The following is a 72,089-nucleotide window of genomic DNA, read 5'->3' as shown; positions in this document are numbered from 1 at the left end:
TTTCTCTCTCCCTTTCTCTCTTCTTCTTTCCTTCCTTCTTTCTTTTACAAGGAAATGTTACAAACTGAATACTTTCAACATTCCATCTTTTCCCACACCCATAGCCCTTCTATTCTGACATCTTCTGCTGGGATCAGGATAACTAGGGATTTGGCTACTGTGAGGAGAGCAGATGGTATAGCTCCAATTTCTTTTCATGCACTCGTAGGAGGGATAGCAATGGAGGGGGTGCACACAGTCATTTGAAAGATCTTATTCATCTATTGTAACAAAAATGAAGTAAACATAAAAATTCTTCTTAAATATGATATTTTCCATCTGCTTCCTCAGTTAATTGCACTAGATAGTCAGATCATTGAAGGTAAGGAAAAGTTGCTTAGTTTTTATTTACCTGACAATCCCTAGCACACTGCCTGGCATATAGAGCTTAGTAATGTTGTTGGAATTAATTCCAACAGTGAAAACATAGAAAAAGAGAGAGACATAATAGATGTACATATAGATAGCTATACATCAATACTTATATGTGCATATATATGCATATATATGTACATATCTATATGCATAAATCTGTATACACAATGTCATGTGTAATACATACACATACATATGTATTTATACATATATCTATATATGTATATACACATCTGCATATATATTTATATCTATCTATTCATATATTTGAGGAGGTCCTAAATTACTAGATAAGGTTGGCAGAGAAAACCTAAAATACTGATAAGATTATTCCCTGAGGCAGGCAGGTAAGGACACTGAGGGGACTCAGATCCACCTTACAACCTTCCAGGGGAGGTGGTGGGTAATTCCACCTTACTGTATCTAATCAGAAAGCCAAGGTAAGACAAACCCCTTAGGTTCCCCCTATAAATCTGTCCATGGCCCTCATCATCTTTGCTGAATTCCTTTTGAGTTAGCCCACCATGGTGTTCTACCTTATAGTCTTTCTCCTTCCTCTCTTTCCTCCCCTTTTCTTTCTCCTCTCCCTTTCCCCACTGCAATGTCCTATGGTGTCTAACTATATGCTCTCCCAATTACATTTCATATTTATCACTCCTGGTGTTTATTTTACCATTTCATTTTGTATGTAATCTCTTCTCATAAATAAACCTATCTTTTGCCAAAAAGAATGGCCATTATGAATTCTTCACCTGACCAAACTCCAATATTTAGTAACAAGTACTCTCCTCAATATCATCAGCTGGTGTATGAACATGAGTCTCATCATTTCGTGCTGAACCCAAACATATCATATCATCTATCTATCTATCTATCTATCTATCTATATCTTTCCAGATAAACTTGCATTCCTGCTACATGTTAAGTTCTATATGTGCTAAACTTGTTTCCCAATAGTTTATGTTGCTGTTTAGCTAAGTATAAACTTTTCCTTTAAGAGAAAGTCTCATAGTCTTTTTATGTTGTTTTGTTTTTTGTCCCTACAACAATGAATAGAAATATTGTGGCATAAATAGAATGATTCACACACAGAAAAATGGTATGGCATTTTACCCACATTAACATCATTCATATGCATTTTCTCATCAAAAGAACAAATGAAATAAAATATTTGGAGGCAATATATGGTGTTAAAACATTATATTTTTTCACACACAGAGAGTAAATTGGCCATTTTCTTTATAAACTGAGTAACCAAGGTTCAAATCCTTGCTTTATTACTTACTATTCACAACAGAAAATAAGATCCTTAAGGTCTGTCTTTTTCTACTTTTATTTCTAATATATCAAAAAATGCCTGGCATAGGATAGATAATAATGACTTGTTAATTGATTACCTATCTGACCTTTATGGGTCACTTAACTTTATTGTACTTCACTTGAGCTTTGAGAGTACTTCAGTTCAGGTCTAATTAAGGCCTGTTATTAAGATTCAGTTTATCTCTTTTTGTTTTATATTTTTTTCTATAATGATAATAACTAGCACTTATACAATACTTGCTATATGCCAACAGAGAGTGTGTTAAAAAGTTTTACAAATATTATCTCATTTAATCTTTCCCACAATCCTGGGATTTCAATTACTTTATTGTAAATAGGAAAATGGTGGAGGAAATTAAGACAGATTAAGTGACTTGTCCAAGGTCACACAGCTAATAAATGTGTCAGGATGCAATTGAATTTAAGTTTCTCTAACTTAAGACTTGGCATTCCACCCATTGTAGTGTCTAGGTGTGTGTGTGTGTGTGTGTGTGTGTGTGTATGCATATATGTATGTTTTATATAACATATATATATATATATATATATATACATATCTTTGGTCTATATCTGTGATTTTATTGATTTGGGAACTCATAGAATAGAACCTACTTTCTCCTATACAAATCATCCATCTGTCTATAGTTTAAAGTCATAATTTGAACATTAAAAGGCTTAATGGTTTGTCTAAAAGCAAGATTTGACTTTATATATGACTACAAGACTGACCCTATAAATACTATATCATACTACTATAAACTAGGAAATAATATTAATAATAATTATAATGCTAGTCTCAAAAAATTGTTTGGAGGTTCAAATAATACTATATACAACTGGATCATGTTGAAAAGTTTGAAAATGCTTTTTTTTAAAAATTCAACAAGCATTTTTAAGATATGTGACAACATGAAAAAGAGATGAAATGCATGCTTTTATTTTGTTTTGGTCAAGATATGTTAGTATTATGTCATCATAAATCAATCAATTAATTCAAGCAATAATTGTTTTGGATTCACATGTATATATTAATTTTATTCTCTCAAACAGAAGAGGCATTGTTGCCACTAGAGATAAAAAACCAGTCTTAAAGTCACAAAGACCCTGATTCAAGTCATGTATTTGATACATAATGAGTATATAACATTTAATAAGTTAATTAACATCTAATCAAAAGTCCAAGAATTTAAAATGAAGATATACTGATTTTCATTATTTTATGAAATTTCCCCACATAGGCATTACCTATGCTAAATAAATCCTAGGACTAGTCACTACCCTATCCTATTCTTATGTCTCTCTTTTTTAAATTCAATTTTATTTTTAAGTGTTATAAATTGAACTTATTTCCTATTACTTATCCCTACCTATCACAAAATTCCAAAATTAATTATATACAAAAATATGTTTCAATCTGAATTCTCAGAACAGTTTTTAACATTTGCTGGTTTCTGAAGTGTAAATGTTCATGATGATTCCATCATCTCATCATGAGTCTTCTGGGAATGATTGCTGTTCATTGCATTGTGGTGCAATGCACCAGAGAGCACCACCACAATGCTCTCTGGAACAGGTTTCTTGGGGAGGTTTCCTGGAAGCGGTCTTAGTTTCAGTTAAAAGCAATAATCACCCCAAATGCAGCCAGGTGTTAAAAGTTCAGATCTTTTATTGCTTCCTCCAAAATACCCCGGTTAGTTTTCTTAGAAACCTATCTCTCTGCTTGGTTCCAAGAGCTCTTGCTGCTAAACTTTTGCCTTTGCCAGCTTCGGCTTCTCTTCTTCCAAAGGTCTCCAGCCAGCACCAAGGTGAAAGTTGGAATGAATCTGTCTTGCCTCCGAGAGAAGGCTTGTAGGCTTCTGTATCTCCCAGAGTGCTCCTCTCCGACTCTTGGCAATGTTCCGAACTGAACTGACTCTGACTGACTCACTGAAGCTCTTTTTATGCTCAGTGTAAAAGGTTAACTCCTCCTCCGAGACTGAGATTGTGGGATCCGAGAGTGGGATTATGCTTTCCCTCCAGAGTGCTCTCTGGCCCTAAGAGCTTCTTGCTTATATGAGCTCTCTAAAGGTGTGAACACAAGCATTGTTTCTATCAGTTCCACTTAGTACCTTGTTTCTTCTGTCCCATAACATCTCCTTGTAAGATCAGTTCAATCATATTGAACCATGCTAAATTAGATAATTATTGTCTCTATCAACTCTAATGAGTTAACATTTTGTAAGGATTCCAATATCGCATTGATCAAAATTCTTAAAATTTTCAAAGTTGTTCATCTTTACAATATAATTTTTGTATATAAATTGTTTTCTTAATTCTGCTCACTTCATTGTTTATTTCATACATGTCTTTTCAAGTGTGTCAGAAAACACTCATTATAGTATTTCTTTTAGACAGATATACTCTGATATTTGTTTTTTTAAACAAATGTTTCTAAGGGGGAAAAAGTCTGAGATACATTTTGAAGCTTAATCTTAAATTTTACATTTTCAACTACAACTTTCTTAAATCTAATTAGGCAACATATCAATAAACAAAGCCGATATTTGTAATGTCTGCTGAAAATTTAACAAGTGGTGACAGTTTGAGCAGGGTGCCATCAGAACACCAATGCTTCAATACAATAATGTTATAAGACATTCAAATGTCATTAATTTGTTCAGGAAGTTCCAGGTTCCAGTGTTTTGTTTTGTTTTTTTTTTTTTTTTCCTCCAACACCAAAAGTATTAATGGGTCTTTTTCTTCTTTCTTTGATATCTTTGGGGTTTAGCTTTAATAGTGATACCACTGGGTCATATGAATAGTTTAATTATAGTCTAGTTTCAAATTACATTCCAAGATGATTCCACCAATTTACAGCTCTACCAGGAGTACATTAATGTACTTGTTTTTCCACGTTAGTCATTTTTCATTTTTTGTCAGCTTTGCCAACCTGATTTATGTGAAATGGAATCCTACATTTTCTTTAATCCACTACTCTAATTATTAGTGATTTTCATAAAGATAATTTGATAGCTTGTATTTCTATCTTATAAATGTGTTTGGTCATATTCATTTTACTATTTATCAATTAAGCAATTGATTTTATCCTTATGAATTTCAACTGGTTCCCTTTCTGTTTTAGCAATATGTGCTTTATCAAAGAAACTTTCTGCAATGGTTATTTTTCAATTTTACTTGCTCCTCTTTTAGTTTCAAATACATTGGTTTTATCTGCATAGAAATAATTTTAAATCTATGTAATTACAATTTCCATTTTACCTTCTGTGATTCTATCAATTGTTTAGTCATGTACTCTTCTATGAAAAAAACTTGACTTATTTTTTTTTTAATTTGTTCATTATGACACTATTATGTCTAAGTCATAGATGCATTTTGGGTTTATCTTAGTATACATTGTGAGATGTTGGTCCAAATGTATTTTTGTAATAATCCTTTCTAGTTTTCCCAATAGCCTTTGTTGAAATTTTTATATCATTATGAGATCTTTATATTTATTACACTTATTTACTTCCATGTATTACATACCTTATCTGTTCTACTGAGTATCTATTTCTTAAATAGTGCTACATAGTTTTGATCATTATACCTTTGTATTATAGTTTGATATTTAGTCCTAATGGTTACCTCTGCTTCATACTTCTCACTTTTTTTTAACTTATTATTTCACTTGAGAGCAGATTTTTTATTCTTCAAAATGAATTTTGTTACTATTTATTCTTGATCTATAAAAGAAACTTAAAAAAAAACATTTGTATGACAATAGCTAAATTAAGTATTATTGCTCTTTTTATTATATGGGCTCAACCTACTGATGAACAATTAAAATATCCAAATACTTATTTCCATATAAAGACTATTTCCTAGTTGTAGTATAATAGTTACTATGAGTTTTAGCAGATAGGCACTTAACTATTTTTTACTTTGTGTAGTATTTTAAAAAGAAATATCTATATATTTACCTACAGTCTTATTGGAAATAGTTGATATTTTATTTAATTTATAGCTTGCTATTTTGTTGATGTTATTAAATATTTTATTTTCTTTTTTTTCATTAAGGTTATTTTAAAAATATTGCATTATCCCAAAAAAGCAATTAATTTGTTTCATCTATACCTGTTCTTGTCTTTTCTATTTCTATTTCTTTTCTTATTGCTATAGATTGACTTTTCAACAGTATCCTGAATACTAATGATGACAATATATGTTTTTGCTTCAATCTAAGAGGTAAGATATCTAGGTTCTTCCCCCTGAAGATAATACTGCTCTTGGTTTTTGATAGATCCGACATCACCTGAAGTGAATATGCATTTATCAATGTTATTAGTATTTGAACATGAATGTATCTTTTCAAAATATTTTTCTACATCTATTGTTATAGTACCTTGATTTTTGTTATTCATGATATAAATGTTGTCAATTATATTTATGGTTTTCTTAGTGTTGAAAAATTCTGTAATCCTAGTATAGACTCAGGTAGATAATCTATGTAAAAAGTTGCCCAAGTTTCCTTACTAAAGTTTTATTTAAAATTTTGCATCTAAATTAAATGCATTAGAAATTTTGGTCTTATAGTAGTTTTCTTTCTCTGTTAATTGCATAGTTTAGGTATAAAAACATATCATAGGACAAATTTGTTCAAAGTTTTTTTAGTTAATTTTTAAAGAAATTTCTGTAATATTAGAATCAATTATTCTTCACATTAGAATAGAATTCACATGAAAATCCACCAGATTTCTTTTCAAATATATTTATCTATTTTTGTTTTCTTCTTGTTACTGGTAATAGCTTAATTTTGCTTTGGGAACTTATTTATAAGTTGTTCTATTCTTTTTCTTGGAATGGGTTAAATTATCTCTTTCTTCTTCTGTAAAGTATTTCTTATAATTTATAAATATTCAACAATTTGTCTAAGGCTATCAGTTGTTGCATGTGATGGAATAAAATATTTTTAAAATAAATTCATTTTTTTCATTTTATGTAAATTCATCTTTTTTACTTTTAATGGCAATACTTTGCTTTTTTTATCTTTTAAAAACATAAAATTACCTCATGGTTTCTTTATTTTATAGTTTAGCCCCTCAAAAAAAAAACCTCTTTTAATTTTATTTCTATATGTGTATGTGTTATTAGGCTGCATGTGTGTTTTTATAAAACTAAACTAAAACATCTGTATATATTAGGTTTAGTTTGAATTATCAAATGAAATTAAAGCAGTTTATTTTTCTTTTGGAAGAAGGGTGCTAAATGTTATAGTCTCATTTTTGACACATTAAATAAAGTAATATGTTTCTATGCTTAGGATTAAGTTATTTAATTTTTAATTGATTTTATTCATTTCTTCAAGAGTTCTTTATTGAATATTTGTCTAATTATTTGATCAATTTTTAGAATTTTTAGAATAAACAAAAAAGAAATTCCATTCAATAATATCCAGAGATACATATCATTTTTCTAATTTTCTATTCTAATCCTTAAACCCATCCTTTTTGGTAAGATTTTTTTTTTGGCTCAGAAAAGAGAGCATTGACACCCTCCATTATTATAGTTTTACTATTTCTCCACATAACACAATTAATAATTTTCTTTAAGTATTAGGCACTTTGTTATTCAATGGAATTAAGTTACTAGATACTATGCTATTCAGTTCACTGAAGTGTAGTTTCCTTGTTTATCTGTTCTAATTAAGTTTATTATTATTATATCATTGTCTTGTCAGAGATCAAGACTTCTATCTAACCTTTTCTTTTAATGTCACTTGAAGCTTTCTGGTTTTTATAAGCAACCTATTATTTAATTCTGTTTTATAATTCATTTTTGTTATTGTTATGGGTGAATCATCTCAAATCCATTGGTACATTTGAATATTAATTTTGTTTTCTCTTTATTTTATTCTCTTATGTTTGTCTTTGATCCTTAATCTCTCTTTAAAAATAAAAAGGGATGAATATGCTCAATTTGTGTTCTATGTTTGATGCAATTTTCTTCTGATCCCATGACTCTCTTCTTTATCTGGCTCAAATGTCAATCAGACTCTAATCTTTCTTCTTTTTCCTTCTCTTTAATTCCTACCCTCTCTAGTTAATTCTTTCTTTAAAAAAAAAATAGAATTAATCATTCCCTTAATCAACATTTTAATCTTCTTTCTCTCCTTTCTTTTTACTGTTTCTCTGTTGACTGAAATTCATTTTTGACAATCCATGATAAACGACAATTATGGTGATAAAACATCAGAAAGACTTAATTTCAGATTCAGCCTCTTAGAATAGCTGTGACCTTGGTAAATCAGCTAACCTGTCTGCCTCAGTTTCTTCATCTGCAAAATGAGGATAATACAAACCTTCTGGAATCACTGTGAAAACAAAATGAGAAAATATTTGTAATTTACTTTGTAAATTTCATAAGCTTTATAGCAACTATCTATTATTATTATTATTTGGAGGCAGGAGCTGGATTCAAATAAAACCTAGATACTAGTTGTGAAACCTTGAGAAAATCATTTAATCTCAGTTTTCTCATTTGTAAAAAGGGGATGATAATAATACCTTGCAGGGGTCTTAGTAAGTATCAAATGAAATTTTATAAACTACTTAATATAACTTCTACCACTTATTAGACATTCTATAAATGTTAGCTAGTAATAGTAGTAATAGTAGTGATGGTGGTAGTGGTAGTAGTAGTAGTAGTAGTAGTAGTAGTAGAAGACATGTTACAGAATTGTTGAAAATATCAGAGAGGCATTCAAGTACAAGAGGGAATTGTATGAAAACATTATATTAATCATTTTAAGATATGTGGAGGACATCATGTCATAAGATTACAAAACTGTTAGCACTTAAATCACTTTGTGCACATTTCTAAAATGTCTTTTGGACTTAATAAATATGAAACTCTTAATGTATACCAAAGAAGAACAAAAAAATGAAGATTCTGATATTGAATTTGCAAGCTATATTGCAGCAATGGATGAAGGTGATAATTACAAATATTGTTATCTCCACCAACTAAGAAGCATTCATCACAAAAGAAATCTAAGGATGAGTATATTAAGGGACTGAAGCATATCTTAAAATCAAAATTAAATGATAATAACACTTTTGATGTAATAAAATTTATAGTCAGAGACTGAAAATCATGTGGTAGTGAATAGATCATAGAATTTTGAGTGAGAAAGACCACCTCTGACAATTTGTAGTAAGATTATTCTTGATAGTTCACTTAGTGTCCCTGAATGTCAATTTCCTTAATTATAATACAGAGTTTAGACCAGATGTCTTCAAAAGGCACTTTCAGCACTTAATGTATGATTTTATAAGAACCAGGAATCAAAACAAAAACAAAAACAAACAACAACAAAACTCTTACAATATTAAAAAAAAAATCAGAACTCATCATCCAAAGGTAGTTATAAGAAAATAAAAAGTAAAAATATTGATAGTTTCTCTTTTTATTTTTCATTTGACTTCATTTTTTTTGTCTGCTTGTTTGGGGGAAGTTCCAGAATTTTATTTTTAAGGAGTTCCTCATTGTTCTGACTTTTTTAATACTATTTTAGCTTACAAGTTGAAGTGATCATATATCTATTATTTCACTCTTGAATAGAAAGTAATCAACACTACCATTGCAACATTTTTTTTAATTAGTATGATTCAATACTAAAATGCATGTTTGTGTCATGGAAGCAATGGGGAAATAACTAGTTTGTATTTTATTCTGGATCTTAAGTCAAACTAAAACAAAGTTCTTCAGACAGCATAAATTTCAAAATGTCTCCTGAAAATGAGACTTTTTCAAAAGTAGAGAGAAGTCTATCCAACATCATAAAAAGTTATTAATTTATATAGTTGGAGTTCAAAATTAGTTCAAAATATAAATCTAAAAGGATAATCTCAGGCATGAATCAAAATATATATGGAGGAAACTTAATTAATAGTTCATTTTGTATCACAATATTCAAAGATAGAACTATATAGAATTCATTTACATAAGAAATTCTATTTTACTGCATATAATAATAGGACTTGGAAAAATGTAAATAACTTCCCATTTTTGTTTTATAAATGGGTCATTTAATCTTTTTAAAATTACTGTAACATATGGTTTATTAACATTTTAATTACCAACACTGAAAACACTTAAATTATTAAAACAACCAAATAATAACCTGTTTAAATGGATACTAAATGGTATTTTTTCGAGAAAACATTTAGAGGATGTTTTGGAACAGATAGAAATAAATAAATAACGAATGAATGAATAAAACTATATTTAATGGTATATTTATAAAAATTCATAACTATTTTAAATAATACATTTTCTTTATGCTTTAACCTCTCATGCCTTTTCAAAAGTCGTACTATTTGTTTTTCTCAAATGGGTGCAACATGATAATTTTTTTGTTAAGAATAACAGGTTGGGAGAGGATTTTGAGAAGATAATGGAGTAAATCAGTAAATTTCAAGTTTGCCAGATTTCCCCCACAAACAAAACAAATTTGTACCTCAAGGTAAACACAGACTGGGGGCGGGGAGAGGGGGGGGAATTTGGGGAAGAATAGGAGTCCTCCTGGGACAAACCAAGAAGACAATCAGAAAGGTCCTCAAACAGGGATTAATCACTGTGAAGTGCAAACACCTTCAAGCTAACTCCAAGGCAAGTAAGGAACCCTGGGACTACCTGAGTTTGGTTGAAGCCTCACCCAGAACCATAGGAACTTTTGCCTTCCAGACAGTATGGGGAAATGGGGTCTGAGTCCAGGAAGACTGAGAGAACCTCAGTTGATTAAAAATGCCAGCCCCAGCTATACTGCAGACACTTACAGGGGGGTGGACCTTTTAGTTAGGAGTTCCAGATCAGAAGGAAGAACTGAAGTGAAGTTAGAAGCACCATCCCTCTCCATTCCAGTATTAGAAGTACTTACACTAATACTTTTCATTTAAAAAAAAAAAAGGCAAAGAAGAAAGTATCCAATCATAGAAATTTACTGTGGGAATGGGGAATACCAGGGTTCATCTTCAGAGGACAATGAAGTAAAAAAAGTTTCTACCCCATAAGTAATGATAAATGTTTATCTGACCAGAGAGAATTCCTAGTACTCAAAAAAGATTTCAAAAAGCCATTCATATAGAATAAGGAAAAAACATTTTTTTTTTCAGTTCACTCTTTTTTTTTTTTTTTTATTTAATAGCCTTTTATTTACAGGATATATACATGGGTAACTTTACAGCATTAACAATTCAAACCTCTTGTTCCAATTTTTTCCTCTTACCCCCCACCCTCCTAGATGGCAGGATGAAGTAGATGTTAAATATATTAAAATATAAATTAGATACACAATAAGTATACATACCAAAATGTTATTTTGCTGTACAAAAATCAGGCTCTAAATATTGTACAATTAGCTTGTGAAAAAATCAAAAATAGGTGTGCATAAATATAGGGATTAGGAATTCAATGTAATGGTTTTTAGTCATCTCCCAAGTTCTTTTCTGGGCATAGCTAGTTCAGTTCATTACTGCTCCATTAGAAATGATTTGGTTGATCCGTTGCTGAGGATGGCCTGGTCCATCAGAACTGGTCATCATATAGTATTGTTGTTGAAGTATATAATGATCTCCTGGTCCTGCTCATTTCACTCCAGCATCTGTTCGTGTAAGTCTCAGGCCTTTCTGAAATTATCCTGTTGGTCATTTCTTACAAGAACAGTAATATTCCATAATATTCATATACCACAATTTATTCAGCCATTCTCCAACTAGTGGACATACATTTCAGTTTCAGTTTTAGCCACTACGAAAAGGGCTGCCACAAACATTCATTGCACATCAGGTCCCTTTCCCTTCTTTATAATCTCTTTGGGATATAATCCCAGTAAGTAACACTCTGGATCCAAAAGGGTATCACAGTTTATAACTTTTGGCATAACTCCAAACTACTCTCCAAAATGGTTGGATTCTTCACAACTCCACCAACAATGCATCAATGTCCCAGTTTTCCCTCCCCTCCAACAATCATCATTATTTTTTCCTGTCTTTAGCCAATCGACAGGTGTGTAGTGTATCTTAGAAGTTGTCTTAATTTGCATTTCTCTGATTAATAATGACTTGGAGCATCTTTTCATATGACTAGAAATAGTTTCAATTTCTTCATCTGAAATTGTCCTGTTCATATCCTTTGACCATTTTTCAATTGGAGAATGGCTTGATTTTATAAATTAGAGTTAATTCTCTATATATTTTGGAAATGAGGCCTTTATCAAAACCTTTGACTGTAAAAATAAGGAAAAAACATTTTAAAACATAAATAAAAACACCTAAGAAAAACAAGATTATGAAAAAAAAGTTAACCAATTAAAAAAGAAGATAGTGTTGACAATCTCAAAGAGTCTTAAAGAAGAAAATAATTATTTGAAAACTATAATTGGGCAAGGGGATGTCAGTGAAGTTATGAGAAAACATATAAATTAAGGAACAGTTTTAAAGTAGAAGAGTTTGCAGGGATAGGAAATAAAGAGATATATACAACATGGATCAGTTATAGAATTATTAGGAAAAAGAAAAGTAGAGCTGATAATCATGGATTTTAGACAAAGTCAAAATGAAACATTCAATCAAGAGAAAAATCTACATTATATGTCAGCCATATTAATATTGTTTTAGATGCATGTTTGCTTATGGCTAAATGTATATGTTTATGTGTGTATGTGTGTGAGTATATGTGGGTATGTATGTAGGTGTGTATGAAGATGGATAGACATATGGGGGTATAAATGGATATAATTCAATACAGATTAAAAATACACAATATTTTTAAGCACATTTCCAAATTTCTCATGTTGTACAAGAAAAATCTAACCAAAAAAGGAGGGGAAAAAAGCCAAGAAAGAAGTATACTGTGGTTTGATTCATATGCAATTTTCATGGTTCTCTCCCTGGATGTGGATGGCATTTTCTATCACAAGACTATTGGAATTGTCTTTGATTACTCCATTGCCAAGAAGGGATAAGTCTATCATAATTGATTATCACTTAGTTCTGCTCATTTCACTCAGCATTAGTTCATGGAAGTCTTTCTAGGTGTTTCTGAAATCAGACTGATAATTTCTTATAGACTAATGATATTATATTACTTTCATATGTCATAAGTTATTCAGTCATAATCCAGTTGAATGCCCTCAACTTCTAATTTCTTACCACTAAAAGAAAGATCTGATTTTTTGTACACGTGGGTCCTTAAATTCTTTTTTTTTATGAACTTATTGGGATACAGACCCACAGTAGTGAAACTGTGGAATCAAAATGTGTGCACAGTTTTATAGCCTTTACTGTCTAGTTCCAAATTGTTCTTAAAAATGGTTGGATCAGTTCACAACTCCACCAACAGTGCATTAGTGAACCAATTTTCTCACATCCTCTCCAACATTTATCATTTTCTTTTTCTGTCATCTTAGTCTATCTGATAGATGTAAAGTAGTACCACAAAGTTGTCTCAATTTGCATTTCTCTAATAAACAGTGACTTAGTATATTTATTTATATAATTATAGATGGCTTTAATTTCTTTGTCTGAAAATTGTCTGTTCATATCCTTTAGACCATTTTATCAATTGGGGGATGACTTGTATTCTTATAAATTTGACAATATAGAGAACTGAGGACTTTAGGCTAGAAAACACTGGCTATAAAAATGTTTTGCCAGATATCTGCTTCTTTTCTAATATTGGCTGCATTGGTTTTGTTTGTGCTTTTTAATTTAATGTAATTAAATTGAATGTAAATTAATGTAAAATTTTAAATTTAATGTAATTAAAATTCTTCATTTTGCCTTCAAAAATCTGACAGCTAGACTTTCCTTTGCTATTCTGATGTGCTAACTCATGAACCCATTTCAACTTTATCTTAATATGAGTTGTGAAATGGTTTATAGCTAGTTTCTGCCATACTATATTCCAATTTTCCTAGCAATTTTTCTCAGATACTAAGTTTTTATCCCAGAAGCTAGAATCTTTGGGTTTACCAAACACTAGAATATTATAGTCATTGATTATTGTATCTTTTGTATCTAATCTAGTCCACTGATCTACTCCCCTATTTATTAGTACCAAATGCTTTTGATTATTGTCACTTTATAATAATACGAATTTAGATCTGGTATTACCAGGCCACCTTCCAGATTTTTTTTCATAAATTCCCTTAATATTTTTGACCTTTTGTTCTTCCAGATAAATTGTATTACTATTTTTTCTAGCTTGATAATTTTTTGGCAGTTTGATTGGTATGACACTGAAAAAGTAGATTAATTTAGAATACATATATATGTATATGTGTATACATTACCTCAGCATACTCATTGGCAATTGATATTTTTTTCCAGTTGTTTAGATCTGACTTTATTTGTATGGTTTGTTTTTGTTCTATTTCCTTACTTATTTATTTTTGCTGTAAATTTATTTTTAATATGCATTGCAATTAGGAGTTACTTTGCCCAACTTTATGCCAATAAATTCGATAACCTAAGTGAAATGGGTGGATACCTACAAAAATATAGGTTGAAGAGGTTAACAGAGGAGAAAGTAAATTGCTTAAATAATCCTATTTTATTAAAAAAAAAAAAAGAAAAGAAAAGAAATAGAACAAACTATTAATCAACTCCCTAAGAAAAAATCCCAGGACCAGATGGATTTACATGTGAATTCTACCAAATATTTAAAAAACAATTAATCCCAATACTACATAAACTATCTGAAAAAATAGGGAATGAAGGATGCCTACCAAATGCCTTTGATGACACTGACATGGTACTGATACCTAAACCAGGTAAGATGAAAACAGAGAAAGAAAATTATAGACCAATTTCCCTAATGAATATTGATGCAAAAATCTTAAATAAAATATTAGCAAAAAGATTACAGAAAATCATCTCCAGAATAATACACCATGACCAAGTAGGATTTATACCAGGAATGCAGGACTCATTCAATATTAGGAACACCATTAGCATAATTGACTATTACAATAACCAAATTAACGAAAATCATATGATCATCTCAATAGATGCAGAAAAAGCATTTGATAAAATCCAACACCCATTTCTACTAAACACTATAGTGTTGTGATATGGGAGTCACCTGCCAGTGGCTGCTGGGGATCCAACTCAGACCTGCAAAATGGATCCCTTCATGTTAAAGGGTAATGATGATGATGCAAGGAGACTGAGAGACAGTTGCTGTTCTCTGACCTCTCTACTGAGAAGTAGTTGCATTGCCTGATCTCTTTCCTCTTGTCTCTGCCTCCAATTTATTTCATTCCCATTCCACAAGCAATACCTGTGTCGGTAAAAGCTGCTTTGCAACTCCTTCAGATGATATTTTCCACAGTTGTGGAGGCTCTTGGAGAATTGCAACACTGCCCTTTCACTTAGGCATGGTCCTTAACACCAGAGAGTATAGGAATAAATAGACTTTTCCTTAAAATAGTCAATAGCAACTATTTAAAACTATCAGCAAGCATCATATAAAATGGAAATAAACAGGAATCATTCCCAATAAGATCAGGAGTGAAACAAGGTTGCCCACTATCACTGTTACTATTCAATATTGTATTGGAAATGCTAGCTTTGGAAATAAAAGATGAAAAAAGAGATGAAAGGAATTAGAGTAGGTAATAAGGAAACCAAATTATCACTCTTTGCAGATGATATGATGGTATACTTAGAGAACCCCAGAGAATGAACTAAAAAGCTATTAGAAATAATCCACAACTTTATCAAAATTGCAGGATATAAAATAAATCCACATAAATCATTAGCATTTATATACATTACTAGCAAAATCCAACAGCAGGAGATAAAAAGAGAAATTGCATTTAAAATACCTGTCTACAGCATTAATATTTGTGAATCTATCTGCCAAGGGAAAGTCAGGAACTATATGAGTAAAACTGCAAAACACTTTCCACACAAATAAAATCAGATCTAAACAACTGGAAAAAAATATTAAGTGCTCTTAGATAGGGCAAGCAAATATAATAAAGATGACAATATTATCTAAACTAATCTATTTATTTAGTGCTATAACAATCAAACTCACAAGAAACTATTTTACTGACTTAGAAAAAATAACAAATTTCATCTAGAAGAACAAAAGGTCAAGAATTTCAAGGGAACTGATGAAAAAAAAATCAGATGAAGGTGGCCTAACTGTACCAGATCTAAAACTATATCATAAAGCAGCAGTCATCAAAACCATTTGGTACTGGCTAAGACAAAGAGTAGCTGATCAATGGAATAGGTTAGGTTCACAGAACAAAATAGTCAATAACTATAGCAATCTAGTGTTTGAAAAACCCAAAGAACTCAGCTTTTGGGATAAGAATTCACTATTTGCAAAAACTGCTGGAAAAATTGGAAACTACTATGGCAGAAACTAGGCATTGACCCACATTTAACAACATATACCAAGATAAGGACAAAAATGGATTTATGATCTAGACATAAAGAAGAGATTTTAAATAAATTGGCCTCTCAGACCTGTGGAAGAGGAAGGAATTTGTGATCAAAAAAGAAGTAGAGATCAACATTGATCACAAAATAGAAAATTTTCATTATATTAAGTTAAAAAGTTTTTATACAAACAAAACTAATGCAGACACAATTGGAAGGGAAGCAATAAACTGGGAAAACATTTTTACAGTTAAAGGTTCTGATAAAGGCCTCATTTCCAAAATATAAAGAGAATTGAATCAAATTAATAAGAAATCAAACCATTCTTCAACTGATCAAAGGATATGAACAAACAATTTTTATTTTATTTTATTTTATAGCCTTTTATTTACAGGTTATATGTATGGGTAACTTTACAGCATTGACAAATGCCAAACCTCTTGCTCCAATTTTTCCCCTCTTTCTCCCAACCCCCTCCCCCAGATGGCAGGATGACCAGTAGATGTTAAATATATTGAAATATAAATTAAATACACAATAAGTATACATGACCAAACCGTTATTTTGCTGTACAAAAAGAATTGGACTCTGAAATGTTGTATAATTAGCCTGTGAAGGAAATCAAAAATGCAAGTGGGCAAAAATATAGGAATTGGGAATTTAATGTAATGGTTTTTAGTCATCTCCCAGTGTTCTTTTGCTGGGTGTAGCTAGTTCAGTTCATTACTGCTCCATTGGAAATGATTTGGTTGATCTCATTGCTGAGAATGGCCAAGTTCATCAGAATTGGTCATCATATAGTATTGTTGTTGAAGTATATAATGATCTCTTGGCCCTGCTCGTTTCACTCAGCATCAGTTTGTGTAAGTCTCTCCAGGACTTTCTAAAATCATCCTGTTGGTCATTTCTTACAGAACAATAATATTCCATAATATTCATATACCACAATTTATTCAGCCATCCTCCAATTGATGGGCATCCAGTCAGTTTCCAGTTTCTAGCCACTACAAAGAGGGCTGCCACAAACATTCATGCACATACAGCAGACAATTTTTAGATGAAGAAATTGAAACTATATAATAATCAAAATATTTCTAATTATTATTGATCAGAAAAATGCAAATTAAGACAACTTTAAGATACCACTACATACCTCTCAGATTGGCTAGAATGACAGGGCAAGATAATGTGGAATATTGGAGGGGATGTGGGAAAACTGGGAAACCGATACATTGTTGGTGGAACTGTGAATGAATCCAAACATTCTGGAGAATAATTTGGAACTATACTCCAAAAGTTGTCAAACTGCATACTCTTTGATCCAGCAGTGTTCCTACTGGGCTTATATACCAAAGAGATCTTAAAGAAGGGAAATGCACCCACATGTGCAAAAATGTTTGTGGCAGCCCTCTTTGTAGTGGCTAGAAATTGGAAATTGAATGAATGCCCATCAATTGGAGGATGGCTGAATAAATTGTGGTATATGAATATTATGGAATATTATTGTTCTGTAAGAAATGACCAACAGGATGATTTCAGAGAGGCCTGGAGAAACTTACATGAATTGAACTAAGTGAAATAAGCAGAATGAGGAGTTCATTATACATGTCAACAACAAGATTATATGATGATCAATTCTAATGGACGTCGCTCTCTTCAAAAATGAAATAATTCAAACCAGTTCCAATTGTTCAGCAAAGAAGAGAATCAGCTACACCCAGAGAGAGATCTACGGGGAATGAGTGCAGACCACAAAATGATTTTCCCCTTTCTGTTATTGTTTGCTTGCATTTTTGTTTTCCTTCTTGAGTTTTTTCTTTCTTTCTAGATTCGATTTTTCTTGTGCAGCAAAATAACTGCATAAATATGTATACATATATCGGATTTAACATATTTACCATTTATTGGACTACCTGCCATCTAGGGGAGGGGGTGGGGGGAAAGAGAGGAAAATTTGGAACAGAAGGTTTTGCAAGGGTCAATATTGAAACTTTACCCTTGCATATGTTTTGTAAATAAAAAAGTATAATAAAAAATAATAATAATTAAATTAATCAAGGTCATTGGGTATTTTTTTCTGTTTATATTGGATGTGAGAAGAAATTCAAAGAAAAGATGGAGGTTTTACATGGGTGAATGGGATGATAAGTGATCATAGTGAGAAGGATGAACTACTCATCACTTATTTTACTCATTTTCTCTGTCAGGGAGAATAATCCTTAGCTTGTAAAGGATAAAAAAGGGGAAGGGGGTGAAACCCATGATGAGGGGAGAAAGAATAAGAAAGTATCCAGTTATTCTCGATGATTTCAAGTCACAAGATCTGAACAAAGTTTCAAGGAATTGAAACAACTGGTATTAATGAGCTGCTACTGGAAATCCTTGAAAAATTGTACAGAATAGGATCATGCCCTGGTAAAGAGCAAATGTATTATTTGTAAAATAAATAAATAAATGTAATTTGTAATAATAAATGCATAATAATGTAAAATGTAAAATAAATAGTAAATGCATTATAAAAAATACACATTGCTTTATGAATCTTGTTGGCAGAAAAAAAATAGATTAAAAGGGAAAAACCATGGGAGAGATTAAAAAAAAAATGTGAGCTTAGTGTGTGTTCCATTAGTCATTTTAATTTTTTTTTCTGCATGCAGATGACAGTTTCTGTCCAAAGTCTTTGGGATTTCTTTTGGAAGACTTGAGAAGAACCAAATCTTTCATAGTTGATCTTGATCATTGGATAGTCTTGCTGTTATTGTGTACAATGAATTCCTGATTCTGACTATTTTGCTCAGCTCAGTTCATGTAAATCTTTGCAGGACATTCTAAAATCAGTATGTTCTTTATTTTTTATAAAACAATAATATTCCATTGTCTTCATATACCACAACTTGTTCAGTCATTCCTCAACTGATGGGCATGCACTCATTTTCCAATTCTTTGCTACCATAAAAAGAAATGCTACAATTATTTTTGAATATGTGGGTCCTTTTCCCTCCTTTATGGTTTCCTTGGGATACAGACCCAGTAATGCCATTTCTGGATCAAAAGAATTTTATAGCCCTTTGGCCATAGTTCCCAATTGCTCTCTAGAATGGTTGGATCTTTTCACAACTCCACCAGCAATCCATTAGTGTCACAGTTTTCATACATCACTTCCAATATTTATCTTTATTTTTTTCTCTCATTGTAGCCAATCTGAAAGTTGTGAGGTGGTACCTAAGAGTTGTTTTAGTGTGTATTTCTCTAATCAGTAGTGATTTAGAGTATTTTTTCACATAACTGTAGATGGTTTTCATTTCATTATCTGAAAATTGTCTGTTCATATCATTTGACCATTTTTGGATGAAATTTGTAACTCTATTCATAAAGTTCCTATGCTTGTCCTGGCAGGTAAATTCCCAAATAGTTTATATTGTTTATGGTTATTTTAAATAGAATTTCTCTTTCTATCTTTTGCTGCTGAGCTTTGTTGATAACATATAGAAATGCCACTGATTTATGTGTGTTTGCTTTATATCCTGGAACTTTGCTAAAGTTGTTAATTGTTTCAAATCTTTTTAATTGATTCTCTATGATTGCCTAAAAATAAACTATCATATCATCTGCAAGGAGTAAGAGTTTTGTTTCCTCATGGCCTACTCTAATTCCTTCAATTTCTTTTTCTTTTCTTGTTGCTAAAGCTAATATGTGCAGTGCAATATTGAATAACATTGCTGATTATAGGCATTCTTGTTTCACTTCTGATCTGATTGGGAATGCTTCTAGCTTATCTCCATTACATATAATGTTTGTTTTATATCTCTACCCAAGTGAAATAAACCAGGTACAGGAAAATCTGGCCAAGGGATTTTATATCAAAGTCATATATTTGGCCCCAGCAATTCATGGAGGCTACAGATTTGCAAATCTCTATCTTGGTGACATCACTAATCTCTTGAAGTTAGAACCCTGTTTGTTGTTATATCTTAAAGTATGATTGTATATGAATTCTTAAGAAGTCATTCCATTAAACAATTCAATGATTTCTTATTGAGAGCACATTTTAAGTAAAGCACTGTGTTAAGCCAAGGATATGAAAAGAAACAGTCTTCAGACTTATAATGTAGACGAATAAGAACTGTATAAGAATAAATGTAATGGATTAAATATCTTTTTAAAATCTTAAATTATGTTGAATTCCAATCAGATTAATTCAATTAAAGTTATGTATTTATGCTTATGAAATTATGTCTGATATGAACCAAATATATCATGGTTTCCATAGGACTATTAGAATTCAGGTAGGAAGTAACCTTGAAGTGATGTCCATTCTAGCTTTGAAATTTTCTGATTCTGTAAGGTTTTATAAACTCTCCCATTTGTCATCATTTTAAAATTAGGTTTTTTTTTATTTAAAAGGAATTGCTGATACTTTACACCTTTATATTTTTTGCAAAAGATTTCCCACAGAAATTCTCACTTCATGATGACAGAAGATAATCTTCCAGAATCTGATGCAATACTTGCCCACTGAAATTTTTACCTGAAATTTTTACTCAGCAATAAGTATTAAACAACAACCATTTTTTATCTTGCCAAGACAATAATTCTTCACCAACTAGATGCTAACAAATGATCTTTACAGTTAATAGTCAACAAAAACCATACCACCATCCAAAATTAAGTTCTTTATAAACGTTTGAACACAAAACACACACACACACACACACACACACACACACATACACACACATACACACACATATGTATACACCCCATAATTATAAAAATGTTTAACAAAGAATTCTCCATAAAACATGACATAATCATAATTCACTGAAAATATTGTTTATAGATGTTATTACATATAATTGTTATTTCCCATTCCCCAAATATAACTAAAAGGATCTTTCAAATTTTAAAAACTAGCAAGTATATCACATTATATAAGGCTCCTTCTTCTGAATTTCCCATTCCACCAGCTCCCTCCATTATCATATCCCTGGGCTTTGATGAGAGTAGAGGATATCATTGGGAAATATAGTGGGGGGGAAAGAAAGTGAAGTTTCTATTAGGTCTGAAAAAGGGAAGATTTTTTTTATTTCATGCTCATGTTGGACCTGGTTGATAAAATGGGATTTTCATCTCTTTCTTGTTGTGGCAGCTACCACAAATGTAGAAGGTGACCAAATATATGAACATTTTTTCTGCCATTAGTCAATTACAGCACCCTGGATTTTACTTCCCCAATGAAAGGAATCCAGATAATCTCTTCAGTATGATATTATCATGTCAACGAGTAAAGTTCAAACTTCTGAGGTTTTTTTTTTTTTTAAAATAAGAAATTTTATTGGAACAAACAATAGCTCCATACCAAAAAAAAAATCTATAAATATATCAAGGCTGGACTATTAAGTGTCATATACTGAACAAAGGAAGGATTCAAATTCATAAAAAAAATCTAGGATTCAGAATTATTTTCTAAGTATAATTAAAATGAACAGATAATTACAAAACAAATCAGAAAAAAATGTTTTGTTGTTTGTAACTGATCAATAGTTTCCCACTCTTCATGACTTCATTTAAGATTTCTTTTTGTTTTTAATTCCCTTCACAGATTAAGATACAAAGTAAAATTTTTAAAATTTGTTTTCAGCTTTTTGTTAATTTTTTAAATACACATTCCTCTATGAATTATGTTGGGAGAGAAAAATCAGAACAAAAGAGAAAACCATAACATAGGAAAAAAAACAGAAAAAAGTAGTGAACATAGTATGTTTTGATTTGCAATTCAGTCTCCATAGTTCTTTTTCTGGATGCAGAAAACATTTTCTATCTAAAGTCTATTGGGATTGCTTTAGAACACTGAAACACTGAGAAGAAATAAGTCTTTGTATATTCTTGCTTAATGCTATACGATGTATTCCTGGTTCTGCTTGTTTCACTCAGCGTCAGTTAATGTAAATCTTTCCAGGCCTTTCTAAAATCAGCTTGTTCATCATTTTTAATAGAACAATAATATTCCATTAACTTCATACATCACAACTTATTCAGCCATTCCCCAACTGATGGACATCTGCCCATTTTCCAATTCTTTGCTACCACCAAAAAGTTGGTACAAACATCTCTGCACATTGAGTCCTTTCACTTGGCATTTTCTTGGCAGAAACACTGCCAAGGTTTTCCCTTTTGTTCTCCAGTTCACTTTATAGATTAAAAAAATGAAGCAAACAGAGTTAAGTTACTTGCCCAGGATCACACAGATAGTTAATGTTTGAAGTCAGATTAGAATTTAGGAAAATATGTCTTCCTTAATTTAATTCTATTTAATTCCTTACTTTAACTCCTTTAATTCCTTCCTTTAACTCTATCCAATGTGCCATCTAGCTGCTTTAAGGCCTTATTATAATTCTTTCCTAATATAACAATGGTTACTCTGTGCATGTGCCATCACCCTCCCTTGTCCCCTCCCATGATTATTAAGTCTCTCACCTTTTCCACTTGTTTAAGCTCCCACCAATTACACTATTTCGATTTTAGAAGTCCCAGTGTTCCAGTTCCATTTAATTACTAAAACTTCAATTGCTTTTTGGAGGAAACATTTACTAAAGAGGCATAACAAGCAAATTTATAAGTATTTTTACAATTTAGCTCAGTTCCTGAATAACATTAAGAACCATTAAATTCTACCTCTCAAGGCCTTTGGGCATTTATATCATGGAGCCTTGGCTTTTTAGTCACCATTTTCAGGGGTAGTAACACCTCAATTTTAAAACTGGATTGCAATGTCCTTATGGCTCAAGGTCCCAACTTCTCTCCCTGCACATGGAAATAAATTTTAAAAATGTACAAGTGAAAAAACTAAAATTCTAAGTCTATTTCTAAGTGTCACAGGGACTAAGTTGAGGGAGAAGTTGCTAGTTGAATGAATGAGTTTTTCACCCTTGGATGCTAGCAGAAGAATAACTTAATCAGGTAGATTTAAGGATGCAAACAGATCAAGTTACAGAATCAATGGAAGAGACTGCTTTCAAGCACATGGAAGGTCAATTAAGAAGAATGTCTTCTCACAGAATCAGGTCTCCAGTAATATATTTACTTTTTAGAGCCAAATATTACATTTTCAGTGCAGTTATACTTCAGAAAACCCCAAATGCTACAAATCCAAACTTGATTTATTGTTTTGTTGATTTTATAGACTTAAGCTGATGGAGAATGTGTTAATAATGCAAAATAAGCCTGAAAATATACCTTGTGCAGATTTATTTTGAAAGCTAGTCATAAAACACGTGCAAAGCATACCCTTCTTCTCCCAGTTCCAAAGTGGGTGTCTTCATCTTAGGTAATCTGGGCAAACATCAAAACCAGGCTATATATTAATGACTATTAGATACTTTTTGTTGCTTGATTTTTGCCAGTTTAGCTTTGTTTTTCAAAAGTATAATTTTATGGCTTAACTGTAATACACCTTGTAAATCCTGTGTGTAACCCCATGGCATTTAAATATCTCTCTTCTGAATCACATTCATTATCAAACATCTGTTACAGATCATGGGACAAGAATATTTTTACATGAACAACAAATTTCATATTATTAATGCCCTTCCCTTATTACTTTTATTTCTTGTGATTATTTTATCACTTTCTACTGTTTTTTAGAGTTTTAATTTGTTTTATTTAATGTTAAATGTCAACATAGACTTTCATCTATCTTGTTAGCATAAAGTATGAGAATCAAGGGCAAAATATTGGAACTTTTTTTCACTTCCTAGATTTTTGTGGCAGGTTTTAATAATCTTTAGGATTTCTAAAATACACTTTTGTTTCTAGTACCTATGGAATGTTCAGTGGAGCCTCTTTTTACAACATAGATACAGTAGCTTAGTGCTAAAACATAGTAATATTGATTTAGAATAATAAAGAGCCCATAGAGGACACATAGTCTAACTTTCTTGTGTTATAGACAGAAGACTAAAGGACTTGAGAGATGATGTAACACAGGTCTTAAGTAGCAGAGCCAAGATTTGAACCTGACTCCTAATCCAGTACCATTTCTACTATGCCACTACTTCATATCTCTTAACTCCAGGTTTCAAGAATAAAAACTTCAGAATGTATCACTCAATAACTACTTTATTTAACTTACAAAACGTAAATACTTGACAAACAAGGTTATATGGTAGATAGAAAAAATAAATTAATAGAATTGAAGTTATTTCATTGAGGTTTAAAAATAAGATGTTTTAACTGGACAATATCAATTGAATTGAGGGGAGAAAAAAAATAACTTGTAACTTCAAAGGATGTTAAGTGTTCCTACCTTCGAACATATACTTAACATTTTTGCAGCTTTTCAATTGTTCCAGATATTTTGATACCATTTTTAGCCAATACATAAAGTGCCAGTGTTTAGAAAAGATATTTATGTGACTTTGAAGTAGCTATTGGATAGAGTCAAGAAGATTTGAGTTCAAATGCCCCTTCAGACACTCACTGTGTGACCCTGAGCAAGTCATTTAACTCTGTTTACGTTTCCTTATCTATAAAATGAGCTGGAAAAGAAAATGGCAACTGACTCAAATACCTTCACCAAGAAACCTCTAATGGAGTCAATAATAAAAGAATAGCACACAACTAAACAACAAGAAAATATAACTGCTTCTAAGGACCTGTGTAGTTAACTAGTTATTTTAAATTTATCTGATGTATTTATTTTTCTTTGGTCTCTCAGAGTTTTCTTGCCTTGGACACAATATATTCTCTTTGTTACACTTCCTTTGAAGGATATATGAGAATGAGGAATATAAGGAATGGGGACAGGAGATTGAGGTTGCCACCACTTGTCCTCTTACTGGAGAGAGTGGCAAAATGACAGAGTCAATAGAGGACTGATATTATTTTTAGGAATATGTGGAGTCCAATACTGACTTTGACAAATACCTGTGAAGAACTGGTAAATATTTTGGCTCATATACATGCTTGGGATAACTCTATAAGATTGTAAGTTCAAGAGAAGTTACCTCATCCACATTGGTACGTGTAGTGGTAGTCATTCTCTTCCTTATCTCCATCCATATTCCAAATAAATTGAATCAAAGAGAATAGATTTGTTCCAAGTGAAGGAAACTCTGAGAGACAAAAGGAAAAAGATGTGGATCAGATAAATCAGATAAATTTAGAAATATATATATATATATATATATATCACACATACACAAAGATATATACACAGAGAGAGAAAAACTTACTATCTTCAGGTTTTTCCCTTCTTATTTTAGTGAAGACATTTTATGCTACTGTTTTCTTATAGCCTGCTTCTGAATGAATGCTTCATCAGTTTTATTTCCTTTTTTTTAACATGAATGAGCCAGATTGTAACAACACATTCAGTATGCTGAACAAAATGAGTCTTCATGAAGCATAATGAATAGAGTGCTGGACTGAGTTATAGGATATATTCAAATTAAATCTTATCTTAAACATTAAATATAATCTTGAATAAATGATTTAACCTCTCATGGTCTCAATGTCTTCATCTATAAAATGGGAATCATAATACCAGTCATCTCATAGAGTTGTTGGTAGTATTAAACAATATAACATAAGCAAAAGAACTTTGCAGAACTTAAAGTGTTACATAAAGATTAGTTACTATTATTAGATATCATATATAGCCGACAGATTTCTTCATAAGCTGTGTTGTCTTTAGTAAAATCTTGAGTAGAGATTTCAGAATGTTTCACCACTTCTGTGTAGATTATATTTGTCAATATTGTTAAAAGCCTAAATGTATCTAATCCAGTTCACTGTGCTGCAATTTTATATTGCCAAATGTCCCTGCACCCCTGTTAATTATTGAAGAATGTTCTTTCAATAGGTTTATAAAAAGGGGTTACCATACAGTCAGTGAGAATTGTCTTTGGATGCAAATTTTTATTTATAGAGCAATCTTTTCCTAAATGTCTATTAATTTTATGTAGCAATGTTTACATTAAAGTGGTTCTAAGCCTTGGTAGGAAGCTAATACAGTACCCAATTTAGTATCTGATAATTACAAATTGTCATTTTGTTGGAGAATGAATATCCCACACTTAAAGTATTCCATGGGTCTTCACTGGTGTATTTAACTCTTCCCTAGCTGGCTAAAGGAAATGAGAAAAATGATTATTAATACCAATGATTTGGAAAGATCTGGAATGTCCCTCCCCTCTTCTAAAGTCTTGATTTTTAAAAGTTCAGTCTCTTAAAAGACTATTGTTGCAAATGAGATTGGACTAACTTTCTTGTTCAGACCCCACTCAGGTAGGGTAATTATTGCTCAGGCTTGGGTGAAACATAAATTCTTTGAATTGGGCAAGGTGGAGGGGGACTTAAAAACTAAATTACATAATCAAACTTCAGGTCAAATCCCTGATTGTAATGTTCATTCTTTCATTGATTGTTAACCAATCAAGATTGATTCCCATTGTGGGGAATATTTATTCTATGAAGGACATATAAACCATGAGACTGCTGCTAAAATTGCCTATGGTCTAATAGAGGGACAGCTGAGTGACCATGCTTTTATTAAAATGCTGGCATTATTAATAAAATGATTAAATTACCCAGAAATTATTTCTATCAAACCCTTTTAAATGCTGCAAGTGTAATTACCTTGAAGCAAAGATATTTCCTGAAATAGCATAGAAAGAATAGGAGCAACATTTTCTATACAAGTGCTAACCCTCAAAATATATGCAGTATCAGTGGGAAGACAGAAAGACAGCTACATAAGAAACTTGGATCCAAGATGACTGGCAGAGAGTGGGGGGAGATTGATCAGTCATGTTTCATTCTCTCAGGTTTTTTTTTTTTTTTTTCTGATGCTCCAGACTTTATTTCCTTGACTCATCTGATTTATTATGGTAAACCTTTCCTCAGTTGCTGGGGTATTATCACATGAGAACATTCCTCTATCTCTCAGGTACCTTTTTTGCCATTGTTGAGCTCCTCCCAGAGACTCCATTTTGAGAAATGTTGCAGGATGCAATCACAATCACCTCCTGGTTCTTCTTCTATAAACATTGTCATTCCTTTTGTAAGTTGTCTTTTCCACTTGGAATGTCATCTCCCTGAAGTCAGGGACTACCTTCCTTTTTGTTAGGTTTTGAGTTATCAGCACAGTCTTACATATAAACATTTAATAAATGCTTGGTTTCTGGCTTCCTAGCTCCTTCCCCAGTCTCAGTAATTCAAAGAAAGAGAAAAAAAAATCCATGCATGAAAAATTATATTTATGTAACTTTTTTTTCCCTTTATAACAAACAATTGGAAACAAAGAGGCTGTCTATCATTTGAAGAATGGGTGAACAATCATAATATATAAAGGTAATAAATATCATTTTGTCATAAATGATCAAACTATTTCAGAGACATATAAACTAATACTGAGCAACCTAAGAAAAATCATTAAAAAATGTATTTTTGATTCATTGTTTTTCTGTTCATTTTAAATATTTTGTGATCTTATTATTATCTTCGTTTTGTTAATAGTATTGCTAATTCCCTTCTCTTTCTTAAGTCCCTCTCCCCTGCCCATGAAAAAGAATAAAAACAAAACTATCTTTTCAAGGCAGTCATATTCCTTATTCAAATACAAATGGCTAGACTGAAAAACTAACAGACTTTTATATAATATCGACACCTTGGACAGCATAGTGGTCTGATATTTCTAAAGAAGTTACAAGTTAACACAAATGACTGATTCTTCCTTCCATGTTGGAAGGGTTTTTTTTTTAAAACATGTCCACTGAAAGGGGAAAAAAAGAGCCTTAAACTGATTTGCCACGTCTTTAAAAATATACTTTGGGTGGAAAACAGGTTGTGAATCTTATGATGAATCAAGGCAACGAAATGATTATTATACCAATATGTTTTCATTATGACTAATAAATAAATTTGTTTCTATTCATTTCTGTATTATTTGCCATTTATGAATATGGAGAATTTGTTTCCTATATTCAAAATTTATAATTTAGATATTATTTTTCAACATTTGCCTTTTAAAAATTTTTCATATTGACCTGGAAGTTCCCATTTTTTGGTTTGTAAATGAAATCCTTCTTAGTTAAGAAGGCTAAGTATTTCAAGAAAGTCTTTTCGGCAATAAGAACAAGTTACCATTCTAAGTTACGAATTATTTTGCTATATAAGAATGCAAAATTGCATTAGAAACACTTTAAAAAACCTTTTGAAAAGGTTCCAATTTTAAATGTTTGTAATTTTAGCTCTCCTGAAAAAATAGAAAGTTATCTGGATTGTTTAGTTCTCTGGGTTGAATAACAATCTTTTAGACTAACAAAATGGGGGTGAGGGGAAAGCAAAAAAAAAGAAACCTTTTATAGAAGTATGATGAGGGGGGCAGAGCCAAGATGGCAGAGAAGACACACGCGACTTTCTAAGCTCTTCTCTTAACCTCTTTATCAATATTATATCGAGCCTCAAAAATAATCTTGACTGCTACAATTCATAAAGATAAGAAGTAGAACAACTCACCAGCCGAAGAAAATCTGCAGTCTCGCCAAAAAAGGTTGGTTCCAGGGCCAGGGGGGAGATCAGTGCAGACTGGGAGAGAAATTAGGTTCCGAGGAGAGCCTCAAACCAAAAGTGAAAGCACAGATCTCAGCACAAGCACACAGCCCCAACCCACAGCATGAGGCTTTTCCTTGGGGCAGCTGTGATCCTGCACGGCAGGAGGACACAGCCGGGGTTAGCCTCCAATCTGCGCAGTGGGGGGCTCAGCTTGGGGCCATAGAGCTTTCCCAGGGACTATTTGCATCAGGCAGAGACACGGGGCAGAGTTCAAGGCTATCTGCAGTCTGCAGTCAGCTGCTAATACAAATAGTCCCACAAGAGGCTCCAGCCTGGGGCAGTGACACTTTCACCCCTTAGTCTCTAGCTGAGGGCAATAGCTAACCCACACAGCCCAACTGGGCACTTCTATGGCTCGGCCAGTGCTGAATCCACTTCCTGTTGGGGGAAGGGAAAACTCTCACTCAGAGCACTCCCATACCTCGGAGCCAGAAATCGGTTTACATCTCTCCCTGCTCTGCAGAGGAAGCTGGTAACCCCCTTGCCTAGGAGACATACCCTAAAGGCTTTAAAACATGAAAAAAACATGAATAAAACATGAATAAAAATATGAAAAGAACCATCGACAGCTTCTATGCAGAAAAAGAACAGGTCAGCAAACCTGAAGAGACCTCAAGCAGCAAAAATGCATCAGATTGTCCTACATGTACAGTGTACATGATGCTCTCATAGAAGAGACCATTAAAAGTCTCAAAAGAGAGTTAGAAGATAAATGGGGAAAGGAAAGAGAAGCCTTACAAGAGAGCAACAACTTCCTGAAATACGAATTGAAAAAGTTAAAAATTCCAGGAAGTGAGGAAACAAAATTACGAATTGGAAAAATAAAGAATTACTAGAAAGTAGGATCTTATGAATTGAAAAGACAAAGAACTTGCAAGAAAGTGGGATCTGTGAATTGAAAAGAAAAATAATTCACTAAAAAAAATTAGTGAAATGGAAAAATTCCACAGACGAAAACAATACATTTAAAAACTCAATTGGACATATACAGAAAGAAGTAAAAAAAGCTAATGAATAAAATAATTCTTTAAAGATTAGAACTGAACAAATAGAAACTAGTGATTCATTGAGACAGCAAGAATCAGTCACAAAACAAAAAATGACAAATTGAAAAACCATGAATTATCTACTTGCAAAACGACAGACTTGGAAAATAGATCTGGGAGAGATAATCTGAGGATTATTGACCTTCCAAAACTATGATGAAAAAAGAGGCTAGATGCTATTTTACAAGAAATCATCAAAGAGAACTGCCCAGATGTAATAGAACTGAAGGAAAATAGGCATTGAAAGAATTCATCGAACACCTTCTGAAAGAAACCCTAAAAATAAAAACCCCAAGGAATATTGTGGCCAAATTTCAGAACTATCAGATTAAGGAAAAAATTTTACAAGCAACCAAAAAAAAAACCATTTAAATACCGAGGTACCACAATAAGGATCACTCAAGATCTGGCTGCCTCCACATTAAATGAATGAAGGGCCTGGAATATGATATTCTGAAAGGCACAAGAACTTGGGATGCAGCCAAGAATAAACTACCCAACTAAGCTGAGCATTTTCTTCCAGGGAAGAAGATGGACATTTAATGAAACAAATGAATTCCATTTGTTTCTGAAGAAAAAACCAGAATTAAACAAACATTTTGATCTCCAACCATAGGACTCAAGAGATGCAGAAAAGGTAACAATAACTCTTGAGAATTGTATTTCTGTTGTGGATATACAAAAAGAATAATGATAATTTGATTGATGATATAAATAAAAAAGGGAAGTAGATATGGAAAAGGATGATGGCAGAATAAGGTGGAAGGAGGGAAAAAAGAGGGAAACCACATCCCCAAAGAGGCAAAAATTTATCATTCTGAAGGAATTAGGAGGAAACATTGTGTGAATCTTACCTCATCAGAGTTAAAGAAAAAATAATTGACATTTGTTTTAGAGAAAATTTTCTTGCCTCATTAAAAATGGGGAGAGGAAAAGGGAAAGAAAAAGAGTAATAGGGGGGAAGGGAAAAGACCAAATGGGGGGGAGGGAGGGATTATAAAGAGGGTAAATTGAACAAGAGGGGTACATGTTTGGGGGAAAGAGGGTTGGGGGAGGCAAGAATAAATAAAGCATAATCTGGGGAAGGATGGAAAACAGAAGAATTCAACGTAAAGTGGAATGGGATGAACCCCTAAAAGAGGGAGGCAGAAAAGCAGACTGGATCAAAGTCAGAACCCTACAATTGTTGTTTACAAGAAACACATTTAAACAGGGATAAATATGAGAAAGGTAAAAGGCTGAGCAAAATCATTATGCTCGGTGAAGTGAAAAGAGGGGTAGCCATCCTTATCTCAGATCAAAAAAGCAAAAATTATCTAATTAAAAGAGATAAGGAAGGAAACCATCCCGTAAAGGGAAAAACAACGAAGCAATACCAATATTAAACATAATGCACCAAGTGGGGATCCAACTTCCTAATGGAAGTTAAGAGAGTTGCAAGAAGAAATAGAAAAAAACTGTAAAGTGGGAGATTCAACCTGACCTCAGAATTAGATAAATCAAATCACAAAACAAAAAGAAAGAAATTAAAAAGAAAAATATTGAAAATTAGGATGTTAGATCTTTGGAGAAAATTGAGGAAGAAAGGAATATATTTCTTCTCAAGTTCATGGAACCATTCAAAATTGACCTATAATTAGGACTAAAGACCCAAATTAAATGTAAGAAAAGAAAAGTAAATGCTTTCTTTTCAGATCATGACATAAAAACACATTCAACAAAAAGTTAGGGGGAAAGACCAAAAGAATTGGAAACTAAACAATTATCTTAAAGAATGATTGGGTAAGGCAAATTATAGAACAATTAATAATTTCACCAAGATAATGACAATGATGAGACGTCATACCAAAATTTTGGGGATGCACCAAAGGGTAAAAGAGGGAATTTTATATCCAGAGGCTTATTGAATAAAACAGAGAAAGAAAAAGATTAAAGGAATTTTTAAAATTAAAAAAACTAAAAAGACCAAATTTAAAACCCCAATCAAATACTAAATTGGAAATTTAAAATTAAAAGGAGAAATTAAAAATTGAAAGAAAAAACTATTGAATAATTAATAAAACTAAGGTTTTTATAAAAAAGCCAATAAAATAGATAAGCCTTTTGATAAATCTGATTAGAAAAAGGAGGAGGAAAATGAAATTATAGTCTAAAAAAAGGAGAATTTCCACCAAAAGAGGAAATTAGAGAAAAAAAGGAGTTATTTTGCTCAACTTTTGCCAATAAATTTATAATCTAATGAAATGGAACTACCCCAAAAATATAGACTTCCCAGACTAACAGAGGAGGGAAATTGGGAATAGCCCATTTCAGAAAAAGAAATAGAACAGGTTAAAACTTCCCAAGAAAAACCCCAGGACAGATGGATTTAATGTGAATTCTACCAAAATTTAAAGAACATTTCCCAATGCTATGTAAATTATTTGATAAAATAGGGAATGAAGGAGTCCTACCAAATTCCTTCATGACAAGACATGGTAATTATATAAACCAGGTAGGCTGAAAAAAGAAAGCAAATTAGAACCCAATCTCCTAATGAATATTGATGATAAAATTTAAAATTTATTAGCAAAAAGACAACAGAAAATCATCCCAAGATAATTTAATTATGATCAATAGGATTTATACCAGGCATGGGGTTTCAATATTAGGAAAACTATCAAAAATTGGCCAGAAAACCAAATTAAAAAAACCAATGATCATCCAATAGATGGGAAAAAAAGCAGAAAAACCAACATCCATTCTTATTAAAAAATTAAATATAGGAAAAATGGATTTTCCTTAAAATAATCAGCAGCATCTATTTAAAACCATCATCATATATGTAATGGAGACAAATGCAAACACCCAATAAGATCTGAGGAAAAAGGCTCCCTATCACCAATTTAATATTGTATTAGAAATAGTTTGCAAAAGAGCAAAAGAGATTAAAAAAGAATAGGCAATGAGGAAACCAAATTTACTTTTTGCGATGACATGATGGTATACTTAGAGAATCCCAGAGATTCACTAAAAAGTTATTAGAAAAATCCACAACTTTAGCAAAGTTGTTTATAAAAAAACCACATAAGTCATCAGCATTCTTATATATCACAAAAAACCAACAGTCAGAGTTACAAAGAGAAATTCCATTTAAAAAGTAACTACTGATAAATAAAATATTTAGGGAATCTATTTGCCAAGGCAAAATCAGAAACTTTATGAGCAAAATTAAGACCACTTTTTTACACAAATTGCTGATCTAACCAATTGAAATTAAATCCTTGATAGGGCGAAAATAAAAAGATGAAAATATTATAAACTAATCTATTTATTTATGTAAAACGACCCCAAAAAACTATTTTAATGACGTGAAAAAAACAACAAAAATTTATGGAAAACGGTCAAGCATTTCAAGGGAATTAATGAAAAAAAAATCAAATGAAGGTGCCTTAGCTGTACCAGATCTAAAATTTATTATAGAGCAGCAGTTAAAAACTATTTGGTATTGGCTAAGAATGATTAGTTGATCAGTGGAAAGATTAGGTTAAGGGAAAAACAGTCAACAAATATAGCAACCTAATCTTTGAAAACCCAAAACCCCAGCTTTTGGGATAAGAACTTACGTTTGATAAAATTGCTGGGAAAATTGGAAACAATATGGCAAAACTAGGCATTGATCCATACTTTAAACCATAACCAAGATAATAAAATGGGTTCATGACCTAGGGTAAAAATGAAATTATTAATAAATTAGAGGAAACAGGATAGTTTACTTCAGACCTGTGGAAGGGGAAGGTCTTTATGACCAAAGAGAACAGAGATCATTAATCACAAAATGAAAATTTTATTTTAAAAACTGAAAAGTTTTGACAACAAAACTAATGGACAAGATTAGAAGGGAAGAATAAACTGGGAAAATATTTTTACAGTCAAAGGTTTGATAAAGTCCATTTAAAATATAGAGAATTAACTTAATTTATAAAAAACAACCATTCTCCAATTGAAAATGGTCGGATATGAAAGACAATTCTCAGATGAAGAAATTGAAATATTTCTATATAGAAAAGATGCTCCAAGTCATTATAATCAAAGAAATGCAAATTAAGACAACTCTTAAGATACTACCCAACACCCGGGATTGCCCAAGATGAAGGAAAAAATAATGATATTGTTAGGATGGGGAAAACTGGGACATTGATGCATTGTTATTGGGGAACGAACCAACCATTTTGAGAGATTTGAAACTATGCCAAAAAGTTTAAATGTGATACCCTTTTGATCCAGAGTGTTACTACTGGGATTATATCCCAAAAGACAAAGAGGGGAAAGGGACCTGTATTAAATGTTTTGGGAGCCCTTTTGTAGTGGGGAAACCTGAAATGAATGATGTCCATCAGTTGGAGAAGGGATAAATTCGGAAAGAAACGAACTTTCTAAGTTTCTTCCCCTTTATAATATTATATCGAGCCTCAAAAATAGTCTTGACTGCTACAACAGGATGATTTCAGAAAGGCCTGGAGGGACTTACACAAACTGATGCTGAGTGAAATGAGCAGGACCAGGAGATCATTATATACTTCAACACAATAATATGATGACCAGTTCGGAACCAGCCACCCCAGCAACGGATCAACCCAAATAACCAAAGGAGCAGTAAGAACTGAACCTCATGCCCTGAAAAAAAAGTGGAGATGACTAAAACATTAATTGAATTCCCAATCCCATATTTATGCCTACATGCATTTTTTGATTTCCTTCACAAGCTAATTTAAAATATTTCAGAGTCTGATTTTTTGTAACAAATAACGTTTTTTATGTATACTTATTAGATCTAATTTATATTTTAATGTATTTAAATCTACTGGTCATCCTGCTGGGGGAGGAGGGGGAGGGGTAAGAGGTAACAAATTGGAAAGAGGTTTGGCAATTGTTAATGCTGTAAAGTTACCCATGCATATATCCTGTAAATAAAAGGTATTAAATTAAAAAAAAAAAAGTAGAAGAAGTATGATGAGAGTAAAATATATTTGTTGCCCTCAAAATACTTATAGTCACTGGAAAGGAGTAGTCATTTTTATCTAAATAATTCTCCCCTTTCATTCTCATTTACTTAAGCCTTAGGCATAGCCATTCTGTGAGCTGTGGCATGGATTACTTAGAGAAGAGTTTTATCTCCTGCTATTTGCATTATTTTTGGTAAATATAGGCCTATTTTAGTGTAATCCTACAAACAAACAAACAAACAACAACAACCAAAAAACATTAAACCGGCTTGGAACCTTCTGCCTTCTATTGCACAGAAAAGGCAGAGATGAGAAAGGCTCAACAGGCTTTATTTATGAAAAACACAGTGTGGAGCCTGACCCTCTATGTAATGCTTTATATTCCCTGGGATTAAGAAAACTTTCTTTAAGGTTAAGATCAGCATCCAGTGCTGGCCTTTTTGAAATATGTGAGTTGATTCACGCAGACAGCCAAATCATTTGGGGGTACTTTGGACATGAGTTTGCACTGAAGATATGGACTTTTTTTTTTTCTCATTCAGTTCTTGTTCTCTTTTCCTGCTGACTCATGGGGCTCCACTGGCCCTTAGCCTACCCTCTCAAATCCCATTCCTGCTGGCTCTGCAGTAGTGCACTGTTCACTAATAGACAATTTAGTATCTGATAGCTAGCTTGAAATAAATCTCAATGGTGGGTGGACACTACTAATAACCTTCTTGTCAGCAGACCTGCAAAAAGATAATTTACTCTTCAGTGGGTATCCATGAACATCACAAGATCACTTCTTACTATTTTGCTCTGTTTTTCAGGGAAAGATTAGCTAGCCTCTTCATGTTTTCTGTAATATGCAGTGGGGCACAATAGAAATAACACTGGCTTTGGAGTCAGAAGTGTGGGTACCACCTCTGATGGGCACTAAAAGTCACTGAGTATCAATGAGTCTCAGTTTCTCATCTGTAAAATGAAAGATTTGGACTTGGATAGTTCTGTAAGCTCTAAATTTATGACTCACTTTTTGTGAACATGATTATTTGTTATAATTTATTACTAAGACTTAAAAATGTTAATTTTTCCATGAGGTCCTACTAATGTAACTATTAACCTGTCAAATGAGATTCAAAGGATCTAAAGGAGTTAGTTGAGTAAATATGAAGTGCTGGAGTATTATTCAAAAATTTCTCAATTTCTTTTCTTTCTTTCTTTTTTTTTTTTTTTCAGCTGGATTCCTGTGGCTATTCTAGAAAAAAATGTATTTTTTTTTTCAATGACTCATTTATACTCAATGTCTTTTTAGAAAGCTTTGAAACATTTTTTTTTAAATACTCTTTAAGAACAGGAAGGGCAGGTAGGAAGGAAAAAATAAAAAAAAAAGTTCACAGCAGAGAAAAAAAGATACAAGGAAGCAAAAAAAAAAAAAAAAAAAAAAAGATGGACATATCTGAACACAATGTGCAATATTTATTATATAGGCTTTCTTGAAATGGAAATTTATTGCTTTATATTTTGATTCCTCTCCTGTTCTGCTATACACAATATATTTTCCTTTTTCTACTTTGCATTTGAGTTTAAAAGTTTAAAAAAAATGAAGCTTTAAGGTTTACCAAGTGTGAATTAATCAATATGCCAAAATATTCAAATCATATTTTCAAATGTTAAAATATTATTTTTAAACAGGCATGGGTAACACTACTGAAGGAAAGTCTATATTTTGCTCTACTAAAACAAAGAAAAAATAGTCAAAACACAATTAACACAATTTTTTTTTTATTTCCTGGAAACTTTCAGTCAATTTTATGACTATAGAGATATAGTCTTCTGTAAAATATCATTTTATAAAGCTTATTTATTTCCTTCTCCTATCTTTTTTTGAGAATATCCTTGGTTAATAGGCTTAGTATGCTCATGAAAGTTTATTGATATGGGAAAGTAGACAAATGGGTCAGTAGTTAAAACACATATGTGTGTATATATACACATATGTGTTTTAATATAAAAATACATATATATATATATATATATATATATATATATATATATATATATGTAATTGTTGTTGTTGTTGCTATTTGTTTTCCCCTGATATTATAAGTGTCAACTTGTAAATAAGCTAGATAGTAGGCTAAGACTAAACGTCTCAATTGAAGTTTCACCTGAAAGTTAAAAAAAAAAAAAAATAATCCGCATTTCTATGTACAGTTCCAAACCCTGCAAAATTTACAACTGAAATCGAGTTTTGAATAGAGTAACAAAGCTAGAGTCAAGAAGATTCATCTTCCTGAGATCAAATCTGGGCTCAGATACTTACTATCATGTGACTGATTCCTGGGAATTGTCAACAGAGATGACAGTTCAAAGCTATTCTCTTTTCCCTTCCAAAACACTGCCCCCTTTCCCTCTATCTCACTGTAATCACAATATATTCCTGCAGATTACATAATGTGCCATGAAACTAATATCCATTTAATAAAATGGCATCACTTTACAGCCTTGTTGAGAATACCTCAGGCAAGCAATCTGGGTATTTTATAAATTACTGAAGATTTAGATGAATCAATCAGAGAAGACTGAGATTATGAAGACATAGAAAAACATTAAATTAAATTAAATGCCAATGTACTGATTTAAAAATTATAACTGAGATGAATTCAATTTTGAAAATCAAAGGAGAAAATATAATCCACAAATGATTTGAGGAAGCAATAAAATGAAAAACAACAGGTCATGACTCAAAGCTAGGAAAAGATAGTATACTAAGGGAATTCATGAGATATGTTTTCTAATAAAGGGTTGTTAGTAATTGAAAGAACAATTAATTAACAGGAGAAAACATCATTATAAAATATCAGCACTAAACCTTAAACTTATTGGAAATCAGTACATGTTATGTTTTCCTCCAACTCCAAAATCTATTTTATGTTAAAAGATTATAATCTTATCACTGGAAAGACTATGAGAAAGGATCATAATGAAGAAATTATGGATTTAATTTTTTTTTAAAAAATGGTAAAATTTTCAACATACATTTATTAAGATCTGAATACATACAGTGTCTTGTACTAGATATAAAGCTACAGAAAATATAGTCTCTTTCTTTAGGTAGCTTAAATATAATAGACTATATGTATAAACTACATAAATGAAATATAAATAATTTAAAGGGAGTCATGATAGGACAAAAAAAAAAAATAAAGAAGAACCTGAGTATTCTGAAAGGTTTCATGAAGGTCAAAATTATTCAAGCTGCCTGAATTCAGGAACACTCTCTTTTACTTCCTTTCTCCCCTTCTCACACCCCTATCTCAATTGTGTGTCTCTCTCATATCTGTTTTTCTCTGTGTGTCTTTCTCAGCACATTACTTTGAACATAGGAAGTAATTAATAAATGTTGCAAGGGTATTCAGTGATAGAATTCTTGTGAGCCGATTTTGATTCCTACCCTGTCTATTACATGCTTATGTGTCTTGCCATTGACCTCCCTTGGACCTATTCTACCTAACTTTTTTTTCCTAGAAATAGTGTATAAAGTGCTGAATTTTGAGACAGGAGGATAAAGAATATACATTCCATACATTTAGAAGCTATATGATTCTGGGCAAGTTACACTCTAGGTCTGAGTTTTTCTATCTGATAAAGAAATTGTACTTGGTGACATCTCTTCAGATATAAATCTTTAATTCTATGATTTTATAATCCAATTGGTTTCATACAATCTGATTTTTGAGAAGAAATGGGGTTTTAGCTGGTAGTTATATGGAGTATGTTTCAAGCAGCTTGCAGGAAAGGAAGCCATGATGGGACAGAACATATGACATGTAAGTTTTGATGGTATTTAAGGACCATGAAGATTTGCTAGCAATAAATATCTATTTAAGTGGTGTTATATAGTTACCCTTTGTAATAAAATTAGGTTGAACTATATAAAGAAAAAAGACGGGGGAGGGGCTCAGGATACTAAAAGTTAAGTTTACTTATTCTACTACCAGTCTTACTCACTATCAGTCTTAAAGAAAAGGTATAGTTTAATTCAGCTTTCATCTCTCAGTTCTTTCAATTTCTTCATTTGTCAATAATGATCTAAAAGTTCTAACCTCCATTTTTCTTTTCTTCTTTCTTTATTATAGTAAGTTTATTTTTAATACACATTGCTTTATGAATCATGTTGGGAAATACTATATGATGACCAGTTCTGATGGACCAGGCCATCCTCAGCAACAAGATCAACCAAATCATTTCTAATGGAGCAGTAATGAACTGAACCAGCTATGCCCAGAAAAAGAACTCTGGGAGATGACTAAAAACCATTACATTGAATTCCCAATCCCTATATTTATGCACACCTGCATTTTTTATTTCCTTCACAAGCTAATTGTACAATATTTCAGAGTCTGATTCTTTTTGTACAGCAAAATAACGTTTTGGTCATGTAAAAAAAAAATGAATCATGTTGGGAGAGAAAAATCAGAGCAAAAGGGGAAAAGCCATGGGAGAGAAAAAAAAAAAAAAAAACAGAAAAAAGAAGTGAACATAACATGTGTTACTTTGCATTCAATCTCCATAATTCTTCTTATGGATGTAAATGGCATTTTCTGTCCAAATTCTCTTGGTTTTGCTTTGGATCACTGAACTACTGAGAAGAATCAAAATTTTTATGGTTGACCATAACATATTCTTACTGTTATTGTGTACAATGTATTCCTCTTTTTATTTCACTCAGGATCAGTTTATATAAAATTTTCCATTTCTTTTTCAACTCAGTTTGTTCATCATTTTTTATAGAACAGTAATATTCAATTACCTTCATTTCCCAATCATATAGAAAACTGAATCAAATGTATAGAAACAATTGATAAATAATCAAAGGATGTGAACAGGGAGTTTTCATATAAAGTAAGCAAAATTATTTATATTCATATATAAAACTAAAGAAACAAACAAATCAATACTCTAAATCACTACTGATGAAAGAAAAATGCAAATTAAAATAATGCTGATCTACTACTATGATAGCCATTGAAATGACTAATATGACAGAAAAGAAAAATAACAAATTTTGAAGATGTGGGAAAATTAAAACACAGATGTACTACTAGTGAAATTATAAACTAATTTAACCTTTCTGGAAAACAATTTGGAACTTTGCCCAGAGGACTATAATATGATGCAGTTCTTTGACCAAGCAATGCCATTATTAAGTCTGTTTTCCAAAGAGATTTAAAAAAAAAAGGAATTAAGTATATCAAAAATGTAGAACAGTTCTTTTAGTTGTAGTAAAGAATTGGAAATTGATAGGATGCTTGTCAATTAGGGAATGCCTGAACAAGTTACATTATATAACTGTAATGGGATACTACTATGCTATTTTTAAAAAATGGATGATTTCAGAGAAAACTAGGATGACTCACATAAAGTGGCACAAATGAATTTAGCAGAACCAGGAAAACATTGTATACTGTTAGAGCAATGTTGTACAATCATCAGCTGTGAATGACATAACCATTCTCAGCAATACAAACATCAAAGATCATGCCAAAGGACTGTTCATGAAAATACTATCCACCTCCAGACAAAGAAATAATGAAGTCTGAATGCAAATCAAAGCATACTAATTTTTTGCTTTTTCATGTTATTTTGTGGTCTGTGTTTTCACCCATTAATATGGAAATGTTTTCAACACATTAATATAGAAATATTTTTCATGATTGTACATATATAACTTCTTTCATCTCAGGGAACAGAGGAAGAAGGAGATGGAACACACACAAAACAAGTAAAAACCTTTATGCATAATTGGGGAAAATAAAATATTACCAAAATATAAAAGTAATATCAAAAAAGAGATTGTAGCTGTGAAGATAAGTAAAACACATATATTAGCCATATCACAAAATGATGATGATGATGACTGATGATAAAACAAAGTGGAAAGTATACTTCATTCTGTAAGGTTCATCAGCTTTCTTTTCTTTCTGGCTATGGACAATATTTTTTCACCATGAGTCCTATGGATCATTTGCTTATGAAGGTAGCTAAGCCTTTCCCAGTCAGTCATCAGTCCAATATTGCTGTACTGTATACATAATTCTCCTGATTCTCATTGCTTCACTTTGTGTCAATTCATATATGATTGTCTTACCTGTTTTTTTAAATAACCCTGCTAATTATTTCTTTTACCACAATAGTGTTCTGTAATAATCATATATAATTACTTGCTTAGCACTTTTCAATCAGTGGCATTCTCTGAATTTCCAATTCCTTGCCATCAAAATTACTATAAAAGTTTTTGAAGATATATGCCCTTTTCTCTTTTCTTTGATCTCTTTGGAATATGGACTAGAAGCGCTATTACTGGAACACCAGGGATGCACATTATTGTTTCTTGGGCATAATTCCAAGTTGTTCTTCAAAAGGATTGGAGCAGCTCCTAACTTCACCAACAGTTTTTGTGTATTTGTGTTTCTATTTTTCAACATCCCTTCTAATATTTGATATTTTCTTTTTCTATCATATTAGTCAAACTTAGAAGTGTGAGCTGGTACTATGGAATTATTTTAATTTGCATTCTTATAAACTATAATGATTTAGAGATTTGAATATGAATATTAATATGAATATTGAAAGCTTTAATTTCTCCTTCTGAAAACTACTTGTTTATATTTTTGTGACTGTTGATCAATAACAAAATGCCTCTTAATTTTTTTATAAATTTGACTGAATCCCCTACGTATCTGAAAAATGACATCTTTATCAGAGAATTTGGTATAAAATGGTTTCCCAGTTTTCTATTTTCCTTCTAATTTTTGCTGCATTGTTTTTGTTTTGAAAAACCTTTTTAATTTCATATAATCAAAAGTTTTGATTCACAATTTCAAAGTACTTCTTTATCTTTCACTTCACTCCCTATTCCATGCCCATGTTTTTGATATTTTTACCAGCCTCTTTGCCATTGAACATATATTCCCAACCACTATCATATATACTCTGTTAGTCTTCATGAAAGAAATGGATATACCCAACTATGGCATCAGTTAATCTCTCTTCCTGGGTCCTTCCAGTTATAAGTACCCTTTTCTGACAATCTCTTTGCTATTTGCATTCTCACTCATTAGTTTCTTAGCTCCTTGAAAATAGGAAAAGTCATTAATTTCTTGTTGCTTAGTACAATGATTTAAAAAAAATAAGTGCTTAGTAATTTTCATTCATTCAATCGACCCTAATAGATGAATACTAGATGCCAGAGTACAATAACAAAAAAAAAAAAAATTAAACCATCACTGCTCTCAATGAATTTGCATTCTTAGGGAGAGACAATATGAACATATATTTTCAGAAAATATTATTAGCTTTGTAGCATCCAAGGCACAAATTCTCCTTTTGTGAATATATTTCAAACATGTCTCTTCATTATGTTTGTATTTCTATGTGCACAATACCCCTTATGTATTTTCAACATGTGTATACACTATATGTGATCCTCATGCATTTCTCTCCAGCTTTGGAAATTAGTGGAATCTCCTGAACTATGATTTGGAAAGCATTCAGTTGGATATATCATGTACCAAAAACTGTGGCAGATTTCTTAATATCCAGGGAAGAAAGGGCCATTTGTATGAAATGAAAAGGTTGATGTGGATAATCCTTAATATTCCTTACAGTTTTAAGATTCTATGATCATATTCAATTATACCCCTTTTAGGCTTAAAAAAGCAACAATAATCAAACATGAATATTTAATTATTTGTGTTTATTTTGATATATAGTAATATAAAATATTTTGATGCATATAGCATTTAAAACTATATGTCTATTCATTGTTGTAAGTAGTATATTAGACATTTTCTTAAGAACAATTTATCCTTATGACAATACTATTCAGTAATTTTGGAAAAATAAATATCAACATGGGTTATTTGTAACATAAATGCCAGTAATAAAATTTGGTTCTAAGAGTTGTACTTTAAATTGCCTTCTTGACTTTTTTCAGTAAATGGAAAATATTGCTGTCATTTATCTTAAAAATATTCTTGGTTGAAAAGTTTTCATTTTCAAAAGTAAGGGACTATATTATCATAAAGTTTTATTTAAAGTAATTTGGGGTTGAGATTTTAGGATTTTTAAATGAATAAAATTGTGATATTTAATAAACAAAAACATGATGTCTTACTTTTCTTATTTCTAAATTGATAGACTTTATTTTCAGAGTAAAACTGTTTTTCAATCTTGCTCTCATCTTCATGGTTTCTTTTAAAGCAAGTGCTCAGAATTTTGACTATTCCAGTTTGTAAAAGTCAAAATAAAATTTTAGCCCTAATAATAATTTAAATATCACTACTTTGTTACTGAAGACCTTATATAATTTAGTGTCACCCAAATTTGCATGGCATATTATTCCCCTCTATATACTTCAGCTAAGTTGCAGAAATTTTTATTTCCTAAACTCCTCCTCATGTCTTGTTCTTTCCTTTCCTTATACTTTTTTTTTCCAATTCTGGAACATGCATCTTTCATGATTTTGCCTATAACATTTCTAAATATCTTTTAGAACCCTACCCAATATCACATCCTACAGAAAAAGTATTCCTCCCCCCATTCATCCACTAATATATTTCTCCTCAAACTTTGGAAAGCAGAAGTTCCCTATTCTGCATTTTTCTAATATTATATATTGGTTTCAGAGGTGTGCATATTACTTAGAATAAGAAATAATTTTAATATGCTTTTGAATTTGCCTCTTTTGCATCTCCCAACTCTTAACACAATGCCTGGGCAATTAATAAATGTTTACTGAGTAACTGACTGCCTTTAAATTTGTTAAGGCAATGGGTATTGGGCTGAATTGAAATATTTCACATTCATCTGATAAAATCAGAATAATCTAGTTTCTCCATCTTAGTGTTCTGTCAGTTGAATTGTTGGTTTTGTATACATAAATATTTTATTACTCTCTTGTTGTCTTTTTAATTTTCTGATTGTTTAAATTACCATTACTCCAGGGAAAGATGCAAAAGTTGAAGTTTTGAATGAGCTTTTTGGTGTTTGTTTACAAATGTTTTGGTCAAGCTTTTCAAAGATCATTTAAACCAAGAAGAAACAGGAAAGTGTGGTGGGGAAAGAAGATCAATACACATCAATGTAAAGGGTTGAAACTCTTGAGTTAATGCACTGAGGTGGGACAACCAAGTACTTAAGGCTAATTACTGATTGGACAATACTCTATAAGTATATGCTTGGAAAATGGCCCTTCCCACTATCCTGTGCTGGGTTGATAATTGGTGTATATAGAGAATTGTAGGAGGGACTAGGGGATGGAGTAAGACTAGCCAGGGTCACTTCTGGGCAAGAGACGAAGAGGAGAGGTCATGGAGATTCTGTGTCCATCCAATTCACTCCTACCTCTAAAGACCAAGAACAAAGACCAAGGACTTTTGCTTATCCTGACTCTGGCTGATTCTAAAGTATTCACGGTACTAACTTAGTCTTCACACATCAATAACTGACAAACAATTGCTTCCAAATAGCCTAATACTAATACATAATTTTAAATTTTTTTCTTTAAGAAGCCATATATGGCATTAGATATTAAGCATACCTTTGACAAACATCACTTTTGTCTTAATCCAGCCTCAATGATAACTCATAGATTTTAAATGAAATTGAAATCCATTGATAACTTATAGATTTTAAATGAGATTTAAATCAATTGAGTTTCCAGGACATTGAGGCATGTTTGTATTTTCTTCTTGGATTTATTTCTTAACTTTTTATACCATACACCCTGGTGCATGGCCATGTTGTAATATTCCCTATGTATTCTATAAGAATTCTGCTTCTTAGTAAATAAATATATTTATCATAGTTCATCAATCATCTCTCAATAAGGGCAATACCTTCATTCATACTGAAAAAAAAAAATCTCCTTTTTTGTGCAGTATATTGTACAATCTGATGAACATGGCCTAATTTTACATGATGGCTTGAAGATCTTCTGACAATGATTTGTAGTAATATTTAATGAAAAGCAAAATTTTAAAAGTAATAATCTTTTTTCTTAATCTCCAGTATACTGTCTTGCCTACAATGTTTTTTTTTTATTTTCATTCATAGCAACTGTTATTAACTGTTTATTTTTTAAATGGATTCTTAATAAATCCAAGAAGTCTTTGATAACCTTTAAATGACTTAAAAACTTTTGTACCTGTCAAGTCTTTCTGAATAAATAAGTTATGATATCTGTTCTATCAATATTAGTTTACATCTTGCAAAGTAATTTGTATATATTACCTCATTTTATCCTTTGAAGAATCTTGCGAATTATGTATTATAGGTATTGTGGATAAGGAAACTGAGAGAGTAATGTTCAGGTTCTATGAATCCCTTGAAAGAATTTCCCCCCATTTTCTGAAGAGCAGTGGTAATCCCATATTACCTTATTTGAATGCATGTATCTACTGCATTGTAGATAATTTGTCCAATATCTTAGAAGTTGGGTCTGGAGTCTATCTTCACTTTCTACTTTCCTTCAACCAACTCAGACAGATCATGTCATACTATCTTTAAACAGACCTCAAAATTATATATCAACCTCAACAGTAATTGTAAGGACTAATAATAGTCTTTATATCCTCTGTTTCCCATGAACTACAGGATAAGTCCTTTCTTTTTGTTTCCTCAATAGATATGAAGAAGAAAACTTAGTACATAAACACACACACACACACACACAAACACACACACATACACACACCCTTCAGAATTTCATTTGACAAATTCATATTTCTCTTTTTATAACAAAAAAATTAGATAGATTAATAGTTTGCTATAGAGATTATATCTTTATGATATCTTAAAAATAAATAAATTTTAATAAAAATGGAAGGACCTGTTGCTCAAACATTTTAGCTGTACTTTAGTATGATCAAAAAACTTGTAATTCTAATAACCAGATATGATGGAATATAGTAGGAATTCTTGCAAAATTTTGAACATATTATATAACTCCTATGATTAAAAAAGGGCTGGAGAGTAGAGTACTAAATTTCTCACAAAATCTTTATGTAAGCAGACTCAAAAACTTCTTGACAACTCAATTTCCCATAAGATGCTCTGTTTGACTTTGACTTCAGGGAGCAACATGCCCACCCAATCTATTGTGCCTTTCCTTTACTCCATTTCTCTTTTTAGCGTCCTCTTGTGTATTGCCTTCCCTTACTAGAAGCTCAGCTCCTTGAAGGCAGAAACTCTCTCTTTTTGTGTTAAACGTGTGTTATCAACACTTAGCACAGTGTTAATACATAGTTGATGCTTAATATTTATTGACTTGAATTTAAAAGTTTTATTCATAAAGCAAGTTGTATATTTCTATTAATTTGTCCTGGTAAAAATTCCTGATAAGCAAAAGGCATTTGTTTTGTTTTTAAGTGTTTCAATAATCTCCAGTAAAGGAAAAAAAATGTTAAATTTTTTTTTGCTTATTTTTATTTATATTATTGTAATATGAGGAAAAATATAATCACTATTTTAATTTTTGAAAAGAAAGTTCCTACATATAGACAAATGTATTTCATTTTTACACTTTTCATAAGCTTTCCAATCTAGAAGATTCTGAATTGGCTAATCAACATAAATGTAAGTTATTTTCTTAAGAAACAAACACAACTTCTTTGTATAGTCATGTACTAATTTAAGATATATCAAGTACACCAGTTTCAATATTCATTCATTAGGTATAAAGACCTACTAGGTGCCAAGAATTATGCTTGCTAATGAGAATATAAAGGAAAAAAATTATAAAATAATCACCCTTGTAACTTCATTGAGTCAACTTCTATAGAAATAGGCTAGAGAAAAACTTGATAGTCTTCACATATTTGGAGCATTTTAAGCAGAAAAATGATAAAATGCTTTTAAATAAAAAATGAAAAAAAATAGCTTAAATTAAAGCACATGAGGGAACCTTGAAAACAAGGAAAGAATATATTTCTGAGTTAGCCTGTGAAGTAGCATTTTGGGAGGTATTTAAAGATAGAATGATATCTTCCTAAAATAACTTAATAAAAATAGTCCAGACGTAAGCTTTATTATACTGGTAAGAACACTCATAAAAATGAAAAATCTAGAAAATAAATTTTATGAGAATATAGATATGCATTCAAGTAGGTTGTTACGAATTAAATTTGAGTTTCAATTCTACTCTGATTAAACAACAAGGTCATTGGTAATTTAATACTAAATAAATGAAAAATAATTTAGGAGCTTGGGAGTAATATCCTATGAATATTAGGGAAAAAAGTCTCATATGCTGTCACTTACACTAAACCTTAAGGAGAGCTAGGGTTCAAAGGAGGCAAGGTTGGTGATGTTGAACTTAAGCATGGAAACAGTCTGTATAAATGTGCAAATGTGGGAGACAAAATGCCACTTACAAGGTTCAGCATGTATGCCAGTTAATTGGAATGTAAAGTGCAAAGAAGGTAATAATGTGAATTCAATCTTGAAAGGCTGGAGCCAAAAGGTGAAGTATTTGAAATGCCAAATTAATTATACCGCATTTCTCCATAGAGTTCATTGAAGCCAACAAGTCTTCTAGATCACTGAGATGATATGATCTGATTTATACTTGTGAATATAAATTTGTTAAATACATGTAGAACAGTTACCATAAGTAACTGGATGCAGAGAGTCCAGTTGTGAGGCAATTACGATATGTGTATATATACATATAGATAGATAGATAGATAGATAGATAGATAGATATAGCTTTTTATTTACAAGTTATATTCATGGGTAATTTTACACATTTACAATTGCCAAACCTTTTGTTCCAATTTTCCCCCTACTTCCCCCCACCCCCTCCCCTAGATGGCAAGTTAACTAATACATGTTAAATATGTTAAAATATAAATTAAATACAAAATAAATATTCATGTCCAAACAGTTATTTTTCTGTACAAAAAGAATTGGACTCTGAAATAGTATAAAATTAGCCTGTGAAGGAAATCAAAAATGCAGGTGGACAAAAATATAGGGATTGGGAATTCTATGTAATGGTTCTTAGTCATCTCCCAGAGTTCTTTTGCTGGGTGTAGCTGGTTCAATTCAATACTGCTCCATTGGAACTGATTTGGTTCATCTCATCAATTACAATATTTTAAGTAAGATATTCTGAAAGACTAAATTAGAGTGGTATCTATGATTCGAGAGAATGGAATAGATGTAAAGGATATTATGGAAGTAAAAATTAACAAAATTTGATAATTTATTGGATACAAGAGTAGGGGTAGGGGTGAGTCAGAGTGAATAATTGTGATTTCTAGGTCATAAATTTGGATGATGTTCTTCACTGAAATAGGAAAGTTAGAGGGATGTGTAAATTTAGGGGAAAGTACAATTAACCAGGTTCTAGACCTATAAGTCTAAGCTGCCTGTGAAATATTTCACTGGAAATGTCTAATAAGTAATTGGTGATCTGTAACCTGAGTTCAGTTGAGAGATAAAAGCAGAGAAAAGGAGGTAGGTTAAGTTTTAGCAGATGGCTGTATAACTGAGTTCTCCATCAATATATTATTTTTTTATGTCAGAACTGTGGTATTTCCAGAACTTTTCATTTATTTCTGTTGAAGATATTTATAGTACATTCCAATAATAAAATCATTTCTTTATCTATTTTTTTGACCAGAATACTTAAATGCTTTCCATTGTTTTTCCCTTCTAATTTCTTGATTTCCTCATATGAACATACTGTCTTAATATCTGATATAATGCCACCTCCCTCCCATTCAAAGGATTTGTCTAATCATGGGTTTATTCCACAAAGTATTAGGACATCTGTTTCCTTTTATTTGTTACCTAAACCTTGAAATTTTGTATATAAATATTTAAGGCCATGGCTTTACATTTTTTTCTTCCATTTTTACAATTTTTTCCTTCTGTGAACTGAGCATTTTAATGTCTATTTTCTTGTTCTACATTCTTTTTAGTTACTTCTTAATGGTATTTAACTTATGAGAAATCTGTTTAGCTAGGCAGATATCTAGTACTTATCTTTTTCTAGTCCTCTCACCCATTCTATTCAGTTTAAAGTTCTGGTGATTGTTTGCAAGATACATGACAAATGTGAAAAAAAGGAAGGAAGTAATAAGCATTTGTATAGTGTTTGTTATGCAAGGCTCTGTGCTAAACTCTTACTATATCTCTGTCCAGGAATCTGTAACTGTTTTATTTAATGTCATGGTACAAAAGTCCATATGCCAAACCCAGATATTATACTATGTGTTCGTTCATTTTTCAAATTCTTTGTGTCCTCAGGAGATCACTATATACTTCAACAACAATACTATATGATGACCAGTTCTGATGGACCAGGCCATCCTCAGCAACGAGATCAACCAAATCATTTCCAATGGAGCAGTAATGAACTGAACCAGCTATGCGCAGAAAAAGAACTCTGGGAGATGACTAAAAACCACTACATTGAATTCCCAATCCCTATATTTATGCACACCTGCATTTTTTTTTTATTTCCTTCACAAGCTAATTGTACAATATTTCAGAGTCTGATTCTTTTTGTACAGCAAAATAACGTTTTGGTCATGTATACTTATTGTGTATCTAATTTATATTTTAATGTATTTAACATCTACTGGTCATCCTGCTATCTAGGGGAGGCGTGGGGGGTAAGAGGTGAAAAATTGGAACAAGAGGTTTGGCAATTGTTAATGCTGTAAAGTTACCCATGCATATATCCTGTAAATAAAAGGCTATTAAATAAAAAAAAAATTCTTTGTGTCCTTTCCATCCCTTGTATTCAATAATCAACATGGAATAAAACAAAACTTATACACCTTTGACAGTTATATCTTGAAAAAAGTATTTCCTTAATGATCCGGTAAGATTGTTCATTATTAATATTGCAATCTCAAAAGTGTGAAAATGAAAAATATACCAATGGAAAATGAAAAAAAATACATAGCAAACATCAAGAAGGCTGCAACATACTGTCAATAATAACTTGTCTGGAATAAACAGTGGCAAAGATAATAAGAATATATACTAACAAGATGGGAAATGATAGACAGTATATAGAATTACACAGACAATAGCATAGGAAAATAACAGACTCACTAATCTATCAAAACAAGTAATTGAGCTTCTTTACAAATGAGCCAATACCAACAAATGAAGAAAGTGTATGTTTAGTGGAAAGAGTGCTGTATTTGTTAGAAGACTTAAGTTTCCTATAGGTGCAATTCATAGAGATTTTAGTAATGCATTTGACAAATTCTCTCATGCTATTTTTTGGGAAAAGATAAAAAAATATGGAATAAGGAGTAATGCAATGGTGTGGAATCAAAATTGGTTAATAGTTTGATAGTAGCTTAGAAGACGATCTAATAGGCTGGTCCCCATGTGATTTAAAATTATTTTTGTCTCTGATTTAGATAAAGGAGTAGATGGCATACTTATAAAAATGCAAATGCCACAGAGATAAGAGAAATAGCTATCATATTGGATGACAGATTAAAAGTTCCAGAATTTGACAGTCAGAATGTTGGATCACATTTAGTGAGACCATTCAGAAAGGATAAAAGTAAAATCTGTGAGGGTTTTTCAAATCATGTTATATAATGACGAGGAAATGTGGCTTAACAATAGTCACATGATAATTTTATTATACTTATAAAGTCAATATGATTCCATAGTGTGATAACTGCAAATGATAAAGCTAATGCAATTTTAGATTATATTAAAAGGTAAAATTTTTAGAACTATAAGGTTGATATTCTTTCATCCAAAAAACAAGAGTATGTTGTGGTCACTTCTGAGAACCAAATCTAGGGAAAGACTTTGACAAGTTGTAGGTTATCACCAAGGAAAGCAACCCGATTTGCCAGAATCTTAACAGTATATGTAAAGAGATATACCCATGAGAATGGGTTGAAGGACATTGAACCTTTTAGCTAGGAGAAGAGGGGATAGGGAAACCATGACATACTGGATCAAGTATTTAAAGGACTGTAATAAGGAGCAGGAAATTAGCTTTATTCTGCTTGGCTACCAAAAAAAAAAAGGAAATTGTAGCAACAGATAGAAGGTATGAAAAGACAGATGCATGGAAAAGATCTGATATAAGGGAAAAGCTTTCTAATAATTACAGCAGTGTCAAAGTATGATAAACTACCTCAGGAGGCAGTGAGTTCTGACCCAATAGCATGAGATCTACAAAAACAATTAGGTGACTACTTGTGAGGTATAATGCAAAAGGACTTCAAATAGTAACAGCTAATATTTATAAAGTATTTATGTGTCAGGCATTATGCTAAATGTTTTAAAATTAATGTCATTTGAATCTCACAACAACCTTAAGAAATAGGTGCTATTATTATCCCAGTTTTTCAGATGAGGAAAATGAGACAGAGGTTAAGTAATCTGCCAAGAGTTACACAGCTAGTCAGTTCTTAAAGCCCAATTTGAACTCAAGTCTTCCAGATTCCAGTTACAGTATTCAGAAATCCACCTCACTTGTCCATATTCTTAATGTGTACATATGCTTTGTAGTCATGTTTTAAAGTGACTTTCAACTCAAACTCATACCGTACCTGAGTTCTACCTGGAACACAGTAGGCATGTGATCTCAGGGACAAGATATCTGAGCCTCAATTTTCTAATCTATAAAATTGGTTCAATAATAATTAATGCATTACCTCCTGTGGTTGTTTGAAGAATAAAAGAATTTAATATGAATCAAGTTCTTTATGTTGAAAATGCTATTCCTAAGCCCAAAATTAACAATACTAGTGTTCAATCATAAACAAATTATTTAAATTTTAAAATATTAAAAAATTATTCAGAATTTACAATATATTTTCAGACATTCAAATAGCGGAGTAACATTTCAGATGTTACTGTGAATAATTCTAACATTTATGTGAATTTGTATTTTTAATTTCCATCTTTTCTAACATTAAGTCATTAATATATTAAAAGAAACAAGTCAACTTTGTCATTCAAGTTTAGAAACAAGGGAAATATTTTGCAAAACTATTTGACAAAAGAGGATCTTTTGAGTTAATGTGACGTAACTATATTTAATTACTAGAAAGGATATACTTCAATTCATTTTCTTCCTTTCCTTTTTTCTAGTTTTCCTTTCTTTCCTTCTTCGCTCACTTCCTTCTTTCTTCTTTCTGTCTGTGTTTCTGTCTCAGTCTGTCTTTGTTTCTCTCCCCCCCCTCCTTTTCTTTCTCTCTCTCCCCCCCAATTATTTTACTATTGTTTTACATGAAGCAGAATATTACTAAAGCCATTCAGTTAGAATTTTAATGACAGGAAAACTTTTATGGTCACTAATAGTATTTTTACATATAAAACTCTAATGAAAATAATTAAAAAAATGTAAGTTTAGTGCTTTGAGATAGAAACTGATCACCTGTGTTGCTAAGGAATTCCCTTTTACCAGCCTACATAAAGTATAATAGAAGTATGCTACAGACAAAACATGGGCCAGATATAGTCTAATTGATGTAATGATCCACATTAATTTAATTTATCCTTGCTCTTTGACTTAACATTAATTATAATTTAAGGATATTTGATTTTATTTTCTCATTCCAATCGAAGGAAAGAGATCAGAATTAGTTTTTTTTTTCAGTATTTGGAGAAAGCACATAGTAAGCAACCACCCCATTTGTCATTTTATAATGATTTTGAAACTCAAGAAAAATATGAATTGCAAGTGACATTTTTCTTATACTCTGCGATATGAATTTCAAATTACATTTTTCTTACTCTGCCACAACTATTCAATCTGAGATATCTTGTTGAAATAGAAAACATTTAGAATGCATAGAATAGTTACTAATTTCTTTTGTGCCAATATCTTAAGAATATTTAAGGAGTGATAATTTGGATTTTGTTTTAATTAAAATGTAAATGGTTACATGTATATGAAAGTATTCCATATCAGGTTGTACCATCCTTAAAAATAAGATAATTTGTTAGAAGAAGGTTGTGTCTGTATCATCATGGCTTAGTGAAGAGGGCATTGGACTTGAAGTCAAGAAGACCTAGATTCAAATCCCACTTCAGAAATGTGTTAGATGTGTGAAATTGGGTAAATTATTTAGCATCTTTATGCCTTAATTTACTCATATTATGTGCTAGACACTGTGCTAAGTACAAGGGATACAAAAAAAAAAAAAAAAAAAAGTAAAAGGCATTCTCTGGCCAGAAGGAGTTTATAATGCAATGTAGAAACAATATGTAAACAAATATATATAAAGCAAACTATAAACAGAATAAATAGAACTTCATTAACAGAGGGAAATCACTGGAATTAAGAGGGGTCTCTGTAAATGGTGGAATTTTAATTGGGAAAGGAAGCCAGAAAGATTATTAGTCAGAATAGATGAGGGAGAGTGTTTCACCTGGGAGACAACCAGAGGAAATACCCAGAGCCTAGAAAACAAGTGTCTTGCTTATATTCAGGAGGTAAGCATCCCTGGATCAAAGTGTATATGTAGGATGTAGCAAAGAAAGGCATGGGTATCATATAACTGTATAATCGTATATATCATATATAAATTTATAAGTGTAGACATATATATGTGTAGATATATGTGTGTGTGTGTGTGTGTGTGTGTGTGTGTGTGTGTGTGTAGGACTAAGTTATGAAAAGCTTTGAATGCCAAACAAAAATTTTGTATTTGTTCCTTCAGGTAATGGGAAACCAATGGAGTAGGAAGGTAGGGAGAAGGCAACACAAAAGGGCCTGCATTTTAGAAAAATCACTTTAATGGCTGAATAAAGGATAGATCTGAGTGGGAAGAGTTTGAGGCAAATACACCCACCAGAAAGTTACTGCAATAATCTAAGGTGATGGGGGCCTATAATATTAGAGAACTGGGTGTCCCTTCCAGTTCTAGAACTATGATCCTATGAAAGAAAAGACTGAAGGCAGAATGATATATGAAGGTATATCAGTATTTAGAATTTTTGTGACTTTTGTTTTTGGATAACAGGGTTCCCGGGTTCATATCTTGATGCAAAAATAGTTCCAGTGCTTTCATGTTCCCCACATAAACCAAGGAAACCCCAAGATCAATACCAAGACATTTAAATGACTACATGTAAGAAATTATAGTCAGCACTCTGAGATATTTACTGAATAGTGAATCAAAAACTATGGAGAGATCCAGAAATCCCAGGGATTCCCCCAGATGGCTCACAATCTGTCATTCTCCATAGGTAAAATGGCTCTTGAGAGTTAGTATTTTAGGAGCTCTAAGGATATTAAAGAAAAGGAATAAAAACAACTTAGTGTTTTAGGCATGTTTAGAACTAAACTACATGTATGATAAAGTACTAAGATTTTAAAATACAAATTCCAATGAAACAGCTATTAGCTCACAAAGAACCCTATAACTTATGCTCAGTCTTGAGATGTGGGACAGCTTACAAATCAAGGAGTCCCCAACTAAATGAAACAGCATCAGTGATTCTCCCCACACTTCCCTAGGACTATCCTCTTCACCTCTCATCCACCCCCCACCCTAAAACAATGCATATGGAAGACTTCAATATAGCAGCTTTTAGCTACATTGGAAATGAGATTTGCTGACCCAATACCCTCTATGCAATTTGTCAGATCCTGAAAATAAATGACTAAGGAGTCAGAAGTTATGCTACCTCTGCTTACTCTGAAAAATACCAAAAAGCTCACAGAGGTAATTCCCTAAGTATTAATTCTGAAAAGTAAAATAAAATAAAGTCCAAGTTTTAACAGTGATTGTGAACAAAAACCATTCTTTATTCCACTGGATGAGGGAGACTAGATATGTGTGCTGGTGTCTCCTTTGGAACTACTGTATCATGGTTGAGCCTTGAAACATACACCAGTGTCTAAACAAAGAAAAATGCAGTAAGCTGCATCTATGGCTGTGAAGGGCTAACAGCAAGAATAAGGACTTCGTGACCAGAACATGGTTCCTGCAAGTACTTGCTCAAGCTCAGAGACCTCCTGGGGCTAACAATTCTGGGATTTTGCTGCAGTACAGTTCACCCTGTTGTTGTTATGCCAAGATCAGGGCACAACTTACTTGCTGAACCTTAGCTCTGAAAACAAGGTGTCTCCTAATAGTAAAAAGATAGGAATGAAAAGAGAGAGGTAGTCTTCTCATGGGAATCCTACAAACTGCATTTTCAGTTTAATATAATGTACTGGAAAAAAAATTGTTATTCTTAAAGGCATCATGAATCTGCTACATACCTTGGGAACAAATAAGACACTAAATGAAAAATTTCAAACTAAAATCTTCCCTGGCTCATAGACTGAGTGCGGTGGGGATATATCTCTATTCTAGAACACCATTATTTGTAAAAACAATGATAACAAAATAAATAGGTTTCCATTAGGTTTTTGTTGTTAACTGTTGATCTTGTTATTACTTTCCACCATTTAAAACTCACTCTGAAAGAACTGAGATATAAAATTATTGTGGCTATATTTCTGTGGATTATAGGTTGAGACTCAGAAAACACACTATCTTAATAGATTCATTTGCAATCATAGTTGCAAACTATAGTTGGATTGGAGGAAATTATTTTTCACCTGTTTATAAGCTGAAGTGTTGTTTCTTTCTCAGAAAGAATTCTTTATTCTAAATATTACTCAAAAAGAAAGCTGGTTTCCAAAATGTTTACATCCAATCTTTACCAATTCAGCAGAAAATCTTAGGTAAATAAGAAAATGACCCAAGAGATCAGGATGAGTCAATAAAGATTGAAGCTCCTTCATAAATTCTGTTCAAAGCTTAACAAAAATCCATTTGCAACTTTTGGAAGGGTCAAATATTTAACAGATAGCAAATCACAGATGATGCGTTGTAAATTTCTATTATTAAATAGAAAACCCATCCTTGATTATGTTTCTCCTAATTTTAATACAAAATAGATCAAACCAAATTTCAGTATCTCATCTAGAAAATTTTTAGGTACGAGGTAAAAATTGTACTTTTAGCACTGAAATATACTAGAGAGAGTGGTGCTACTTTTAAATATTATAATAATTAAATCCTCATTTATGTTCAACATTAAAAAAGATTTTTTAAAGATTTCTATCACAAATGCCATGTTATGTTTTAAAATCTAAATTCTGCATGAAAATCTTTTCAGTATCATTGAGAGAGCACCATTTTTCAAAGCTACTATACTGTTTCTAATTTTGAACTACATTAGATTAGAATATATCTTAAAAATATTATCAGTTTCTTGCTATATAAAACTTAGTATGCTCTAGAGTGGGTTTAAATAAACCCTCAGGACCTTATTAATTGGAATGAGCTGTAGCCTTAGAAATTTGGATTGAGGATACTGATTTGTACTCTCTATTGGTTTTACGTCTATTTAAAAACCACACCATGTCATATGTTATCCTGATGAGATAAACCCTTAGATTGACTTTGCTAGAAGAAAAAAATGAGATAAGGGTGAAGCCTACCTTGGTGGGGAGGAGAGGGAGAAAAAAGTATATATATATATATTCATATATATTTAATGCAAGCTTTATCTTTCCTCCATTCCACAAAGCAACCCTGACCTGTGGCTTAGATTGTAGTTAATTAAATGTCAGATATATTCAAATTCATAAGTCACTAAATATATCATGAAATCCTTATTATCTAAAATTTTCAAACAAAGATTACTTTGATTAAAACAATAGTGATTCATTAGAGAAATTAAATTTAAATCTTACTTCCAAAATAACTGAGCAAATCTGATAAACTCTCCCTATGAAGCAGATACATGTTCAAACACATACTTAAAGACCCACAGATCCAAAGATATGTCTAACCAAGCATCTGGGTGGTGGGTGACAAATCCTTCTGGGATCTAAAGTTTAATATTGTTGAGTAATTTGGAAAACAAATAACATTCTAAAAATATTAGGACATTTAGCTGATGGAAATTGATGTTTGTTGCACAAAAATTATGATGAAGTAATTGTGGAACTGCCTTGTAGAAGAGAAATTAGATTTATTTTGTTTGGGCTAAAAGGGAGAAATGTTATTAAAATCTAACATTTATATAATCCTTTAAGTTTATATACAGAAAAATTTGTGTGTAGCATGTGGTAAAAGTATTACTAATTCCCATTTTACATTTTACAAGTGACAAGACTTAGGCAAAATGAGGTAGAAAAAGTACAGATTTGGACTCTGAAGGACATGAGTGAATCTCAGGTCTACAAATTGCTTATTACATGACTGGACAAGTGATTTTAACTCTTTCAACTCTAGTTTCTGTACTTGCGAAGTGAACAGCTGGACTAAGCACCCTCCATGGTCTTTTCTAACTCCACATTAATCATCTTATGAGTAGGATCACAATCTGAAAAATCAAAGCCAAGTTTGGAAGTCAAATCTTCTCTTATTCTGAATCTGACGTTCCAATGGCTAGAAACTGCTGATCTGAATATTTCAGATTAATTCTAAAAACATTTTGCTAATTTCAAGCAAAAGGGGCTGCTTCCAAATTAGCAGGTAGTATCCAAGAAGATTTAGAGGAAGAGAAATGGAAAGAGAATATCTTGAGCATAAATAGTAGTTTTATACACATGCACAGAGGCAAAGAAGAGAGGAACAACTAAAAGTCTAGTTTGGATGGAACATAGACAGAGTTGGAAGGAATAATATAAACAAAACTGGATCTATGTCCCAAGAATTTTATTTTAACACTTGTATAAAGGGATGGAGTAGAGAAACAAGATACAAGAAACAAAGAAGCCCCCAATAAGTTTTTACAATAAAGCATAAGTAAGTTATTCAGGACTTTAACAATGGTAGCAGACATATGACTGGGACATGGAATCCTAGACTTAAAGCTGGGCTGACACTTCAGGAATCTTTGGACCTGAGGAATCTTAATCTCAGAGAGATTAAATGATTTACAGGGTCAAAGAGTTACTAAATATTGTAGGGCAAGTTTTGCAATCAGTTATTTCCATTTCTAAGTCTAATGTATTATCCATTCATCCATGTTACCTTCCAAAGATTATATTTTAGTAGATCACATAGAATCATATATTTGGAACTAGAATGAACCTCACATGCCATATAAGCCAACCACCTCTTTTTACAGATTCAGATGCAGACTCAAAAGGTGATCTAACCTAAGTCTATAGAAGTAGTGATAGCATCAAAAGCAGAACTGATCCTCAGGGTTTGAAATCCAGATACTCTTCCATTTGTACTATACCAAAAGAAGCTCATAGAATTATGGGAAGAGAAAAAAAAAATAATCCCCTTAATTTCAGAAGCTTCATAGTGTCTAAGTTGTTACATCCTATAGCATGTAAGTAAAAATATGCCACTTGCTAACTAAGAAAATAAGTCTTGAGTACTTTGGGAAATCCAATGTCGATATATTTTTTGAAATAAATACTTGATACCCAAGAAAGCTTCTATCACATTATAGATAAAATATAACATATCAAAATGCACTTTTCTTATTATTTGTGCCTTTGCAAATGCTAAATTCTTTTTTTTTCTTTTTTCTTTCTTTTTTTTTTTATTTAATAGCCTTTTATTTACAGGATATATACATGGGTAACTTTACAGCATTAACAATTGCCAAACCTCTTGTTCCAATTTTTCACCTCTTACCCCCCCACACCCCCTCCCCTACATGGCAGGATGACCAGTAGATGTTAAATATATTAAAATATAAATTAGATACACAATAAGTATACCTGACCAAAACGTTATTTTGCTGTACAAAAAGAATCAGACTCTGAAATATTGTACAATTAGCTAATTCACATAGCATTTAAGATAAGGAATCCCAATGATTTTATGAGGTAGCAAGTACAATAATTATCCTTATTTTTAAAATAAGGAAAGTAAAAATCAAAAAGTTTAACTGATCTATCCAAGGTCACAGAGTTAGTATAAGAAGCAATAACTGTCTCAAATAAAGTACAATATTGAGCAAGTACAATGAAAGACTTAGTCCTACGAGCCAAAACCCTATAAACTGACACAGTATTGAAGAGGTATATCAAAAAAAAAACAAAACAAAAAACAAACAAACAAACAAAAAAAAAAAAAAAAACACCCAAGCATCCATTTGTGTCCCATTGGCTATTAATTTCTAGTTGGCTGCTTTAAGCACTTTAAGTGGCAAATGAAGCAGCTGGGTCAAGTTCAATAACCACAACATTTTATATCTATGTAGACATAATCAAAAAATGGAAAGAGACCATTTTAGACTTTTGCTATAACAATCATGATAATCTGCTCTTGTATACCAATTCAAATAGAAAGGAAAGTTCGATCTGACTAAGATCATCAATGACTTCAGAGACAGTATTATTTATTTGTAATCCTATTAAAGAAGCACCTTGTGTGCAAGTTGATGGTGAGCTGAACCTGGAGCTAGGAAGACTTTGAATCTGGTCTCAGATACTATGTGATTTTGGGCAAGTCATTCAATCTCTGCCTCAATTTTTTCAATTGTAAAATAAAGATAATTACAGAATATACCTTACTAGATTGTTGTGAGGATAAAATGAGATAATATTTGTAAAAGTACTTAGCACAGTAACTGGCACACAGTATATACTTTGTTTACATTCTTTTTTTCCCTTTTTTATAATTTTATATTTGACTTTTTAAATAAATCTTTGTCTTTAGTGAAGTTACTTATTCTATGAAACTACTATTGATTTACTCTATTAGAATAGTAGGTAATAGGAAAGGAAAATTTTGAGGACTTAATGATTTCTAAGGTTTTGAAGCTGTTTTCTTTTGCTTATCACAAGGGTAAATTGAAATTTTTCTCTGTGACTATCAAGGTTCTTCTCTCCCCTATAAATAAAAACTATTATTGATAGGAATGTTAGAAGTAATATGTTTGCAATCAGACAACCTGATTGCTGCTTGTGGCAATGTGTGACTGAATAAAATATAATCTCTCTGGGCTTCAGTTTTTTCATCTATAAAAATAATGGAGTTAAACTAGGTGTCCTTTAATGTACTTTGCAATTCCAGTATCACAGAGGCAAATTGGAATTCTTTCTCTCCTCACTTCTGCCTTTTGGAAAGGCTAACTATTAGAGAGATCAGTTCAAGGGCTATCTTCCCTAGTTAGTGGTCCAATACTTCCCACCTTAACATTTTTAAAATAATATGTCTAAAAATTCTACTTTTATAACTTTGAGCTTAGCACTATTATTATTGGTATTAAAATTCATCTTTTAAAGGACGATTCAAATATGCCATTGTTTATGAAGCCATTACTGATATTCTCATACTTGATAATGATCTTTGCCTTCTATTATCACACAGCTCTTTGTTTTACAACCCCCTAATTCAACATTTAAATTCACTGTGCTTGCTGCATTCAGTTCACTTCACTAATGTCTAGTGTAAGAGGGTCCATGACTCATCTAAATATAGTAATTCTGCCAAATTCATAGACCAGCAGTCAATACAGTGTGGACTTAGTAAATATTTATTGAATAAATAAACTCATTTAGTCTAACTCATCTGTGAGCAAGTTTCCTCACCACAACTTTCATGACAAGTGGTCATCTAACCTTCTAATGTGTGGTATATAACAGTTTTTTAAATGCTTGTTAAATTATTTGTTAATTAATTAGAAAATATTCCCCCCCACACACACACTTCTCATAATACAGTATTGCTGGGAAACTTTATAGTTTCCAGTTATTTTACTACCACAATAAAAAGCTATTCCAAATTTTTAAATACGTAAAGGGCTTTTCCCTCATTCTTTGTTCTTTTTTGGGATATAGGTCTAACTTTGGTGTAACTGTGTCAAAGGATAAAGTCTGCTTAACAAATTTTCTAGAATTTGTAGACCTATTTACATTTTTACGAACTGACATTATTGTTTCTGTTTTCCTCCAACTCCTCCAATTTATTATTTCCCTTAAAAAAAAAAAATTGCCATTCTGATAGTTAATGAAATAGAACTTCAGAGATGCTTCAATTTTAATTTCTATAACCAGTGATTTAGAGCATTTTAAAAACATAGTTATAATCTGTGTTTCTTTTATTGAGAAAAATATTTGGTTTTATGTCCTTAAACTATTTATAATTTGGAGAATCTTTTATACTTATGATTTTTAACCACTTCCTTCAGTATCTTGGAAATGAGACCTTTATCAGAGAAATTTGATATAAAAGTTTTTCTCAATTATTTTTTTCCCATTTAGTCTTGGCTTCACTGGATTTGTTTGTGCAAGATTTCTAAAAATTTATAAATTTATATTATCCATTTTATGGACTGTTTTCCTTTCTGTCGTTTCTTTGGTCATGGACCTCTCTATAAGAGATATTGATAATAGTTCAGGAAACAATAGGGTACTGATAGGAGAAAAGACAGAATTGCTGGAAGAGCTAGAAAGACTTGTGCTGTTAGGTATTTTAAAATAGATGACTGGATGAGGATATATTTCTCTGCTTTGGTAAGCACAAAAATATGCAGACTTATATTGGTTTGCATGATTCATTTACAATGCTTGCTAAAAGCTGAGTTTAGATCATTTCCATTTACTTCCCTGAACATTAAATGCACATTCAAAAAAAAAAGTCAGCAGAGGTTAAGAAAATAATAAAGTCACTCCATTCAATTAAGGAAGAGAAGTTGTTTTTGCTTAAGAGAGTCATTATGCAAATATGCCATATCAATATGCTAGTAATATCAAGTACCATGTGACAATTAAATTGGCTCCTGCATCTAATCTGTTTAAGATTTCTGTTGCACATCATTGAATTTTCATATCATAAACAGTAATTATGATATTAATCATAGTGATCTTCAGATGGTATCATTTGAGTGGGGGGAGAGAATTCTTTTTTTAAGATTAAATCTCACCTTCATAAGTATCCATTATATCCATCTCATTTGAAAGATTAAATGCATCTATATAATCATTTCCATAAAACCTGTTAAAGAGGTGAGAGCTTTGTCCTCCTAATTTAAGTCATTTATTTGAATCAGTGTGGGCCATATTACATTTCCTGAAATGAAGTATAATTGTACACAGTAATCTCATTACACATAATTTATATCATGCATTCTCTAAGCAAATTGGTAGGGAGGGGAGAGGGATTACAAAGAAAAGAAGTTAACCCAAAAGAACTTGAACCAAGATTTAATGTGAGATGAAAATGAACATTATTATCCCAGTGTCCTCTAATCCCATTAAATAATGAGTTGGCATGGCAGCATAGCTATTTGTAGAATGCAGAGACACATGTTATTGTTGCAAAGAAAATTGGCATTAGGACAACTGAAGGTGGTATAAATATATAAAAACTTGCTAAAATGAAAACCTTCTTACAACTACTATGAATAAATACCAAATTCAGAACTGTTATATGTGCATGTATGTATATATATATATATGTATGTATATGTGCATATGTATATATGCAGTTACTCACGTCTCCTTGTGAACTGCTTGAGAACAATTATTGTTGTTCTTCCCTTTCTTTATATCCCTAGATCTTAGTACTGTGTCTGTTACATAGTACATGTGTAATTAATACTAGGTAATTGATTGTTAGAAGAAACATTTAGATTCTTATAATCCAAAGGTTCTCAGTATTTAATTATAATAACTTCTGGAGGATGAGTCATGAAATTTCCATGCTAGTTCTCTTCTCAATATGATCAGTAGGAGTAATCAAAAACTGATTATTTGTTTCATTATATGTAGGCTCTGTGATACATTGTTAGGTCTGAAGTCAGGAAGATTCATTTTCCTGAGGCCCAAATCAGACCTCAGATACTTACTAGCTATATGATCCTGGGCAAATTACTTAACCCTGTTTGAAGTTTCTTAACTGTAAAATGAGCCGGAGAAGGAAATGGCAAACCATTCTAGTATCTATACCAAGAAAATCCAAATGGGATCGTGAAGAGAACGACAGAACTAAAACAATGAACAACAGTAGATCAGAAATTATGGTAGTGCAGCCATTGAAATTTTGTCATCTATAACATAATTGCCAGAAAGCTATGATGACCCCCATTTGAAAAGAGAATATTGAAAATTAGTACTGATCCACAGAAATCCATTCTTCCTTTCAATGAACTAAAGGAAGATTTTTTAAGAAGTTATATTGCTGGGGCAGCTAGGTGGCTCAGTGGATAGAGCACTGGCCCTGAAGTCAGGAGGACCTGAGTTTGGGTCTGGTCTCAGACACTTTAGTTCTTCCTGGTTGTGTGATTCTGGGCAAGTTACATAACCCCTATTGCCTCAGCAAAAAAAGAAGAAGAAGAAGTTATATTGCTGACCTAGATGTGAAAATAAAATCGCACTAGCTGACAGGTTTAGAAAGAAAACTATTTAAAAGTCTGAATTCTCTTTGGGTTCCTTGTATATAATTTTTAAAATCAAAACTATACTTTTTATTCTACTATTTGTGTAGAATTATAATTATTGCTTTTTGTTTACTATCTTTTTCTGGGCATAGGTTTTAAAAATAAATTTATAATATAGATGTAATGGAATATCTTTCAACACTCTTTGGTCCAGCCAAACTAGAGTATTTGCTCTTCCCCTCTCATGACATTTCATCTCCCTGTGCTTATCAATGCAATGCTAACAGTCCAAATCTGGAAATCACTTCCTCTTATGTAATATTCTCTTCTCTAAAATATAATCGTTCTCCGGGAGCAGATTTCTTGCGGGGCTTCTGAAGGCAGCCTTAGTTTCAGTTCAATATAATAATCACCTCAAATGCAGCCAGGGACTAAAGTCCAGTCCTTTATTGTCTCTTCCAAAATAGCCCAGTTAGCTTTCTTAGAGGCCTATCTTTCTCCTTGGTTCCAAGAGTTCCTGTCGCTAGTCCTTTGTCTCCTTCAACTTCAGCCTCTAGCTCCCTCTGAATCCAAAGCCTCCAGCCAGCACCAACATGGAAGTTGGAATGAATTGACTCTGCCTCCCAGAGAGTGAGCTTGTGGGTTTCTGACTTGTGAATCTCCCCAAGTCTCTAGTTGAGGATCCTAGCTCATATAAGCTCTCTAAAGGTGTGAACTCTAATGTGTGAACTAATGTGTGAACTCTCTTAAAGTTGTGAACTAAGTACATAAGCATTGTTTCTATTCATTCCAATGACAACACCTTATTTCAAATTCTGGCCCATAACACTCTTACTTCCTCCCATAATACAATCCTTTGGTTTCTCCAAGACAAAACTTAAACAACAACTCTTACACCAGGCCTATCTTCATACTCCTCCCCAGTTGCTAGAACCCTTTCATATTTCCTTGGATTTAGCATGTATATATTTTGTATTAACTCATTTGTGTTCATATTCTCCCTTTTCCTCCCCAATATATACTCTTTAATGGCAGTAGCTGCTGCCTATTGCCTAGCACATAAGTAAGTAACTACATTGATTATTATCATTATTAATAATTAATAATAAATTAAAATACACATACTAATTTAATGTTTATTGAATAGAATAAAATTAAATTAATTTTCTACTAGAGGTATTACTTATAACAGTGAACTCCTAGATTCAACCACCTATCTTAACTATTACCATTACTGTAGACTTAAATTGCCAGCTTTGACCACCAATTTGGTTACTTCAGTTCAGGTCCGATGAAGTCAGAAGCAACTAAAATGGTTTTCCCAATTTTTAACTTTTCAAAATATCTTTTTCCCTCTGCAATAATAAAGCAGAGTTTAATTTGTATTTCAACTTTAAATTATTGACTTTTGAATGTTAATAACAAATAATTCAGATTTACGTAATATATAAACTCATGTATATAACCACAGATATAAACTATTAACAAGTATTTAATGAACACTAGACAGGTTCATAGTAATTACAGATATATGAATGCATGTACATAAACACAGATGCACACATACCTACATGTCTATATCTATCTATCTATCAATATACATAAAATGTATATATTCATGCATGCAAACACCTTTAAGCATATCAGTATATGCATGGATAGTGGTTATGCTTCATTCCCAAAAAGGATTCAAATGATTTCCATGTGTTAAACTATGTTCAACTGTGGTTGATCAGACAAGCAGGATCTCAGAATGCCCAGTTACAAGTCAGGCACAAATAGTTCATATAAACATTCGGGGTGAATTCTCTAAATTTTTTACATCTTGCATTTCTTTTGAGCTACTTCAAGTTCTGCTTTGCTCATGAGGGCATATTATACTGGGCAGTCTTGTGCCAGTGACTCTCATGTCATGACATCAATTCCAAAGTTCTTCAGAGAAAGAGACCTTGAGAGTGTTCTTGTACAGTTTGTTCTGATCAGCATGTGAGAGCTTATCTTGTGTGAGTTCTCTATAAAATAGTGTTTGTTTTAAGAAAGCATATGTTTGGCATTCTAACAGTGTAGCCAGCCCATTAGAGTTATACTTTCTGCAAAACAGTTTGAATGCTTGGCAGTTTAATTCAGGAAAGGACCTCAGCGTCTGCCACCTTATCCTGCCAGGTAATCTTCAGAATCTTCTGAAGATAATTCAAAAGGAAGTGATTCAGTTTTCTAATCTGGCACTGGTAAGCTGTCCAGGTTTCACAGGTATACAACAATAAGTTCAGTACAATAAGTATGTATACATGTACATAATCCATGTATATATATACACATATTTCACAATATGTATATATGCACATATTTCATGAGTATATTTATGTTAAGAACCATGCCTAAGTGAAGGGGCAGGTCAGTTCTCTAAGAGCCTCTGCAACTGTAGATCATAACCCTTGAAGGAGTTGCAAAGCAGCCTTCACAGATGTTCCTTATGGATTGGGAATGAAATAAATTGGAGGCAAGAGGGAAGAGGAGAAAGGTCAGAGAATGCAATGGCCTCTCAATCTCCTTGTGTCATCATCATCCTCTCACATGGAGAGATGCATTCTACTGGTCTGAGTTGGACATCCAGCAGCCACTGGAAAGTGGCTCCTGTATTGCAACATATTTACACACTGAAGTGTACATATAGCCAGAACTGCATTGTGTATATAGATATAGATAGATGTATATATATATATATATATATATATATATATATACACATATATGTGTGTGTATATATATATATATATATATATATGTATATGTATATGTGCATGCATTGCAAACAAGCATAGATGTATAGGTATACATATTTGCATATGCATATATCTATGTGATTTATAACCTCAGAATAGACCGATATTCTCATGATTTCCTTCCCCCAAAATTTATTTCCCTAATTGTCTTATATTTAGATTTACAGAAAAAAAATTAGTATTGTTGAACACATATCAATTGATACTGAGGGTAGCAGAAACCTAGAAAAGTACTGGGCAAAACATGCCTAGAATTCAATATTTGCAACAGAAATTCTAAAACATTATTGATTAAAAATTAGATTATCAAGGAATGACTATGACTACCTCATCAACAAAAAGCATTATGATTATCTAGAAAGAATCCTTAGTGTTTTCTTAATTAAAATGGTTTTTAAAAACATATATGTGGCTAGGTATTTATAACTGTATAGAAACATATTATTCAATTTATTATATGTAATATACCATTGTAAGATATTTAAAACATGACATCATGACATTCAATTTAATAATAATGTTTTAAGAACAATTAGATTCTTGGGGTCAGAAGACTATCTTTTGCCTCTTTTTGTATCCCACAGCACTTAGCATATTGCCTGAAACACATTAAGCACTTCACTAATGTTTTTTGATCAACTGATTGATTAGTTACCATGTGCCACACACTTTTGTTCTTCTCAATGGGCATATGAATACAAAAGCAAAATAGTCCTTGACTAGAGAATCTGACATAATGTTGGAGGAAAACATATACATATAAAATACAAATGATATGTATGAATTGTAGAAGGTAAATATAAATCATTTGGAATAATTAGGAAAGACCTATAGTTGGTGATGGGGAGCTAGGGATTCTAAACATCACCACAAAGAATTCTTTCAGATGGGAGATGATTTGTATAAAAGGAGAGGCAAGAGATTTTTTTTTAAAAAATAAATAATAAAAAAGAAGAGAACGTTGAATTCCAATTTAACTAAATGTTAAGATGAAGTTTAAGTGTGGTAAGACACAAAAATAATATATGATGCTATTCAAAATGATACATTTTGCTACTAGCACAATTATATAAAAAATTATTTAAAAAGTGATATTCACATCTCCTCAGTAGCCCTTACTCTGGTTCTCCATCATTCTGGTAAGAAGGAGTAGAGGATTGACATTAAAAATTCCTTCCAGATCAGTTATCATTTAAGGAATGTGCCCAGAGCAATACCTCATAATTTTGGACTTTGCTGCAGGATTTCATCATGTTTCAGTATCAGGTGTGTACAACTTTTGGCTGAAACCTCTTGAAGGATTTATGAAAAGATTCATTCTAGACTTATACAAGGATCATACAATGGAAAGATGTGGTAGAGTTTTGACTAAATCACTAGACTGAATATCTATATCAACAATTTCAAAGGATCCTTTTGCCTCTTTTTGCAACCTCCAGAATTTAGCATACTACCTGGAACATAGTAAGAAATTAATCAGTTTTGATTGATTGACTACAACAAATGATCAGATTATGCATTCAAAAGCTAACTATATGCATGGTTAATTTAAATGATTTCTTTTTTCTCTGTTGATTAGTGTGAAAAACAAATTAGTTGACATCTCTAATCTTTTATTTTCCTTAGACTTATTTGCTCCACAAGACATAAATGTATCAATCTCACTAAAGAACTTTTGAATTAAAATTTTGGATTTAACTTAAAAATTTACTCTGAAGTTTCCAAGAAAATGTTATTTTATCTGACTTATGCTTTATTGTTACTTGAGACTAAGCAAATTTAAACCCAAACATATATAATGTGTGTATATGTATGTATATATGTTTATGCATGTATATATATATACACATAATTGTTACTCACTATATGTCTATGCATATATGTATGTATATAGAGATGCACATGTGTGTATGTATGTATGTATGTATGTCTTTCCCAAAGAGATTTACCTTATTCTATCTAGGAAATCTCATATGTCAATATTGAGAAAAACACTGGTATAAAAAAAGAAGCCCTATTTAATGACAGAAGGGCAGCATCCAGATTTGGAGCATAAATAATAAGGCAAGGGTGAGTTTGTTTCAGTTTTTCTTCAAATAACTAAAATCTGAGGGGCTGAGAAGTCAGATTATAGAAGTTCAGATTCAAATAAGGAGGTCAATGTCACTTTCTTCTGATCAATCTCATACTCTTTTTTTTTTTTAATTTAATAGCCTTTTATTTACAGGATATATGCATGGGTAACTTTACAGCATTAACAATTGCCAAACCTCTTGTTCCAATTTTTTACCTCTTACCCCCCCACCCCCTCCCCTAGATGGCAGGATGACCAGTAGATGTTAAATATATTAAAATATAAATTAGATACACAATAAGTATACATGACCAAAACGTTATTTTGCTGTACAAAAAGAATCAGACTCTGAAATATTGTATAATTAGCTTGTGAAGGAAATCAAAAATGCAGGTGTGCATAAATATAGGGATTGGGAATTCAATGTAATAGTTTTTAGTCATCTCCCAGATTTCTTTTTCTGGGCATAGCTGGTTCAGTTCATTACTGCTCCATTGCAAATGATTTGGTTGATCTCGTTGCTGAGGATGGCCTGGTCCATCAGAACTGGTCATCATATAGTATTGATGTTGAAGTATATAATGTGATCAATCTCATACTCAAGAACCTGTAATGCCTCTCTAGTTTTTACCAAATCATGGTACTCTGTGATCAGTTTAATTCCAAATATTATCTTTATCTCTCATTACTCCACATTGTGAAACCTGTGTTCTAATAACAATGGGATTCCTGCTGCTTTAGATAGTTCAGTCCTGAACTAATTACTAAGATAAAAATTTTTTCTCTTAAATTCCCAGTAGAATGTTATTCCTTTGATTGTGGTTTGATTTTCTGAAAGGATAAGCAGTTTCGTATACCAATAGAATAATACATCTAGTCCAAAAAAAAAAATCCCAAAAAATTTCACAACTTTCCCAAATTGTTATTCTACCAGCTATTTAATTATTTGAAATTGGCTGGTGATTTTTCATAAAAAGGTCAGGTTAATAGTGAAAATAGCATTTCTATTTTGATTTAGGGCCTGCAAATAATTTTGCATACATTTTCTCATTTGATACTCAACAATTTGGTGAGGTAAGTACTATTATTCCACCTATTATGCATATTGGAAAACAAGGCTCTGAAAGATTCAATAACTTGCCTGATAGCAGACATCTGTAGCAGGATATGAATAGAGATCTCTGACTCTATAAGTACAATACTCTCCATTATTCCTCACTCCCATACTCAAGTAATTTGGAGTTTATATAGGAGATAGATTTTTCTAATTAATAGAAAGTAATTGAATATAACTTTTATATATTATTTTTAAATATTTAAAATAATTTGAAAGCATAGATCTTGAGAATAAGAGATGTGAAACTGAAAAGTGTAACTTTTCAAACAGAGAAGAACCTACAATATAGTACTATTTTATTTTATAGGAAAACAAAATGTTATTAATAGAAGCAGATAGATAGAAAGGTTTGGCTTTGGACAATGAAAAAAGAAAAAACAGGTGCAATGTATGGTATCACAAACACAATGGGTGACTTAATTCCTGAAGGGATTACAATAATTAGACAGAAGGATACACTGTGGGAATATGGAAAGAAAAACTACACAAGGTCAATGCAAAGTACATTCAAGGTAGACACAAGCTAATTAATCAGAATAAGTGAAGATAGCAATTATGTAATTTTAAAAAATTGTTAAAATAGACTCCCTTCAGTATGTATGGTTTTTGATAGCTCATGAAGTATTTGAGAAACTAGTTTATCTGAAATTCGTCAAGTAAAATACTACTTAATTGGCATTTTGTTTTTCTCCAACTAAGTGAATGCACTTTTAAAAATAAGAGTAATTGTGAAAGCCAAACAACCCAAAACTAACCCCTTACTCCCAATTTACCAGTGACAGACAAGATATTCCTTATTTTGTTCATAAAGTACTGACATGTTAGTTAATTCATCTAAGAATTGAGTAGTGTAACATATTTACACATGCTTGAAATAAAATATATTGATTTATCAGTTGTTCTAATAGTGCCTTTGTTATCTGAATAACTTTTTCTGACCTCTACAATTTAACATATTTATTAGTACCCTGATGCTTTCAGGAATTCTAAAATTCAATTTTAAAACCTGATTGGTGTGCAGTCAGAACTCTTTTTAGCCAGAGCTTTTGTTTAGCTCAGTACAAAAGGCAGGAGACATCTGCTGCAAAGACATGGAACAATTCCAGTTTGCCATTCATATCCTGCTAGATGTATTCATTTATCAAGGACACATACTAGTTCCTAGAGGGGACTAGGAAATCAATGTTAATGAGTCTTGTGGTGGCTATTAATCTTTCTGGGAGTAAATAAAATGAATGCAGTTAAACATGAACTTTTATATCCTTCATTGCACTAATTTGATTTACTACTATACATTAAGTAAGAGCTAATAGTATACCTATTCCAGTATGATCTCAGATATCTTTCCACAAGCCTTTGTTAGCTTGTGCCTTTTCATTTCTAAGTATTCTAGTTAGCTACCATGGCAACTACCATTTTTTGAAGAATTTCATTCCTATATTCAGGAGGCATATATACACGAATATATACTTATATATGTTTCTGTCTATTCACACAGTTGCATGATCAGCTTCAGTCTAGAGGTATATTTAAGATAGATTTTTTGTCTCTGCATGTGTATACATATATGAGTATAAGAGTAGTAATAAAGCTGTGAGATAAAATGTAGAGAAGATTTGATTGACACGGACTGAGAAATAGCTTTGAAATACCAGTCAAGCGAATAGTTTAATTTCTTAGTAACTCAAGTAACTGTAGCATACTAAAAATTATAAAGAAGTTGCCACATTGAGAAACACCTCAAATATGAAGTAAATTTCAATTCAAGACCAAATGTGTGTAGATATATGGTAATATATCCAAACATGCATATTGATACACATGTATATATACAAATATTCAATAAATGTTCACATGCATACAGGTGTATATGCATTTAAGATATAGTGCATATTTGTTTAAAATTAATACATCTCTCTATCCTAGATTTATCTAGGATAAATCATGCAATTAAACATGAAATTTTACCACTTTTATTGTGCTAATTTAATTAACCTTGCACACATTAAGGAAAAGGTAGTACTATGCATTTGTGTGTGTGTGTGTGTATGTATATGTGTGTGTGTGTAGTACTATGCATTTGTGTGCGTGTGTGTGTATGTATGTGTGTGTGTGTGTGTGTGTGTGTGTGTGTGGCATTTGGTGTGAATAAGTTAAACTGTTGAATATAAACAAAGAACTATATCCCTCCGAAGAACGACCAAGGAAATGACTTGTGATTTGAACTATGCCTCCATGTAGTTCCTCCCCACTCAATAATAATGATATACCTAGACTGACAATATTTAGAACTCAAATATTTACACACACACACACTAACATGCATATGTGTGTATGCATATGTGTGTACATATGTGTATATATTTATAAATATATAGCCAAACACCTGAATGGGAAATAAAACATGGGAAGAAATATGCATCCCGTCATGGTCTCTCTTTTCCCCCATCAAAGGATCTGATTCCAAGAATAGCTATCCATGCCACTCAAGAGCCACATTTGTATATTTACAGCCCAAACATATATATATTTCACATGGACACATGACATCTTTCACTTATCTTCCTCAGACCTCAGTTTCATATTCTATAAAATGAAAGCTTTAGACTAAGGGGTTTCTAAATTCCTTTCTACCTCTGCAACATAAGTATATGATCTTTAGAATATAGGGACCTATGTAATAAGAATGAGGAATAATCAATGAATAGGCATGTTTCAATGTGATCCACATAATGTTAAATGAATCAAGAGCTGTAATTAGGTGATAACCTGTATCACTGAAGAGAATAGCCATATTGAAGAGATTAAAATAAGATAATAAATTCTTCCAAAATATGTCTTAAAATCAATACTGAAATATTAAGGAAAGATATAAAAAAACTTTTTTCCCTATAATCTCGTACAATAAATACAGCAACAATGAATTTTAAAAGCTCTATGAAATTAGAATAAT

The 72,089-nt window shown here is 31.8% G+C and overlaps 1 long non-coding RNA gene across 1 annotated transcript; it reads right to left on the bottom strand.

The window, feature by feature from the left end:
• Positions 1–22,361: 22,361 nt before the first annotated feature.
• Positions 22,362–28,729, bottom strand: LOC105749338. Its single transcript, XR_002769378.2, has 3 exons — positions 28,689–28,729; positions 25,175–25,282; positions 22,362–23,501 (listed from the first exon to the last, which is right to left on the bottom strand). It is a non-coding gene; the product is annotated as an uncharacterized LOC105749338 (long non-coding RNA).
• Positions 28,730–72,089: the final 43,360 nt, after the last annotated feature.

This window comes from Sarcophilus harrisii, chromosome 1, assembly GCF_902635505.1.
Source record: "Sarcophilus harrisii chromosome 1, mSarHar1.11, whole genome shotgun sequence".
Classification (NCBI taxonomy): domain Eukaryota; kingdom Metazoa; phylum Chordata; class Mammalia; order Dasyuromorphia; family Dasyuridae; genus Sarcophilus; species Sarcophilus harrisii.
Note: the sequence above shows the minus strand (reverse complement) of the source record. Positions and strands in the feature narration are given on the sequence as shown.